This window comes from Channa argus, chromosome 19 (assembly GCF_033026475.1).
Source record: "Channa argus isolate prfri chromosome 19, Channa argus male v1.0, whole genome shotgun sequence".
In the NCBI taxonomy this organism is placed as follows: Eukaryota; Metazoa; Chordata; class Actinopteri; order Anabantiformes; family Channidae; genus Channa; species Channa argus.
Window position 1 is genome coordinate 2534176 of NC_090215.1, and position 72089 is coordinate 2606264.

Sequence of the window (72089 nt, forward strand, 5' to 3'; positions counted from 1 at the left end):
TTCAGACTGTGGGAGGAAACAGGAGTACCTGGAGGAAACCCATGCAAGCACAGGGGAACATGCCAGGCTGCAGCCGGCCGGCAATTCACGCCCCAAAACATTTTTAACCCTAGAAAAAAGCATTTTAAAAAGAACATTTGCGAATGTCAAAGACTCACAGGCTTGATAATTACTGCAAACAAGGTTTGTTATATTTACTTTAATTTTCCTTAAAACTATCTAAGATTTAAGCTAAGATCTGGGAGATCTGATAAAAAATAAATTGCTATATTCTATATTGCTTAACTTATCCAACTATTTTTAATGCAAAAATTATCCATATTTTCACTTAATTATCCACGTTGTTCCAATTATTTTGGAATGGACTGCATGTAAAATACAAAGCACAGTCACAGCATCCTTGCTCAATATTATAATAATAATATAATATATAATAATAATATAATAAATAATAAATTATTTGTGTTTCACAATTTCAGAATGTCTCAGCAGCACTATTATCCACGATGCTTAATCAACCATAACACTGGAAAACATCCCCAGGATTTTTTTTAAACGCAAATTTTGCTAACTATTTACGCACTTATACAACAAATTGCAGTATTACTTTCTTGTCTTTATTTCTATGATCATTGTGTAGGAATTGCAAATATGGACATACTCCACTCATCAGGTAAAGTCGTTTACACTACCAGGTTTTGTTAATGTTGTGTGTGTCATACATAAGAGAATCATGCCAAGAAGACCAATGTAACGTTTTGAGAGATGATGATGACTAAAGAGTCTGTATTACGAAAAGTTAACATAAAGTAAGCATTTTTGTATGTTACAACTACAAATATTGTAAAAATAATATCTAATGATACTGCAGGATTGTAGATGAATCAACAAAACGTCTTGTTTTCTTAAAATAAAATTTTACTATTGCCATTAAAACTCAACTTTAAACTATGAAATGTGACAGGAAAGAATTAACATATCTGTCAATGTGTAAATGTTGAGGTAATTTAATATCTTGAGTCTCCTAAAACTTATTTCTCAACTTCAGTTAACTTAATTCAGTTAGTTTTACCTTTTGAACTCAAATGATCTTGGACTAACTTCGGTTTATTTACATTTACACACCGACAAAAGTTACTTGTCCGGGTTAAATGGACTTAAAATTATTTACAATGAACATTTTATTATTAGCGATTTAATAAATTGTTTTAATGAGCAGAGGTTAGGATCGACGTCTCTTAGAGTAACATTGGCAGCAGTGCGGGAGATATTTCCCTTATGATTCCGTAGGATTTCACAACTCTAACCAATCATAAAAGGTTAAAATACTTTGTGTGCATCAGTGTCTGATGCCCTACAGTAGGCGGATTGATTTTAATTCCTATGCTACAACTAGCTTGATTTAGAAAACTTGCATACTGTAGTTTTGAGTACGCAATAGCTCAGAAGCTAATTTGGCGGCCTTGAGTTGCTAATATGGTCATGGTTTTTATCAGCGCACTTGACATGCATTGAAATATGAGAGAATTGGATATTCAGTTTCTGGATTTGTAGCCAGGTCTTTGGTCAGGAGTGTTATAATCTCACAATCAGAGGACTGATTAATAAAGGTTTAGGCATCATGTTGTTGTTGTGTACAGATGCCCCGTTTGAACCTTGAACCCCTAAGGGAGTTTGGTGAAGCGTTGAACATAGCTCAAGACAGCTCATGTGGGACTCACCTCCAGTTAGTGCTGCCTGTTCTGTCATCCAACACAGCTCCCCCTGCCCCCGGGGGGGAGCTTCCACCGTAGACCCTTGGTGTTCAGGTATGCTGTGGAACAGCAGAGTGAGAGAAAGCCCAGCGCAAACATATTTCTGCTGTGGTTTTTGACTAGCAGACGCCCAAATTAAGAAATGAATTGTAAGGTTATATTTTAGTAGTAGTATCATTTATTTTGTCTCTCTGTCTCGCTTTTATGTAAAGTTGATTGACCTAAAATACTCATCGGTAGAGTAAAACAGAATCAGGAGAGTAAAGTGAATTTTTGGAATATGTTTCAATACTGCATTCACTGTTCTTTTAGCAAGTAGCTGTGACAAGTGAAAAAAAAAAACAAGTTACAAGAATATTGTGCACATAGATGCATATTGTATCTTCATCTACTGTAAAAAGTACTTGAGTTAAAGTACTGAAGTCTGGTGTAAACAGACATTTTAACTTGTCACTGCAGAAAGTGCAGATGTAACACATTGCTTTAATTATGGCTGTGTTGCGGATGGGTTTGCCATTACACTATATGAGCCTGTTCTGAGACATCTGTGATGTTTTTTTTATTTGTTTTTTTTTTACCTAAGAAGTGAACATTTATCCCAGCCTCAGTTAGCCTAATCTTAAGGTCTTTCTTCTGCTCTGTTGCTGCCTCAGTCCAGTCACAAACCAACAGAATTATTATCTTTTTTTTTCGCAACTTCTAGCAACACTCAACTGTTTTTATTACATTGTACTTGTCAGAAAGCCCTAACAATTTTTTACACTGCAGGTGTAGCTTCTGTAGACAGTAGCAGCTTTCATGTATCTTTTATTTGTATAGTATACTGTATTGCTGTGCTTGCTAATAAGAAATAGCCTCGTTAGTGTTTGTCGTTATTACAGCTTATTTTCACCGTGAGTATTATCGGAAGCCAGAGGAACGGTGGCAGTTTTCCGCACAAGCTCAGCAAGCGAGAAAAGGAGAGAGCAGTGAGAAAATAACAACTAGTCAGTAGATAGAATAATAATTGCCAATCTGATCAAACATTGTTAATAAGCCATTACTAAACATCATGTTTGCTCTTCCTGAGTGACAAGTTGACAGGTGGCTGCTTTGAACTGACCAGTTCTGAAGCTGAAAAAAATCCTTGCTATTATAAGATGACAGATAAAATGATAACAATTGTATTATTCTGTACATCATTGTAGTTTTATATCTATTTGTCACATTACAATTTTGTAGCAGCTGAATGGTTTTTTCAAACAATCGTTGAATTGAATAGTTTATGGCTTTTTGAAGTAAAATCATTTGTACTTTAAAAGTTTAGAATTTCTCAAGGACTTCATGAATACACCCTTAGCCTATTAATATACATTTTACTATTTCAAAACTATCTTAAAACCTTTTTTTATATTTTTCCAAAAAGATGCCCCTGCTGATAATATATTTTATGTTGGTGGATGATGTAGAGAAGGAGGGAGAAAGAGAGAGAGAGAGAGAGAGAGCACAGAGGTGTTGACGGGGCAGCGAGAGCTGGGGACATGAAGGTGAGGTAGAATACGAGCTGCCCGACCACTGTAGAAATACTTGATTTTGAAGACAGCTTGCCACACAGAAAAAATGTATTGTTTTATATAAGATGGTGCTTTGGATATCTAGTAGGAGAGTTGATTTAAAGGGCTGGAAAATGTGGTGTAACTCTTTAAACTAATTGGTGGGGCTGAATGGTGTTGACAGCTTTTGTGCGAATGTCAGAATCGACTGGAGATTAAACATTATACCTGATTTTTGTCTTATATGTATGTACCGTTACACACACATTAAACAACAGTAGCAGGTTCTTAAACAAAATCCAAAGCTGTTCCATGCATACAGCCACTGCTCTCTTAGTAAAAACCAACTTCAGATGATCTATGATGTCCCTGGGTAATGTTGGCGGGGAGAAAAAGGAACATGTCTGCTGTAGTCCAGCTGTGTGCCTGTATTCACCATGTGGTCCACTCAAGCTCAGGGAGGTGCATTAGAGACATAATTAGCAGTTTGAGGGAGCAGTGTGGCTGAGCTGATGGACTGGGGATGATGTGGAGAGACAAACATCAAACGGTTTGGCAAAGTAGAACACAGGGTACGAAACCCTTTAGTAAAATTGCAATTAAGGAAACTTTGAGCTGAAATAGAACAGCTGTTTCCCAGCATACGTTTTAGTTAGACACTTGCAGTTGAAAGATGTTGCCGTTCAAAGGGAGGGTGTGTTTGGTCCTTATTTCAAATAGGACATCCACATTCAGTTATTCATGCTGGGTACTGCATAAAAAGTTTAGGAAAAGCCATGATCATTCAGCCACTTTGCCAGCATGGCTCTGCAGATGACAGTGTGGGCTATTCAGAATAAAATGCAGTATCTCAACAATGATTAGATGGATTTTCATGAAATTGAGTACAGATCTCCATGAGGCCACATGATGAATCTCAATTGCTTCGGTGATCCCCTGACTTTTGATCTAGTGCCACCAGCAGGTCACGACTTGGCTTACCGAGAAAATATCACATCAAGATGGATTGGCATGAAAACCAATACTTGGACACAGTTGAATGCTGATGACATTTGTAATTCCGAGGCCTTTACTTTTGTATTATTGAGCGTTAGCATTTGTGGTTTTGAGCGAATGATCAGAATGAATGCTGTGAATTTTTACCATGCTTGGACCAAGTACAACACTAATGAAATTTAGTGTCAAGGTACATGTGAATAATTTGTTCAGTAGAAGTCTGTGTGGTCACATTAAACATTTTGTTTTCAGTTTGTATAATTTCAAATAGATTAGGCTCCAAATCCTCCTTGGCACTTTTACTTTTGGATCTGGACTCTTGCTAATTTCACTCATCCTTTAACTTTGACCCTGATCCATTACTCTGCATTACCCGAGATGGTATCTTTATGTGATTGCTAGTTTTCAGCATTCAGGTCTGCAAGCAAAATTCCTCAAATTCTGCCTTAACTCTGGATTCCTGACCTCTCCTCACCTTTCTCGGGCGCCTTCCACAGTGGGTGACACTGTTCCTGCACACTTTCCTTCCTCGTCCAGCATGGCCAGGAAGAAAGTAGATAGGTAAACAACAAAACTGGTTTCAGCCTGTCATTCCGAGCACAGGTTGCACTCAGGTCCTCATTACCATTAATCATGGAGAAGCAGTTAAGGGCAGAGGTTTACATGGATCCTAAAGTGGAGGAATCTGGTGTTGTTTCTTATGTAGAATTACAGAAGATTGCTACATCCTCACATGGTCTTTCCAGCCTTTACCTACAGATGACTAGTTGCTAAAGACTAGTTACCTTTAGCACCAAAATGAAGCTTGAGGAGATGCTGGCTACATGTTTGGGTCGATGCCGAACGTACACATCATGGAAACTCAACAGGCTGCCATTTCATCCACATCACCATCTATCAAATGCTTGCTGGGAAGTGCTGATTAAACAGAGACTAACTGCAATTCATATTATTTCAGTCTTAGTCTGGACTCTGATCAGCCGTACAGACTTCTGACAATTAGATGTTCGCTCAGTACCCGCGCCATCAACCTCTGTCATAGTCATAACTTTCCGCTTTATTTGTTAACACAATATCTGTGTTTAGGTTGCCTTTACGTTTGGTAGCAAAACAGAAACAATCTTTTTGTTTTGCATGAAACAATTATGCTAAACATGAGCAGTAAATGTTTCTGTTTTGGTAACACAACCAGACATTAGGACCTATTGCATAAATTCTCATCACAATGAAATGATGATAACAATATGCTACATCTGTAGACCACAGGTTTATAGCACACATTTGGTTTCAAACAGCATATCTTTGAAAAGAATGGCTTTTTAAAAGGATGCCTGTTCTGTCTGTTGGTCCAGCACAAAGGTCCAGACTGTTCAGAGTGAAATGAGGTCAACAGTCTTGCCAACTATGAATATTTAAGGTCCCTGCAAGATAGAACATATGGTTGTTTAGGTTGTTGTTCCCTTAACATATCAAAGTTCCATTTAGTTCAGTGTTAAGACTGACGTAGGCCAATGAAGACCCCAAATTGTGCTCAAATCAGCCTTTTTCAACAACCAAATAAATTAGCAGCTCTTCCTGACATCAGGATGTTAGTAAAAGAAAAGGTGAGTTAATGAATGGGAAATATGGGAAAATGATGAACAAACCACACACACATCTCCAACAATACACCATCGTATTGTATTATATATCCTGAGGAGGGTCTCTGAATTTGTTGAAGTCACTGTGAAAGTCACAACTTTGTGCAAACATGTACAGTAAATAGGCTGTTCAAACAATTAGTTTAGCGTGTACAGGCCTGTAATCATGAATGACCAGACTGAAGGACAGCTTTCTAAGAAGCAGGAAAATACAGACGCGAAGGCCAAGTAACTGTATACTGGCATTCCACACCAATCTGAGAGATGGACTTTGCCAAACACACACACATGCATTGTGTTAAACAGGCAGACAGGGAGAGGAAGAGTTACAGCTGTCTGCTCTGAATTCTATTCACTTGATTTAATCATACATTAGGCAAAGTGTAAAAATGACAACTGTGATTTTTACATGTAACATCCAGTAAAACCAAATCAGGTATCCAGTCTTGCCTGTGACATGTTTATGAAGGCATAACGGAGGCATGATATGCTTGGGACCTACGTTTTTCCAACCAGTTTCCAGCGAGGCCACTGGAAATACACACTATCCCACCACAGGGGCCCCGTAGCTATATTAACAGTCCCAATCATGAAAGAACCCATTTAAAGCCTCAGAGTCTGGGCTTGACCTGAATTTACTGTCTAGAGTGTATCAGCCTTCCCTCTGTGAATATTCAGAACACTGGGAGTTGATCAGGACTGAAAGACCCTGTTACAAGTGTGGAGCCTCTGACTGAGATTCTCCAAAACTCAGAGAGTCTGTACTTTGTTCCTTTAAGTCAACTCTTATTTTGTTTCTAAACAAGTCACACCAAGGTGGTTTCTTCACAGTTACGAACTTCATTGATTTTAATAAAAGTTTACGTGAGTTGCAAGCCCAGGAAGACGTTTTTATTATTAAATCCTTCAAAATCACAAACAGGAACTGGTGTGTGTAGTTGCCAGATTTTATCATCTGAAGCTGGAATCTAGCTGAAAGTATTTCTGAGGGCAAACAAAGGGAGACGATGAAACAGTGCAGAGCCATGAGTAGAATTTTGAGTGTTGACCTTATTTGCTGTATGTGGCAGCGCTTTTGAACAAACAGGTGAAGGAATAGCTAGATAGACAGATAGATACTTTATTAATGCCCGGAGGTAAATTTTTGTGTTGCAGTAGCTGTTACACATACTACTACTACTACTACTAATAATAATAATAATAATCAGCCAGACTGAGGTGTGGGTTACAGCTACTTTATTATTCACATTGAAAAAAATCAACCAAAAAGTGAGACTCCTAAAAAAAGACTCAGGTTTTGTTATGGATAAAACTAGGAAGGGTTATAATATAATCTTTGAGTCTGGATCCTCATTACCCCATTTGGACAAACATGTCTAAAAATGGAGGTGCTTAAAGCTACGCTATGTACTTAATGTACTTAAAAAATATTTTACAGTTGGGATATGGTCATACAGTTTTAAATTTGCCCTTGTTATTTTGTTTTTCTTCATTAAACCATCTCTCTGTGTACCACAACTTAGGAGACAAACTATTGTTTCGGATTAGATCTGCATATTTAGGTGCAGACGTGTAATGTGTAGCTGCACTAACAAATTCCTAAACACGGACTATGAACCTCATCAAATACAAACAAAGTTAGATCATATTTTAATAAATGACGTGTGTGCAACAATTCACTTTGACAGATGAGGAGAACAACAGTAAAGCATGAGGCACATTGCTACAGTCACATATACTGTAGTGGCCCAAATCCTTTTATCCTGAAGTGACTCAGATTCTTTGCTTTGTTTTTTCAGAGGTGTAGACAAACCAAATCAGATTTTCTTTAAATTAGATCTTGGCCATGACTATAATCTCATGGAGGACCAGGGTCAGCATGGTTACTCTTGAGTTTGCAGTTACAGCCCTATACACAGCAACATGTGATACACTGTATGCAGGGATGGTAGAAGTACACAAACTCAACACTGCAGTGCAGGTATTGGGCTAAAGAAAGTCCCACTAAAAGTACCAATTCAAATCTTTTACTCAAGGAAAAGTACAGAAATATCTGCATATTTACATTAAAATACTTAAAACATTACTGCACTAATAAAATGGTGTATTTAAAGCAGTAGTGATTATAATAATCATGGGACACATGTACAGTGTCTCCCGAAAACGTTAAAGGTCACTGTTACTAAAGGTGGAGCTGACTGTAACGACTTTATGTGCTGACAGGGGGTTAGGCCATGATTGTCCATCAGGAGTTATTAGTTCATAATGTTTTAATATAGATTTTGCCAACTGGTGGTATTAATGTTGTGGCTGAAAAGTAAACGTTTCTCTGGATGAAAACATCAGCTGAATGACTCACATACAAACCTCAGTCTTCATCAGAGTAACTGCTTTGTATTTTCTGATGTCTGGCTACACAATTTGCCCTAACAGTCCTTAATCAGTCTTTATTGCCACTTGATTTGATTCATCTCCTTTATTTGTACATCTTTTGTTAGGGTCAACTATGGCAAACATGGGATTTGTCATCAGTCCAATTGATAGAACCTGTAGCTGCCCCATCACACTCAGCATATATTTCCCTGTCTCTCCCCAGCCACCTCATTCCCAGTCTGTATCTCTCTCCAGTTACGTCGAAGGGAGGAAGGAGGATCGAGTGTCTACTGTTCCTCCCATCACCTGTGAAATTTCAGAGCCAGGCCACAGTGAAAGAGAGTATTGTGTCCCTCTGATGAGGAATGTCTTTGCGTCGCTCCTCAAAGAAAAGGCTTCATTTGGCCAGGAATTTTGAGGCATCTTGTGAAGTGTAGGGGAGAGTTTCTTGGGGGTGGGGATGGGAAGCTGATGGCCTTCATAAGGCAGAACAGGGGGACGGGCCTTCTCAAACTGCTATCCTGTGTCTGTAATACTCACAGATCAACATTGTGGTTACAGGTTGAATGGTTTATAGTTTTTGGTCCATGTTAAGCTTTTATTAATAAACAATCAGACTTCTCATTTGTAAAAAAAAAAAACAAAACTTTTAATTGGGACAATGTCTAATATTAAAATACACTTTAATTAGTTTTACTTAACCTTGTATTATATTGTGGTTCAAGGGAGAAACTAAAAATAGGATTTAGTCTACTTACTGTTGGGGGAAATATCAGACCCATTACTGCTGTTATTTCACATGGTGAGGCTGACACCTGCTGGCGTTCACTGGAATCCTGTAAGTAAAGCAGAAAGAGGCTATTAACGTCACTATCATGACTAAACTGATCTGTTTGGCCTCCATAGAGAATATTAATACATAGCTACCCCAACATTATTGCTTTCAGTCACACTAAAGAGGATTAAGGTACAGTGGACATTATGTAATGGTCCTTTCAGGTCATTCCTGGTTACTATGTGTTGAAAGTACTCAATGGTACTATGCTGCCATTATGGAGGTTCACATGGGTCACATGAATAACCATAAAAAATATTATGTGTCATTGCTGCATTGGTGCTAATTCAATAACAAGTTATTGAAAGCATGTAAAGTGAAGCGGCATTTATATATGTATGTGGAGATTCTCATTTGGTGACAACTGGACTTGCTTATCCAACAGCCCTCTTCTTCAGTTCCTACTGACATAGTCGGGAGTCACAAGCATTTAACTTCTATGGAGTTGTTAGGTTGTTGACATCTTATGGGTAGATGAGGTTAGGGGTCGTGTCAATGAACAGTTGTTAAACTGCCAGGAGACAGCTTGTCAGAACTGGTATCATATTTTGCTGCACAGCTCATACTGTAGGTTTGCATATGCAGGAGACGAAATTAGGTGGCACCAGTCACGTTAAGCTTTTAACAGGGGCTATAAATTTTAACACAATTAGCTGAGTAGTAGTGGGAAGTTATTATATTACTGACTTCATCGGAGTGATTATCATGTCACATTACATTTAACCATTAGTGTTTTAAGTTGCAGTAGGTGTAAAGAAGGTTTGTCATTCAGGTAAACGTGTTACTGAAGATGGATGACAATGGAGGTTTGCTTTCAGATTATTACTGTTGTAATGCTTATCGAGGTTTTACTGAGCCTTCCTCAAACAGTACAAACACACACACATTTTGTGTGTGTATTAATAACTTTATGTATCAACTGAAGAAACAATAAATAAAAATAAAATAAATCCTAAATTGGGACAGCAGCGTATCAGTTATACTCTACGGACCCAATATACAGAAAAGTTAGGACTTACAACCAAAAGATTTTCAGTATTTCCACTTTACACACTTTGGAAACTGAAAATGTTATTGTTGCAGTTTTGCAAGTGGAATATTTGACCTTTCTTATAGGTTACAAGGCTTTGGCTGCTTGCTATTTCAGACTGGGATGCGAAGTGGGTCAGCCAAGTACTCAGAGACTCATCTGCTCTGTCATCAAGTAATTGATATAAAATCAACCTCAGACAGCATCAGGATACAAAAAACAATGTCGGACCGTAGACTTGATTCACCTACTGCTCTTACTGTGGTTTGACATTTGTGTATTCCTCTGCATATTTGTGTGTTAATCCAGAATTAATGCAATTTGTCCACAGTATAAACAAAAATCATGGAAAGATTTCAACCTAAGGATTAATTCTAAGCATATCAAGAAAGCAAGAGGCTTTAAACCTTTTAGTATTTAGACCATCTAATAATAAAATTCAGCACCCTTGAAGTTAAAGTCCCCTTCATATCCTGGTCTAATACGCAGTGTACCTACAGATGTGTTAATTACATTTTGAAAATATTCACCAAATTATTGATATGTTGTTTGGATTGTTTTGAAATATAGATGACACAATCACATAGCATCTCCATAATACAGTATATAATGCACTCATCACACTGGTTACATCAAAAGGACACACACAGTGTGTATTTCTGCTGGACAACCCATAGGAACCACGCACAGCAAATGACAGGAAAAAACACACATGTCAAAACAAAAATGGAAACACTGCCGCCTCACAGGCAAAGGGTTGCGGGTTCGTGCCCCGGCCGGTGTTAGAGAAACCCAGAGAACCCACCGCACCAAAAACAGCGGCCTGGGTCCTCACCCCCATGTGGGAAGATAATGCCTGACCTACATGCGGACAAGGCTCTTTTATAAGACATTCATTATAATTTCTACCTGCTTAGACCTTTTTTTATTCCTCTTTGGTGTTTGCACATCCAGTCTTCTGTTTACAGCTTAACGTGTCGGGCCCCTATAAATCCATAAGGCAGCTGTAAATGCGCGGACAGCCGCCCTACAGGGCCAGTCGTCTTTGAGACAGGACTTCACAGAATGCACGAAGCTGGGGCCCTTCGCCTTTGACTTTGGCATCAACAGGTTACGCGTGAAGCACTTCACAATGTGGCGCACATCGCAGAACTCCTGGGACATCATGGCGTTCAATATTACGTGGATGTTGCCCTCTTGTTCCAACAGATCCATTAACACAACCTCGATTAAATCGTCTGCGATTTCATAGGAGACTTCAAACTCGGTGAACCTGATCCGAGCCAGTACTGGGCTCAGCAAACGCTCTATTATGGCTTCGTAATTCAACATGATCAGGTCTAGTTTAGCTTTTCTTACTGTCTGACAAACCAGGAGTGACAGAAGGTATCTGACATACTTTCTTCTCCTTTCGTCCTCCTGGTGGAAACAACTCGCCATCTTCGTTTTTTTTTTTTTTTCTTTGCTGTCATAAATAAGTTAACTATGAAATAAATCTAAATATTCTTAAAGTCTGTGTCCCACAATCTGTATCCAATCATTTCTGTTTCCCGTAAATCGTTTCCTTAGCGGCATGATTCAAATATTTGAAATCGCGTACACAGCGCCCGGCCTGTCCCATGCGGCTTTGATGTTCATGACTCTGACGTCATCCAGAAACTTCATCACAAGAACATTTTAAAATAATTACATGTGATTGAAAAAAATCACTTAAATAATATTATTATTGTATTATTATTACTCTGCAGGAGTCTCTCCTTTATTAAATGGTTAATGTTCTGCACTTATATAGCGCTTTTCTACCTGCTGCCACTCAAAGCGCTTTACACTGCTTCTTATTCACACACACAATCCTAAATTACCATGTGAGTCCTGTAAAGACATTTTAAAATCGATGTTCTCACTTTTCCATTAGGGTGATTAATTGACCTCTGATTATATTTATTACAATAAAGTTAAAAATAAAACTGTAGCAGTTTTGATCCTTTCTCAAGCTACATATAACATATAAACCCACTCTACCATCCTGCACCACAGTCACCTCACATTACTCATTTGAATCTTCTTGGACAGGCCTGTACAAACTCTGTTGCCTTCACAGATGTTCTGGTCTCAGAGACTTGTTCTGACCCAGCAGTTTCTTGACTGTATAGTAGGGTCAGTGGTTCGATCCCAGTTATATGTCAAAGTGTCTCTGGGCAAGACACTGAAACCCGCAACAGCCCTTTCCCCAGCAGAGCAGTGCCGGTCCCAAGTCCGGTAGAAATTGGGGAGGGTTGCGTCAGGTGTAAAAACTGTGCCAACATCAACATGCGGACAATGATCCGCTGTGGTGACACTGAACTCACGGGATATGTGAAAAAGACAAAATGAATAATAATAATAAATATTTGAATAAATATTTGTCATACTGCAAGGTTAACTAGCAAGTCACAAGCAGTCTCTGACATAGACAGCTTGGACATTTCTTGATTGTTGTTAAAGTGACCGGCCTCTACCTTTGTACAATGAAGGCACATGAATAGTATTTCATATTAAGGGGCTTTCTCCGGCCTGGAAGTTAGAGATGAATTATAAATGATGGGAGTGCTAACTCTTTGTTCATCAATGCATTGTTGACTTGGTTGCTATTATATAAGAAGAGAGGAGTAATAGGGCGCAAATTCCTGATGCAATGTGACCCATGTGATGATATTCAAAGCTAGAATGTTGCAAGTTTGCGTCCCAAACCAACTGTGGCTTTTCTGTGTGGAGTTTGCATGTTCTCCCCATGCTTGTGTGGGTTTCCTCTGGATACTCCGGTTTCACTGTGCGAGGAGACGAGTTAATTGGCGACTCTAAATGTGTTCGCCCTGAGACACACTGGTGACCTGTCACGGTTGTATCCCACCTCTCGTCCTATGAGCGCTGCGATAGACTGCAGCCCCCATGTGAATCTAAAATAATGGATGAATGGATAGATATTTCTGATGCTAAAATGTTGCCTCTGGACGTTGACGCAATGATTGTTAGAAACTCCAACCATAACACTACTACTATAAGGAGCAATGTGAAGGGATGTTACAAGTTTCACATCTTAGTCCAGTTTGTGATGTACATTGAAATGTTGTACATTAAAACTGATGTACATTGAAATGTTTAAAATTTCCCTTCGTGATCATTTTGGATTGGATTCTCCTTATTATAGTGTTTCTGAAACTGTCTGTGAGTCTGTTAAGGACACAGTCATGGAAATTATTTAGTGCTATGATGAAATACCTAAAGGAGACCGAGATAGTAAATAAAGTATAGCTTATTTTTCCTGCCTTTTTTTGAGCAACGCTTCAGTCCAGTAGGTGGCGGTAATGCACGACAATAAAAGCCACATAAAAAGGACCCCCCCCAAAAAAAGAGGAAGAAGAGGAGTAGGAAGAAGAGGACGGAGGAGGAGGAGGAGAAGAAGAAGAAGAAGAAGAAGAAGAAGAAGAAGAAGAAGAAGAAGAAGAAGAAGAACAAGAAGGAGAAGGAGAAGAATGGTAAATGTTCTCCACTTATATAGCGCTTTTCAACCTATTGGCTCTCAAAGCACTTCACACAGCTTCTTATTCACCCATTCACACTCACATTCACACACACACCAACACACCGATGGGGGAGCTGCTATGCAGCACAACACTCACCGGGAGCAACTAAGTTGGGGTTCAGTGTCTTGCTCCAGGACACTTTGATATGTGACCGGAGGAGCCAGGGATTGAACCACCAACTGGGAGATTGGTGGACAAACGCTCTACCTTCCTGCACCAGGAGGTGGAGGAGGAGGAGGAGGAGGACAAGGAGGAGAAGGAAAAAAAAAGATGAAGGAGGAGGAATTGGCACATTTTACCAGCTTAATTGTGTCTTGTTCTCGTCCAGTCGAGGCGACGAGCAGGTCACGGATATACGGATCCTCTACAGGCTCCTTCAGTCCAGACGGTGGCGCTAACGTACTTGTTTTGTTGTAAATCTTCCGTTATCACCGTGTGAAGTAGAAACACGCGGAAGTGGATTGGTTGTTACCGCTGGCGGATACAGGGATGTTCTCAAATTTTTAGACGGAGCTTTTGTTATTTGGTGAGAGTGTTATTTCTATCCCATTGTTATCGGCATATGGCGCTTATGTCCTGATTCAGTTAGGAATTGACAGTAAATAAAGAAAATAGGTGAAGAATACACTGGTCTCTTTCACTGTGACGTTAGCATTTGTGGAGGACTAACGTTAACGTTAGCACTGAGCTAAGGTTGGAGCTAGACTGATACAGTCCAGTAATGTTGACTGATTAACGATGTTTATTGCTATTTATTAATTCACCAAGGTTGTTTTATAATTCGTCAAGATTTGCTAAAAAGTTTGTCTCCTCCGTTGCTGTTTAATAAGAAAAAATTAAGTAAGTGGCAGTAATTATGATGTCACTCAATACAAACAAACACAACAAATCCCCTAATTTTAGATAATTTAATAATGAAAATATTGTCTGGTTTCAATCCCACTGATGGAGATTTTTGTTGTGGTCACATTGCTTCTTGTGAAGCTCAATAACGTTTATGTGTAAAGCATGTTTGTAGTCCCAAGAGTTACCAGCTGTCTTTTTGCTCACATACAGTAAAATGGAAACAAATGAGGAGCCTGTCCCAACAAACGGCAGTAAAACACTGCTTATCCGCCATTTACCGGCTGAGATTAGCCAGGACGAGAAGGAAGACCTCCTGAGATATTTTGGAGCTGAATCTGTCAGGGTCTTCTCCAACACAGGTCGTCTGGTGAGTTGAGCATCTGTAACATTTTTCAGAATCGCACCATCCCAAAATTCAGCTGATTTGCTGTGAGGTATATAACAAGATATTTTTCATTATACTCAATTTACACAGAAACATGCAGCATTTGCAACTTTTAAAAGTGAAAAGTCAGCAGCAAAGGTGAGTTTTATAGTAATTGCAATTATATAATTTTAATCAAAGCCATGCATACAGAGATTTATAGACGAAAGTTAGCAGTGATATAGACGATGAGATATTCTCTTAATGTGTCCTGGGGGTGTTCTTGCTCTGTCCTGTGTGTTTCAGGCTCTCAGCAGACTTCATCAGTTAGAGATTCTTGATCAAATACTTGTTGTGGAGTTTGCCAAAGGCCAGGATCATATAACCGTATTGAAGGACCCTCCCGTGATAGACAGGTACGCTGCTTAAATGACATAAATAGAGAAATACGGTGGATCTGCACAAACTGTAACTATCGGACAGTTTTGCACTTACACAGCTCAATAGCTTTAATACCATTAATAATGTTGTGGTGGACAGTGGTTAGCATGGGTATAATGTAGGGCTGCACCAAATGATTATTTCTTTTTGTCGATTAATCTATCGATTTTTTTTTTTTTTTTCTCAATTAATCTACAGATTATTTTCCCACCCGTTATTATTAGCTGGGTTGCGGGACCAAGACATAATCAACTGAAGTATTTCACAATTGCACCAGTCTATCCCGAACAAAGTCAGTCTAACTCGACAAACTATACCGTGTTAGAAAGCAGAAAACCTCACAATTCCATTGATATAAACCAACTTGAGATTAAAGGACCACAGCAACAACAGTTTCTCAAAATGTAGAGTTCATACTCAGTGAGATGGTAAATCTTACCTTTTTTGATGTTTGCAGGGGCACAGAGTTATTGAATCCTCAAGTGCTTTACATCATTATCCCCATATGAATCTGAAAACTAAAATGGTACCAATGGTACCAAATCTCTAAAAACAAATACAAGAGAAAAAGACTTAAAACAGTCATCCTTCACTGTTCAGTCATTGCTAAAATGCTTACTCCCCCGTGTTTTGGCTGCATATGTAAAAAGTAAACACTGCGACGACCAAAATCTTAAAACCAACAAACATTCTGGATCAAAAAACGTCCACGTCTAAGGATCTAAGACAAGGATCGGGCCTTCAGTGAGCCTGTAAACCAATCAAAGGCCCCTGACAGTAACGCACAATTTAACTGGGTGTTTGAACGCTTATTAGCTGTTACAGCCAACAAATGGTGTGCGTTCCCTGTGATGATGCAACAATGTTGTAGCCAATGAAATAACCATGTGAGGGATGTGTAGTTTGCAGTCACTCTGTAAATGGCAGTTTACATCCTCTTAATGCACGTTACGTTAGTCGACGTATTTATGTAATAAGTTAGGTCGATGCGTTGCCCAGCCCCTAGTAAAATGTCATGCTGACTGTGATGGACGGGCGTCAGAACCGTCCTGATCTCTGGCCTAAAGCTTCTGTAAGCACCTAAAGCAGAACAGGTTTTCTCTCTTTTTTTTCTACAGTGTTAAACATGATAAGGAAGAGCAGAAGAAAAAGGAGACCAAACAGCCAAATATTCCCCTCATAGAGACCGGCATTGCACCAAACCTTGGGTCAGTATTAAATACGTTGTGTGGTGGACTGTGAGCAAATGTTGGTGTATGTTTTTTAACCCTTTGCTAATTACCCAGATTCTGTGTTTCTGTGTTTGTTTTCACATTGAGCTTCTGAGCTGTAATGACAGTTTTTAATAGTTTGGCTGTATGTCACCACAGGGGATTTGAAATGAAATGACAGTGTAGATTGGTAGCACTACCTTAAGGTTTTGGTCAGAAATGTTGGATGAAACATGTAGGAACTGCAACCTTTTTGTATAATCCTCATTGAAATTGCCAGTTTTAAGACCTTGTTAAAAATCTTTTGCAGTTAATAACTTGGACAGACCTTGGATAGACCCCACGAGATCCTAGGTTTCCTTCCTCTTGTTGCTCTGCCTGGTTTATACTACAGCTGTCTTTACTTCCTGCCTCTTTATGGTGTGTTTTGCCTTCATCAAGTGACATCCTCATCAGTTAGTTTTAGGTCAGGTGACTGACTTGGCTGTTGCAGAACATTCTACTTTACACCATAAAACTTGTCATAGCACTACCTCCACCATGGTTCACAAATGAGCTTGTGCCGTCATATCATCAGCACCTTCATCCCATCCCAGACAGTTTTCCTTCCAATTTTTTTAGTGCAAGTCTATCTTGGGCTCATCAGTCCATAGGAAGCTGATTCAGAACTCTAGGGGATGTTTACACGCTTATGGGCAAACTCAAATTTTCGAATCTTCACAAGCTCACCAGTGTGTACTTTCTGTTTAAGACATGGTCATGAGATAAACTATCAAATAGATGATTTGACCATATTTATTGTTTTTTTTTAAATCTTCATCATGAATTAATGTTTTAGCTTAATGAAACTCTTTTTGAACTCAATTTTTACAGTAACCACTGACTGATTTAAAATGCAAATCTGCTTACTTGTAAATAAACAGAGAAGGGAAAAACACACAGCTGACCATTGGCTAGCTGTGCAGCACTCTGTCCAAATATTTCTGAGCCGCTAATACTGGAGGTCCATGAATAATATGCCATAAGTCCTACACAGATCAATAATATTTCCAGCCCCATCCATTAATTTAAAGCTGACTGTCTGTAATTTAAGCACATGTTGAATATTTAATTTCAACAGAGCAGGAAAAACTGAAAATGGTCACTTTCCAAATGTACATGGACGTGTATAGTCATTCAACAGGCCCTTGTGTATAAGTCATTACTCACTCAAACTATACCATAAGCAGTTAAATATACATGTCATACATGCTCTCTCAAATGGATCAAAGTGTTGCCCGTTTGGGTGTGTAGATACCAGCCCACAGTACCCTGGACCAGATTCTGAGAGCTACAGTCTGGATAGTCAGCGGCCTTGTGTCCAATTAGATGGTTGGGCTGCTGCTGAGCATCTGACAGGTCCATGGCCTGCCAGTTGGTGGGACCAGGTGGTCTTTAATACTCCCTCCAAAACAGACAGTCTGTGCCGCTGCGGGTACAGAAGGCCACTCTGCCTTCATATTAAAAAGTGGAATTGTGTTAGCAGAATTTTAGTAAAAGGCCAACACTGGCTCGATATACTGATGGAAATCTAATCAATTAAGATGGAGTTTACTTGAGTTTTGTAGCATAAATCAATTCTGCACTGGGAAGCTCTTAATGTGAATACATTCTAATGTTATGGTTATCAGATGACTGTTTGCAAGTAAATGTTCATATTGCATAAGGATTTAATTTTTTTCCGCCAAATCAGATCTGGATCACTTTCATACCTGATCCAGTCAGATCAGAAGGTGTGTGTGTGTGTCTGTTGTCATCATTCAGAGTCGGCCTCTCACAGTCCAAGAAAAGTAAACACATATAACTTAAAGGAAGATGAGGAAGTTTGTGATTTGTTGGATATTGATGGAGACAATATTGGTAAAACCATACTGCAAGAAACATATCATAACCTGTCAGTTTTTGCGGAAACTGCACGGTTTGACAATTATTGTTTTGGTACAGTCAGTTTGCGATTGCAACAGCTGTTTCACCGGAGCTTGATAAAATGTCACTTACAAACACTAATATGAACCACCAACATTGCATTGCAGTACATTTTTCATTGCTATAAGATGGCATCTTATTTTTTTGAATCCAACTTGCTTTCATTCTCAGAAACATTTTAGTTTTTAGTTTTCTCTCTTCCCAGGGGTCGGACACCATGCTGCAGACTAATGTTAGCAACCCTGCTGTTTGCAGAAAAGCGTGGTAAACACACCAAGCAAGAGGTTCAGTGATCCCCATCTCTAAGATTTAATGTATGGCAGTGTTTGGGGCTTCCAGTAGAAAAATAGCAGTATGTGCTCCTTTTTTAAAAAAAAAATGTTGTTGTTCATTATGATATACTTATCAATGAATCAAAAGGTAATGACAAAATAAAACAAATTATGTGAAAACGAGCTTTGTGGCGGATGATGTGCGCTGGTCCCAGTGTACCTGAATGGCTGGATTTTAGGTTTTGTTAGCTGAATGCTTGTGGCCTCAAAAATAAGCTTATGACAGATTGGGTGAGATGTTAAGTGAAGGGGGTATTATTGTGTTAAAAGCAGTGAGCTGCTGAGTTTTCCTTTCAAGTAATTCTGCCTTTTCCTTCCACACTCTTTCCCGCAGGTTGAACTTTCAATCAAATCCTACTTTGAAATATTTCTACCCACCACCTACAAATGGCATTCTGACAAATATAATGCACGCTCTCATGAGTGTGCCAAAGTTCTACGTTCAAGTAAGTCACTGCTGCTGCTTTTTAGTCATTTTGTTTTTTAATGCACAACATTGGTCATGTGTTTGTATGTGTTTGTATTTTCGCATGATATCATTGTATTCATTGTTTCCTCTTTTTTTGTATTTTTGCAAAGCACTTATTTGTACAAAAATTGCAAATGTGGCAGCATTTATAGCCTCTAGATTCATATTGTAAAATAAAAACAGTTCTGCATTAAGTGTCCCAGAGGTTTTTGAACTGTATCCAACTCCTTAAAGATCAAACAGCAAACATTTGCCTTTTTAAATCTCAATTTTGGGAGCAAGTATTAATAATAAACCATAAGTGGGAGGCATGAGTTATGGGTTTAACATTTCCCTAGGAGACGCACTGCCTGGATTTTCACTATTGCTTCCAGCATCGGCATCTTGGTGGTGCTAGAGTGCTGCAGAGCAGCCGCCTACATACTCAGCCTCGCCACTGGTATCTCACTTCAGCCTCAGTCTCACCTTGATCCTTGTATTTTCAAATGAAAATGGAAAAGCCTTGCAGTCTGTTTTACATATGGAGAATGAGGCCTGTTTGTGAGCATAATCATATTTCTATTAGCAGTTTTCACTACTCAGCTTTTTGTATTGTTTTTGTAATTGTTACATTCAACTGTCCTTGTTCTAATGTACAGATCTTCAATTATACAGGTTCTTCACCTGATGAACAAGATGAATTTACCATGTCCCTTTGGGGCAGTCACTGCCCGACCCCCCCTGGTAAGTCTTGAGTACATCACTGTTGGTGAAGGACAAAAGACCTGCGTATTTGTATTCGGTTTAAACACGAGTTAATGGATGTTAAACAAAAAAAAAAATCTGTATTCAAGTGTGTCAGCTTTGGAGGTTGCTCAGCTCCCAGTTTATGAGGAGCCTCAACAAACAGCAACTAATTCAGCTTCAGTAACTCCTGTATTCCCAGTCCACAGAACAATGTGTGTGAGCACTAGGTATAAGTCCAAATAAAATTAGCAAAGATTCACCCACCTATATATTTAGACTTGTGAGAATTATAATACTTTGACATGGTTTTTCTACTAAAGTTATCAATTAATTAGTCCAAATGTGTTCACAGTGTATCTGCTTTTTCATTACTCAACAAAGTACAAACTTTGAATATGCAGAAATTTTATGCAGCAGTTAAACTCAGAAGTTTAACTGCTGCAATGAGACATCTCCAGCACAAAGCAAATTCGCATGACTTAGGACATCCCTGACTTTTATTTTAGTGTTTTACCATGCATGACATATAGTTTCTGTAAACTGCAATTTGCATTTAACCATGCTTTTTAAACTGGGTGATTGTTGCATTTTCAAGAAAGCTCTGGAAACAGAGGGAAATGATTTAGAAGTTTGTTCCCTTGCATAATGCAAAATGTGAAGACAGAAATATTGGTCTGTTTATAGGGAGTTGGATGGTGATCAGATAAATCAGTCCATATTTGACCTACATTAAACACTAATTGTGTTTTTAACTGCTATTTCTTCCCCCCTATTATCTGACATTCCCTAAACCAGACAATTAGAAGACTAATTATCAGATTAAGCAGAATAAACATCATGGTGTTTTTTGGAAAAATTTAAAAAGGGCACTAGAATTCAGTGGTCAATAAATAGGCCCATCCCTAGTTGAGACTGCCATTGATACATCATTTTTTTTAATTTATCATCCCTACTGTCATCATACGCATGTGACCATGCTTAAACACACAATTTATCACTACTATTATTAGTAGCCATGTTTATGCATCGTACCACAGAAGCATATGAAATCTTTTTTTGTTTTTCTTGACTCCTGTGGCTTTCTGCAGTTTGAGACTCTGCGCCCTGCTCCACCGATCCCCATGCCCCCTCCTTTCCCTCCTCACTACCCCCCTTTACCAGAGGAGGAGATGGAACTTTCCAGTGAAGAAGAGTCAGAGTATGAGAGTGGAGATGATGAAGACAAGGAGAGGTGAAGCACAGATAACGGCTCACATTAGAGAGAACTGGACTCTCCATTAGCCACCAGTCAAGCCAGTGTATTAAAGTGTCCTTTATCACTGTTAAAACTTTCTATAACACAAGTGGCCTAAAGCAAAATGTCTTTGAATACCAGTGGGTGGACAGATTTCTTTTGTCCAAGGTAGACATTATTCCCTCTTTCCCTATGCTTGCTTTATTTCAGGATAGTTCGTCTGATGGGCCTGGTCAACCAAGCATGCAAGCGCCCCATGAGACCAAAAACAGCTTCAAAGAGAAAGAAGCCGAAGATCAAGGATCTACTCTGTGCTCCCAAACCAGACTCTCAGAGGTACAGCAAAAGCACTCATGCATGTCACAGTGCTCTCGCATAGCTCATCCGGAGACAGTATTCACAGGCAGCTAAGAAACCTCCAGACAGTAAGTCCTCCTAATAAAGACAGCCTTGTGTGGCCTGGAGACTTATTGTTTCAGTACCAAACATGCACAGACTCCCTTAATGAAAGTCCTCAAACTCTGTGTCTCAACTATAAATACACGCACCCCAATGTCTCCTGGCTGCATGGTTGCCAACAGGGAGCTACCTCTGATTGGCCAGAACACAATCTCCCAACCTCTTAAGCCGCTCAGGATCCCGGTTTATTGGGGGTACTTTTTAAGAGCCTGCTGTTTAGGGGGGGATAGTGATTGTCTGTGCTGTCCATAGTGCTCCAGTGCTCCAGCCTTCTGACGTGTTCGAGCAACCCCACCCCTCTGGGCCGAAGAAAATTCAATTCCACATTTTGGTTCCAGAGGCCATAGTGGACAGAAGTGAATCAGGTCAAGAGGGGATGTCAGAGGAATGTAGAGGTGAGAGTCCTTGTTCCCTGTTTTAACCTAAAGGTAAATAATCAGTTCAGTGCTTAAAAAATGCATCGGTTATCAAAATTCCTGTTAATTCCTGTTAATTAGGGAATGATGTTTAAAGCACTAATCATGAGTAAATTAAGTTTGAGTTTCCTGTAAACGTACTTTGCAAGAAGTAAACCAGAGGAAATCGCAACTTAGGTTTAGGCCTAAAAATGGGATTTGATTAAATTTGATCAAAACTGACTCTAATCCCAAATTTGTGCATTGAATCCGAATCGCTTTTTTTTTTTTTTTTTTTTTTTTTTTTTTTTTTAACATTAGTTTTGAGGAATGACAAAATTCAAAGAAAGAAATAGCAATTTTGCTCATTTTGCCCATTTCTGCAAGGGAGCACAGCGGTTGTTCTTTGGGAGGCTGTGTTGCAGCTGTAGCAGTTCAAGCTAAAGTGAAAACAGCATGACGAAAATAATAATCCTAACTTTATAATTTAGTGAACTTCAATAGACCTCTGATGTTTTGGATGCCTGATACATTGAACATTACCTTAAGGGACACTCTGTGTTGCACCGGTAGAGGAAAAAACCCAAATTAAAGCATCTTTATCAACAAGATTTCTTCATCTAAAAGGGTAAATTCTTTAACACAGTTTGGTTGTACACTTTGAACTAGAGGTCAAATCATTTTATCATTTCAATCTCAGTCAGTTTTTAGAAGAACTGCAGAGGTGTTCTAACCTATTAGGAGTTTTCTAAAAATGGTGTTCGGGGAGGCCAAGTGTTCATCACATCTGAAAGTTTCTCCTTATGTCAGACTTATTGAGATTCTTTGTATTCATCAGAATCTCACTGAGCAGGTCTTTCTCCCTCTAGTGTTGTGGGGAACAAAAGCTCTTAAAGCATTATTTCAAAATGAATGTAAAAACAGCTGATATTTCTGTGTACTGTCATAATGGGACCATCTCTTGTCAGAACAGGACCTACCATTTGCCTTTGGGCGCAGGGTTTTTATTATTAATGCATCATGTAGCTCTTGCTTCTGTGTCCAGCAGCAGGTTTAGTGAAGGTGAAATTATACCTCTGCTTTCTGCACGTATACATACATACTCTGGTTAGGGTCGGTTTTCAGATCAGATTTTTGTAAGACGCCACTTACTAAACATAAATGTGAATAATCAACATGAAAAGATCAGATCAGGCAAAAAGGTAGTTAGACACTGGGGTTGACATACGTTCTTACTATGGCTGAAGTCAGAGCTGAGTGTTACACAGCTGTATATCACAGCAGAAACTGGCACCAAAAAGAGTTTACCATTATCTCTGTAAGGAAATGTCATTGAGGGCACCTCCTGTGTGACCCGTCAGCTGTGCAGTTCCCTGTTCCCCTTATCTGCCTTCTTTCTAGCTACAACTTCACTCCCTGCCAAGTCTCTGAGAAGTAAAATAGATCTCAAAGTCAAACACAAAAGATTTCCTAAAGGCAGGGAAAAGATAAACTATGACAGGTGGCTTTTTGGATTAGTCTTGTTTTGGGGAGGTGGGGGCATTGGAGCTGATAAACAAGCTATTTGAATGGAAAGGGGAGGTGAGAAACAGATAAGGAAGTGGATAATTTTGAAAGCAGTTGATCTAGTTCTCTGCATTGTATCGGAAAAGCTCCTTCTTGCTCCAGTGCACACACACATACCCCTTCTGTGGGTGACAAGCTTTTTTTTTTTTTTCCTACTGCTTGGATTTGTACAGGCTCACTGCTCTAAGCAATTCCAGTTCCAACGTGTGTGAGTGCTCCCCAAAAGTCTGCCAGCTATCCTTCCTACTGCCTTTCGAACTCGTGAAGGAGTGGACTGAATGTGCTTGCGACTCAATCGAGACCATCTTCTTTTAATTATCAGTTATTTTTTGCTTGAGAGCAGCATTTATTGTATTAAAGAAATCGTTATATTTTCTGTTTATAACAATACCATCAATATATTCTTTCACTCTTTCCCATTGAGCTTATTTGAAAACCTTTATCTGTTTTTGTGCTGGAAGGAGAGTTTCATGGTTTCTGTGATTCAGCCACTAAATTCCGCTCAATGGCACAAAATAAAAGGCATTTTAGCAGCTGCAAATCCGTTTTTATGTACTAATTGGTCCTTTAACATCCTTTGTGACTCCAGACGCGGAAGAGATGGAGGTTGCTCCCTCTGCCAGCGATGAGAGGGAGGTTTCTGAAGGTTTTGGGAAGCTTTACCCCAGCATCCAGGCATCTCAACAGCAAGAGGAGCACAGCGACAATGAGGAGGATCTCACCTCAGATGTCATCTCTAGAAAGGAGCTAGAGAAAGGGCGACTGTCAAGAGATGGTAAATACAATTTCGATGTACAGCACAGTGGCTACATTCTTAGCGCAGACCTTTAAGGCAGAACATCATTTTTGGATCTTGGAAGTCGGCATTTAGAAGACTTTGTCCTCTGTTGTTCACTTCAGTGATTCAAATTGCTTTACATAAGCAAGGAAAATAATTTGAATGAATTTGAAAACAATAAGTAATAAAAACAAGACAAAATCAAATAAAAAAATTATTGATATAATTAAATAAAAAGCACAAGATAAAAATAAAATACAAATAGACAGCAGTAGTATATCAGGGATGTTTGTGCAGGTTACCATGAATGCAACAGAATAAACACATAATCTAAGGCTCCATGTCACTGAGTGATTTATATATGTTTTGGCAAGTGGAAGATTTAAGAACCAGACAAATATGAAACTCATTTCCTACCATGTGGGACTGGACCAAGAGAGACCATGTGCAAGTTGAGTGTGATGTGACGCTGTCTGAAGCCAGATTTATTCTGTCCAAAAGGCCATTTAGATAGATTTCGATTGAAAATGTTCAGCTGAATCAGCTGAAACACTGTTCTCTGTATTTTCCACATTGACTCGTAATTATGTATGAATTAGGGATCCAGGCAGCCTTTCTTTAGTAGGGAATTAACAGCTGTAGTCCTCAGATTTTGGAGAAATACCAAATTCCTTTTAATTCAGGAAGGTTTGGCAGCGTAAGCTTAAAGTAACTGAAATTTTTTGTGATAATTATTAATGTCAACTGATATGGAAAATATTTGTGAAACAATTTTGTGCATATTGCTCTATGGTATAAACCCAGTTTGAATTATGCTTTACTCATTAAATTTTGATCCGTAAAACCTACACCACACACTGAGAACCTCATCACACACATGGACTGTGTTTACATGCACTTAAGTAACCAGGTCATTGAGAGAGAGTTTTCTCAGGTAATCAGGGAACCTGGTTACTGGAAATCCTTGTATACATGCTGCAAACAGATAATCGGATTTCTCCAACACCTAAGACCTATTTTGGAAGCCTGGCTCACAGATCTTTACTGTACAATGACAGAAAAAACAGGTTCCCTTTTTTTTTCTAACTTTTGCTATACACACAGTTTTAGAAAGCTAATCTGAATTCTCCAGGAGAAATCTACCATCAATTTTCCCTAATGCCCTCCCTCAATTACAGAAACCAGCTTTCCTATGTACATGACAGTGAAGAAATCAACTTTCCACAGAACGCTGAGTGTTGAGAATGCTGAGCACTGATTTCCAGTAATTTCATACACCTTTTTATATACACTCCTTGATCCTTTTTATTACATTTGATGATAAAAGAACAGTTGTAATAGCAAAATGTGCATTGTTATTTTATTAGTTGTATAGTTAAGTTTGCATCCCCCTGCATGGAATTTCAATCTAACTTTGTTTAGCACATCTGTAGTTACTTTACGTTGCTCTCTGGGATTGCATGTCCAACATCTGTGCACAGTTTGCCTGTTTAGAAACCATCCTTAACTTACAGTGTGTAAATCCATATTTGAGGTTAGTATTTCCAACTTATTTTTAATAAGTTAGCCCATAAACAACATATCTTAGACCTACCAGCGTATGACGAAAATATCTAACCATGCGAGTGTTTGACAGAAGAAAGTTTTAATCCTATGTTCATCCTTCCACTAAAACATATATCATGTTATACGGTTCTATGTTATATCTGCATTGAACTGGATGGTAGGTGCTGAGATCAATAATCAATGTTTTAATATGTTGGAGCATCTTTCAGCCCGATTTTTCTTTCTATTGTGTCTCGAATAAAACATCGACAGAAAGTGATATTCAGTTGATATGACTTTGAATTGAACTAATGCTGTTTTTCAAATGCTTTTTTTTTTTTTGTCTCATTCTCTCTTTTGAAATAGAGATAAGAAGGATGTCTGTGTTTAAAAATTATGAACCTGGTGAACCAACCTGCAGACTGTATGTGAAGAATATTGCAAAGCAAGTGGAGGAGAAAGTAGGTGCATTTATTATAGCACTTGACCCAGTTATGTGTGTTTGTTTGGTTTACTGGATATATGATGCTTATTCTGCAAACTTTTATTTATTGATTAAGTTCATTATATGTCAACCGAATCCTGTGTTGTTAAATATTAAAGTTGACATTTTTTATGAGATGAAAGTCTCATGATTTGTGCATAAAACAATAGCAAAGCTATACATTAAAATTAATGGATTGAGTGTTTTTTCCTGATCTTTATCTTCCAGGACCTAAAGTACATCTATGGGAGATATATCAACCTTCTGTCAGAAGCTGAGAGAAACATGTACGTAAACAGAAATCCATACCATCTCCACAATATTTCTTATTGACACAGTTTTCTTCACCTTCACTCATTACGTTTGGACCCATTTTAACTCTTGCAGTTTGTCATTTCCTCATGAGAGTTTTCAGTAATTCACGCTGACTTGTGTTATTAATAAGCAAAGATCACAAGGGACATTTTATGTTTCTGCATCAGCAGTACTTCAAATGAATATTCCACCTGAGTCATCAAACTGAGCTTGTGTCTAGTAGAAGGCCAGAGTCTGAACACAGATGTAGGTGATGAACAGAAATGTTAAACTGCCTTCAAATCAGTTTGTCCAGTTTGTAACCTGACTCTAAGCTACTACGGTATTTTATTGTCGTTTTTACCATTAAGCCAGCTATATATAAGTAAATAAGTTTAACATTCTTATTATAATCCTAATCTCACTGTTGCCAGATGTCCTATTTTAACCCAAACTTTTGCAGGTTTTAACACAGAAAGTTTTCCTTGTTTGGTACAATAGGGAAAAACAAATGCAGAGGGTAAACCTCATTTAATTTAGAAAAATGAGAAATTATGTATATATCTCTCTGCTTTCCGTATATTTTCTCCAGGTTTGATGTTGTGTTAATGAAGGAGGGGCGAATGAAAGGGCAGGCCTTCGTAGGACTTCCCAGTGAGCAGAGTGCGGAGAAAGCTCTGCGGGAAACCAACGGCTACGTTCTCTACGACAAACCCCTCGTTGTTGTATCCTTTATCCCTCTCAAGATTCATTTCATTAAGTAGGCAGCTGTAGCTCAGTTGGTAAGGCATGGACAACAGGATCAATGCTTCCATCCCCAGTCCTGGCTACATGTCGAACTGTCCATGGGCAAGATGCTGAATCCCAGGTCGAGCCCGTTGGGTCAGGTGAGCACCGTGTGTGTGTGTGTGTGTGTGTGTGTGTGGATCAAAGCGCTATATAAGTGGCCATTTACCATTAAGTACAGGTCACATGTTTAGAGTTGGCTTAGAAGTATTAATATAGCAAACATTGATGAAATTGTAGAAATCTGTTTTTAATGAAAACAGGTTTAGGAACTTGCATTATAGTGTGTGAAAAAAATCAAGGTAATTAAAAACGGAAGATAAAATCCAGAAACTGCCAGTGCACAGAATTACAGGAGATTGAACAGACATAACAGGTCACACTTTAATAAATGTGCACTCCCCTTCACAGATGTGTTGTTGGCTTTGGCCCTCGGTGCCTGCAGGGGGTTGACAACTAATTTCTGGCAGCCCTGAACCACCACCTGTTCTTCCTCATCTCAACATTGATAACTGCACATCAACTTTTGAACTCATCTAATGGAAAAAGGCTGCTGATTTTGATATAGCATCCCATAACCTATTGGTTGATGCCGGAATTGTTGATCTTTGAGATCAAAAAATGATCACAGGTGTCTTGAGTGTGAATTACTTTCAAGTGCTACCCTGCATGTCACTGTATAGTAGGTGAGGTGACAGAGCTGTAACGTTGACTGCAGTTCAAACCCCAACAACTCCTGTGTTTCATGTATATCAAAAGGGACCATTTAAGAGCTGGTTTGGAATCTTGAAATTTGACAGTTTTGCAGTGTTGTTAGCTTTGTATGCTGGATGCACGCATTCCTGCAAATATATTAACTTGATACTGTAAGTGGGTCCACGGAATGTCAGATCATCAGTGAGCGTCTGTTTTCCTAGTTTTTTTGTGGTGTCACACCACTGGCACTACTCAGACCCCTGTTGGCAGCTTTTGTGGCAATTCAGTATTTTGAATCAGCGGGCAGACCTCATCAGTGAGAGACTAATTAGCTGTTCAGCTTAATTAAATTAAATTATATTTCATTAATTTAGCGCCAATTCACAACAAAAATCAACTCAAAGCACTTTAAATAGTATGGTCCTGACCTTATACAAAACAACAAATCCCCCTTGAGCAAGCATTAGGCGCCAGCGGAGACAAAAAATTGTAACGGAAGAAACAGAACCAGGGTCAGGGTGGGCCGCCATCTGTCTCTGCTGGTTAGCGTGAGTGGAAAACAGAAAAGTGAATTGGTGCATGAGAAGATAAATGGAACTACTAATGGTAAGCAAAAGATAAAGTCAAAGGGGCATAGACGGGAGACGCATTCCCTCATCTTCATCTCATAAGACGATTTCAGTATGAGAATATTTTCACAAGATGGCCATGTGGACATCTGCAAAAAAGATTGAAGAGTATTCAGGAGTGGCCAGCTCGTATGACATTTGTTTGTTTTCAGTTATTTAGTTTTCATTTAGTTTATCGCCACCTGCAGCTGTAGAGAGCTACAATTACATTGCTTTTGTCCAAGGTCACCTACAAATAAGGATTACACATCAAGGCCAACTTGGGCTTTAGTGTCTTACTCAAGCACAATAGGCAAGACACACAACATGTGGCCAGGAGGTACTGGGTATAAAACCACTGAGCTAAAATCCTGACCGTGAGTTCACTGTACTCCAATGGCCTCCACAGTCACCAGATCTCAATCCAAAAGAGCACCTTTGAGATATGGTTGACCAGGAGATTGGATGGTCAGCTGACAAATCAGCAGCAACTGTGTGAGGCAGTCGTGTTATTATGGACCAAAATCTCTAAGGATTGTTTCCAGCATCTTGTTGAATCTATGCTCTGAAGAATTAAAGCAGATCTAGAGGCAAATGGGGGTCCAACCTGGTATTAGCAGGGTGTACCTAATAAAGTGGCTTTTTAGTGTATTTTCTCTGGCTTAGCTGTATAGTCCAGAAATATCGAATTCATCTGGGCTCAAAAGGTTGCAAATAGAACTCCGCATGTGGTAGAGATGAATTGTGTTTGGGGGGGTTGATTCTTCTTGGAGCTTCAGAAAGTTGCATAAGGCTTGTTCTGGTACGGATGTGTTTTTAAGCAGTCAAAGACAGAGGACATCTGGTCCCAGCTTAGAGTCTCTGTAATTTGTAATTATTTTTCAGTGCCGCTCGCCAATCCTTAAATAGTCTGCTGCAAAAAAAGCATGAAACCACCTAAAGTATACAGTTATTTCCACACAGCAGCCTCACATGACAGGGTCCTCTCCTGCTTTTCAGCTCGTCACATGAGTGAGCAATTGATCCCACTGTGTGACTGCAAGTTCACGCCTAAATTCTTGTTTGGTTCGCTTTAGCCATAGTCTGGCAGCATTTTTGAGCATTAAAGTTGGAGTGTGTCTGAACGAAGAGGCCCCCTGTGGCTTAAAGCTGCCGCTGCATACAACATGGCTTTATTAAAGTATGATGTAAACGATCAGTCTTTGAAGCTGAAATAGGCTTTGCAATGAGGTTGCAATATTACATTTCTAGAAAGAAAACCATAAAATGAATTTATAGTAATAGAACTTTAGTAATGGGGCCAGATGAAAGAGCAGAGCCTTTACACAAAAGCAGCTTGTGTGTGCCGTCTGAGAGAAAATGCTCAAGTCCATTGACGTTTACCCTTTAATGAAAATGTTCACTGTCCACAGACCTTAACTGTAAATTCACAGCAATTTGCCAGATCTGCAAGACCAAAACCAGACAGCACAGATAGCAAGAGAGGTCCAAAACAGCAGTGAGCCCAACAGGTGAGAAAATCTACACTCTCGTTTAATTATGTTGCAGACTATCTGCTTTTAGAATAGGCCTAATTACCATTGTAATAATTTTTTTGTTTTTTGTTTTACTTTTGTTTACACTTCATTTAGTCAAGTTACCAAGGCTTGATATTGTGGCCCAGCAGAACCATTTGTATCCTTAACTTAAGATATCCTTTGGGGAAAAAACGAAAATAAAATGAGAGCAGTTTATGTGTAGTTATTATGGCACATATTAAAGTAAAAAAAAAAAAAATGGACCTACATTGCAGTTCACATATAAAAGCCCTCAGTACTTTGTTGTTTCTGTATTTTCCGTTTGGAGAAATGCTTTGTTCGGCATAAAGTTTGAGTCTTAAACGTGGTTTTGTAATGTTCTGTTCCCTGTTTGACTGACTTTCAGGTGATGGTCGTCAGATGTCGTCGTCTTCTTTTATGTCTAAATAAAATATTTTATTAAAATAACTCATGTTTTGTTTTCTTTTTGTCCAACACTCTTGACACATGTCACCATTTATGGGAACACTTCAGCCAAACTATCATAACTGATCATCTTTAGTCCTAAACTTAAAGTCCTGACAGGCGAGTAAATACACACTGCGGATGGTATATACGATCTAGATTGGCTCTGCAGCAGATGGTAGGCTGTCAACACAGCGGAAAAACCACAACCCTGAAGAGACAGCAAACAAACCAAACAATCTGCAGTCTGTGGGAAATTGCTGGGACTGGGTGAGTTTACCTTTACAATCCCTGGCTGGCCCCATCTGTGTGATTATAGAGAGTAAACCTTGGAGGCGAACTTCCCTCCAGTACAACCATCATATCTCAAGATTTGGAAATCAAATAGGTTTTTGCTGTCTTAAGGTGTACTGCAATACTGGAAGTCAACCGGCTTCATGTCACTCACAACTAAATTAAAAGTTTGTGATGTCTCTGAGCATTAATAAAGTCAAAACGTCAAATTTCTGCGATGAGCAGGTTTTGTTTTGGGCTCAGTTTTACACATTAAGCAGCCCAGTGTTTTTTTATTACAGTATCTATGAGCGTCTGTCTGGTCTCTAAAATAGGAGAGATGCAGCTAGAAAGTACTGGAAATATTACACATCTGGCTAAAAACACAGAATTATTAGTGTAAATGATGATGTATTGTTATAAAGGCAGCATTGGTATGTTGTGTTCACGGAGTAGTAACCATCTACAGAAGGTGAAAAACTAGACTTTGCACTTCAAAAGACGCCTTCACTGATAATTAACTTGCTTCTTTTGAGTCTGGTTTGAGTAGCACCTGTAAATGAACGCCATAAAACGTCCCTCTGACTGAACTATGTTAAAATGGCTCTCTAGCTGAAAAATGCCTCCAGATGACATCACTTTGAGGAACCTTCAGTTCAGATATGTCATCTCGTTGCTCCCGCTGTGGGGTTTGTAATCATGGTTAACCTGCTTCTCCAGAGCTCCTCCAGATGACATGGTCTAAACTGAGGACGAAAAACACTGGATGATCTCATCTGGAGGGGTTTTTCAGCGAGCAGCAGAAAAATATTTTCATGTAGGGAAGTTTAAAAGCATTCATGTACATTTACTAAACTAAACAGAGAGCACTTTAAAAGTTACATTTGTGAAGTTGCCCTTTATTAACATGGTGTGTAACCTGCTTATAAGTCTACTTGTAATATAAAGTACATCTAAATAGAATTCATTACGGTAGTAACCTTCCCGCTGTCATATCTGTGATTACAACTGAAAAACTAGAGGATCACGGTGACGAAAACTACAACCTTAATAAAATGACAAACTAGATGACATAAGAAGAACTGAAAGCTCCTTCACATGGTGTCATTGGGAAAATACGTGGAAAGTAAAGAGAATACCACCGTGTACTTCCTGAACTGCAACCACTGACAGCAACTCTGTCAGAACTAGATTTTCCAATTTGGTGGTTTATTGCTTATTGTCATTTTGGTAGGTGCAACCCAATTTATTCCACTTTGATTTCAGTTTATTTCACTTAAGCCTTTTTGAGCCTCATATCTGTCTCTTTTTTTGTACGTTTGACCAAAATCCATTCAAAAATGTGTTCTTTAACTGTCGTTGCAAAAGCAAACTTACCTTACTCATAATGAAATTTGCAAGGACTTGTGGACACTGTATGTGAATGACATCAATGGGCAGAAATATTAAAACGGATACGATAACATTTAAACAGAATTATTGTCACCGTTCTTGCAATGCCATTGAATTTGGTCTGTTCAAATTTACAGGGTCCCATTTTAAGACTTTTGCATGTTGCATTTAAAAAAAACAGATTTACTTAATTAAGCCAATAAGTGTTAATATGGAGTCGTTTCGAATGGTCCTAAAATTGTATCTTTTTTGTTTATCCATCATTGCAAAGTCCATTACCACAGAATGTAGATATGTACGGACCAGCTGATTCAACAGGTTTAATGTGCAGATGCAACAAAGGCAGGTTAAAGGAATGTGACCAAATCCCCGTAATTAAATCAATGAATGGCAATTTAAGGACTAAAAGTGTCACTGTGTATTTTATTATGAAAGAAAACCTAGATTCAAGCATTTTGCATGTAACAAAATCTCCCTCCGCTGTACATTTATCTATGTAACCGCCTGATTTCAGTTTGCTAAACTGGATGTGAAAACTGCTGCAATCCTCCTGATTTTATTTCTGTTTAACTTTGCTGTTCAGTTGAGCCTCTCTCTGGTTATCAATCACATGTGCTCGTCTGGTTCGACCTGCAGCTCATACGTCAACGCCAGCGTGAGGGAGGAGTTCCCATCTGTGCCCCAGTCTGCCCGCCATCTCAACGATGACAAATGTGCCACCCGCAGTGGAAATATTGAGAGTTACCAGGACATTTATCAGGTAACATTTGAGCAATTTGAAAGATAACCTTTTGTAAGTGGACGCAGATAAAGATGTATCTTCAGTCTTTCCTCTGCACAGGCTCCATCTCTGTTTAATACTGGAGCTTCCCAGAAGTAATAACCCAATAATATGTTTCTTATTTTGGGTTCAACCAGGTGTGCAGTCTTTTTGCTGGATGGAGCTGCAGAGCTCTGGCTACATGCACGGAAGCACGTGGCCCCCTTTTTTTTTGTGGTCACTTTTCTCTATGCATCAGCCCTCATTTGTGTTTTTGCACTGCATTTCTTGTACAAACCGAGTGCAATGTTTACTCATAACACTGTTAAAAATAGCAGTAAAACTCAAGGCAGCATAAGCGTGCTTGAGGCAATAAGGCTTCTCTAGACAATTCCACTGCAGAAGCCTGTTTCTTGAATTTGCCTGTGGGCTTCTGTGCAGTACTGTCATGGTTTTGTTTTGGCCTGGTGCACTGCAACTTTTAGTTTTTATTGTAACTGAATTTTAATGTTTTCAAAAACTGCCTCAGTCAGTCAGTCAGCGTGTTCCCCACGCCAATACACACCCTTACTATGAGCCTTTGTTCTGCGTTGCTTTGGGTAGTGGCATGTTGTGGCAGAAGTTTCCAGAACCTTATCATTTAAAGTAAATGGTTCAGCAGACACAGTACGAAGAAAAAGTATCAAGGAGTCTGCTTTACACACATATACATGAAATTTAAATTGTATTTAAAGTGACTTAACACATTTTCAACTTGATGCTAATAGTTCTAGTTTGGGGAGTATATATGAATAATAAATTGCCCTTTGAGCTGCCAGGTTATGAATATAATTTGATGTCAATATGATAAATTCAGTCCAACTCGACGTCCTCTACTTTAATTTTAGGAATCATAGTGTTAGTTCTAAGCAGTTCAAGTCAGGTGGTTGGAAACTTTTAAAGCTCTACATTACACCACCATCAAACACTTTAAAGATTAAAGAACATATTATTATTATTCTCATTTTATGTCATGTCTCTAGCTTTTTATGCATCAGACTGTCTAGAGTTTCTCTGAAACACACGTCATATTCAGTGACGACTCTCTGCTCTTGGGGGAGCCCGAGGCCCCTCAGCAGCTGGAAGAGGCCCCTTGTAGATAGATTTTGGGGCAATGGCGATGTCCTGTATAGACAAGTTTCTAAGAGGTGTCATCAGCAACCTATGTGCACACATGGGAGGTAGAAAGCATTTCAAAACGAAAAGGAACTAATGAGAAAATCAACTTGACAAGTTGTTTTTGTCGGTAAAACTGCACGAATCACAAAAGTAAAGACCAGAAAATTTTAACGGTTCCTAAGGAGGAAACCTGCCCGTTAGCTTCTGGTGCAGAATTAGCCATTAGCTCCCTGTTTATTGAATACACTAAACTCTCATTTTTGGAATAGGAGACAGATAATTTAAAGCTTTCAGTGGAAAAAGTAAATGACCTGGTCTAAGTCTCCTGACAATACACAGAAGTTTGACCATATTCCAAAGTGGATTACGTTTAAGCTGAGGTGTCCCACTGCTACAAACCCAAATTACAGTAACTGTGCCTGCATGGATGCTATGAATAATCTGTAAATGAGCCTGTGAATGTGCATAAATAGAATATGATTCCCAGGGACAGGTGATACATTTCTATGGTAAGAATTCAAATAGATTAAAATTAAAATCTAGAACACGGACAAATGTTTCGAATCCATAATTTTAAATTATTTATTATATATTCGAAGCAAGACACTGAACCCCTAAAAGCACGTGTAGTTGCATATAAACGTCATTTTTAGTAGACAGGGTTGGCTCAGTGTGTTAGGTGGAGCGGTAGGGTCAACATAAATGCCATCATGCTGCTAGGGAGTAAAATTTTATTAAATGTCATGAAACTTATCTCGTGTCCCTTTTAATAGTGTTTGTTTGTTTATTGCTTGCAATAATGTTTGAATTCCGGAGCCGTTGTTCAGTTATGTTTAATTCGTTTTCTGCAAAATGGATGAAGCAAAAAAAAAAAAATGTCTAATTTACGAACATTTCTGCTTATGCTCATTGTAATAGCTGACATATTGTGTGAACCCTGTGCTTTTAAAAGGGTTAATGAGGTGTAATTTTCTACCGCAGACATTTTCACATTGTTTATCAAAAAATGCTTCCTGAACACATTTGTTTGTAATTGGGCTCAGACAAAGCAGACAGACGAGTGATTCCAGTCACTTGATGTTTGGGCCACTAAAGCATTAAAGCATGTAATGGATGGCATTTTTTTTAAACCCCCGTTTTAACATGCAGCTTAGTGGACTTTTTTAATCAGGTTTAAATCGGTTCAAATTTAAAAAAGCAATTACGACCGACGTCACAGGTTTTCTGCATTCAAAAGATTTGATCTTTGATCATTTTATCAGCACTAAAACATCCTGCTCACACTGACCTTTTATATTAGATGATGAGTATTTCTGTGTGAGCCATACTGAACTGCACCTCCGTACTGAATTTGTTCCCATTTTTCCATAAATATGCTAAAAAAAAAAGTAAGAAGTGGATGATCAATATTTAAATGAGGCCTCCGTCTGAGGTAATATGCCAGATATGGTCAGAACCAAAGGCTCCTTACTTCGGAGAAGGTAACATCCTAGTTGCTTCACTGGAAACATCTTCGAAAGGCTTTTGTTAAAAAACGAATTCTCGCCTTCTGTCTGATCGGCAGCATACTGTTACCGAAAAACCTTGCTGTTCAAAGACATTGGACCTGACAGTGAACCAGCGTTACCAGGAGTTGCCTGCCCTCAGTGGCTTAATGCAGAGCTCGCTTGCAGCGAACGATGGACTGGAGGTGTCGGGAAACACGGGGGCTATGGTGGGCCGCAGCTTGATTTGCCTACATATCTGAGCAAATGGAGGGAGCTCTGGCTTTGGCAGTGTTGTGTAACAGAGATGTACAGTAGCATGTCACACATCACAAAGAAACACTGCTTGTCCTTTAACTATTGTGATTAGATGGTTCCCTAGCAAAGCTGTTCCTGGCTTGGACTTTCTTGGCTGCCATCTAAAAATGTCCATGGTATCTTGTTTTTAACCCACTCGGCTGAAAGACAAAGAACGAGGTAACAGGACAGCAGAGATGCACATGCTGAGCAGTTGCAGAATGTGTTTCTTGGAGCCGATGCCAAGTTACAGACAAAACTACCACCTCCAGCATCTAAGTTCACATTCCAGATTTCAGGTTTCCCATAGCTTTAAGCGTTTCATCTCGTCTCCTCGTTCGTATCTCATCTTTTTTTTTTTTTTTTTTTTGCGCCTTTCATTTTTTCAGCACAGAATGTAATATTCCTCAATTTGCCATCTGTCTCTTCTCCCCCCCCCCCCACACAGCCCTGAATCCTGCTCTCTTCGTGTACCCCCACTGGTGTTTGCAGTAAATAAATGAACTGTTTGTGTTTGTCTCTGCAATTGTGACTTAGATGTTGGCAGCCCATTTGACTCATTCATCATCCCCTACTGATAGTGTCCATACAGATGAGCAGAACTGGACTAAGCTGCAGGTAGAATTCACACAGTCACAAGCATTAACTATGAGCTACTGTACGAAAGGTGCCGTGCAGTTTCCTTGTTAGCCTGCTGAGACATTTATTGGTATTTTCTTAAACTGTAATTATTTATGCAATTTATCACATTGATGTGCCGGAGAGACTAAATTAGGTGTAGGCAGACAGAACAAGGAGTCTGTCACAACTAATTAACTTAACTGTGAGCTTCTGCGCACTGTGAAGGAGCAAATAATGGGAAGACCCACAGTGCTTAGTCAACTCCAGAGCGTCTATGTGGCCGTCAGTCCTACAAGTCTTTTTGAGAGCAAACGTGTCAATTCTGAGTTATGCTTATTCATTATAAAGAGAGTGATGGCTTAAGCATGTATATTTCATGCTCTTAAACCTTGCAAGTTTCATGAAGTTGTCCGAATGAGTAGCATTTAAAACTGAAGTAAAGTAATCTGCTTAAATAATTCATCTGTAATGACTTTGATAAGAAATATGGCCAAGGTCATCAGACTTATTTAAACCAGGAAGTTTATTTATTCATCATAATTGCATATTTAGCTAGTTTACATTAGGATCCTTATAGATGGACTTAATTTGAGAGTGACAGGAAAACGGATCGAGTTCTCCCACTTGGCTTAAGCTTTTAGTCTTCTGATTTTTTTTATTTTTTTTTTTTGGGTGTGTGTCATTTAAAAAAAAACAAATTTCAGATGAGAAGACACCTCCTGTCGCAAAAGGTACACAGTGATTATGATGAGAGGACAAGATTTTTGTCAGTTATTGCACGATCCTGTGGAGCCTGTATCAGTTTGTAAAAGTTTACTCTGCATTGCTGTAAAATCCCATCCGAGCTGCTTCCCTCTCTTTTTTCTGACATTGCACCTCCTTCTTCGTTGCTCTACTCTGTGTTGTCCGAGCTGCCCACTAAATCTCAGCCTCATCTTGTCCGTTGTAACCTTGTTTATTCCCAACAGTGGCATTAGCAAAGCTGTAAAAGTATTTATGGGGGTGCAAATGCGGGACAGCCAATCTGAGGTAAATCTATAAATTCTGGCTGTTGATTTCTCAGGGCCAGGAGGTGCAGGCCGGTGATCAGTAGAGGTAGAAAGTATTCCCCGGGTGACTCTATGTGACTAACGCACAGAGGCAGAGCAGCATGCCAAACAGTGCTGTGGCGACGCTGTTGTGCTTTTAATATGGCCAAGCTGGCCTTTGCCTTTGTAGTCTGGCTATCCATCTACCATGAGCTGCTATCATTAGCTAACACACAACAGGGACCTGACTCAGCAGTTGGTGTGTGTGTGTGTGTGTGTCTGTCACATTTTGCACCTTGTCCTCGGTTTGTTTCGGGGCTAGTAGTTACAGTACAAACTCGGGCTAAATGGTAAATGGTCTACTGTAGTGCTTTTCTACCTTACTGGTACCCAAAGCGCTGCTTTATGACTTTTCTTTTTTGTATGTGTGTGTTTGTGTCACAGCAGATTGATGGTGCAGGGGTAAAGATAGGGGGAAAAAAAGGGGGGGGGGGGGGGGGTAGACACACACAGCTGATCCACAACAGGAACTGTCTGAATTTTAAAAATTGACAGGGGAAAGTGACTTAATTAGACTTTGTTTTAAAAATGATGCGACACGACCTCGGTAATGATCTGTCCTTTCATTCATTCGTTCACTTAGCTGCAGCCTTCTATTGTTTACACGTGCAGTTGTAAAAAATCTGATTAGAAACCTGGTTATGTTTGTTATTTCTGACATGTAGCCCTGCACACTAAGACCAAAGGGTTTTGTCGGTGTCACATAGAATATGAGGTCTTTTCGGTAAAATGGAGCTTGATTGTTAAAGGTAATGGATGTAAGGAAAATGATTTTTAATTCAGTTCTGTATTTTACAAGAAGAGGCTCTTGAGAAAAACATCTGGGTCCTGGGATGCTACTGTATGCCTGAATCAAATATGTGCACCCAGTCTCTAAATGTCTTTGTAAGTGGGTTGTGGGCAAGAAGCATAGGACATTTTGCTGGAGGTAGTTGCCTTTTGGAGCTTTGGAGAGTGTCTCACTCAAAGAATATCAGCTTGTGAAGGTTTCCACTGCTTTTTAGGTCATGTTATGTTTATGTGAGTTGGAGGTGGTTTATGTCATAATTCTGAAATGTGTTGCCACAGTACAGTAGGTGAGTGCTGCTATAGTAGGTCAGTAGAGCAGTGCTGTCATAGCTTTGTGAGTACTGTACTGATGATCTTTAATAAGCAGATTTTGCTCGGATAGATGCACCCACCCACTAATGGAAACATTTCCTACTGGATATTATGTATGTGTCTGTTTATGATTGGTTGTTTTTCATTTTTCTTTCCACACCAAATTCTATTTAAATGTCTTTTTATTCTGTGCTTTTAACAGACCCTGATGAAGACTCTAGCAATGAAGCTGTTCTACAGTCTGTAAGTTTCCCCTTGTCCGTGCACTCAACACCAGGTGAGCCAGAGGTCCAATTTTGTTCAGATCCTGCATGGATCCCCTGGAAGACTTCCTTTATTTAATCCTGTTTGATTGTCCAAATATTATGAATGGCCATCCATATTTTCAGACTCTACATATTCATCTCTCTTATTGCACAAGCTTGAAGTTGGAGACTTCAGTCAAACTTGTCTCTTCTTTTAACCTTGTGTTCTTCTTGGTATCATGCAGGGAAGGAGCTTCCATCTCTAATAAGATTTGCAGAGAGAGCAGGGGGAAACGTCTTCGGAAGCTCTCCCCTCGATATTGGCAGGGAAATCAATGTGGTGAGTAAACCTACCTGCACAGTTTGCAATCAGTGGCTGGGCCCAAAGTAATCATTGAATTGAAATAATCCTGAAAGGTTCTCCTGCTGTAGCATAGTTAATAACAAAAGAGTCATCCACAGCGACACCTTGAATTACATATTAATTCCTGTATCAAGAATAATTACCCGGAAGGTTCAGAAACAGTGACCTTGCAGAGGGAGTCTCACTGGTTGACTGTCTGGACTCTTTTCAACATTCAACAGGCGTCTCAGCTCTGAGACTACAAGACAATGGACTTTCTCTGTGCTTGATTCTTTACTCTGCACTGTCAGGAAATAGTCCCTGAGCAGCCAGGAGCTTCATCATCAATAATTTCTCACTTGTTGACATTAATCCCATCTAGATACCCAGTCATTCACAGGGCAGTTCTTTGTAATGGGACTCTATTGTCTCAGTTTGTATAGACACTCAGGCAGCACTCACTAATTAGCTGTGATATTAGCTGGTACAGCTCTGGAAATTCTTCTCTAATGTTTCTCAATGGGAGTCTGGTCATTTGTTAATACTACTCAGGGCAAATTGAAAGGCCTTATGCTATGTGCACACACTCCCATTGAGCTTCCGCATAAACCCTTCGCTGTTTAATAACAGTCTGGGGAGGACGAGTTGCACATGACTTCAGCGATAAGCCGTCTGCTGTTGTTCTTGTCTCGGTTTGGGGAGATAAAGCGTACTCCCCGGCAAAGCCTGTATGCCAGTCCACTGTCTGACAGCTAGGTCGGGTCTTTGTCAGTGCCTCAGTCATATGACTTTATGAGAGGTCAAGTGAAGTCATGTTTGGCTTGAATTGCAGACCCCTTGGGTCTGTCCGTCCAACGGTAATTGGGATTTATTTTGCAATGCTGAGAATCAAACAGCCATCAGGCTGTTCCGCTTCATTTCATCCAGACCTGAAGCTCCTGTTTGTGTTTGATATCAATTATCAAAGATACTTAGTAGTTCGCCGATAGAACTGTTCATTTTTTTAGAGACTAATTGGATCACCAGCATTAAATGATCAGACGTCATCATTTTGTGTTGTCTTATGAGGGGAGACTAATCCAGATGTTACTCTGCCCTCATTTATCTGAAGATCTAAAATTTACACTCGATTTCCCTGTAGACATTAATCTCATACAATCATAAATTCAAGACAATCCCCATAAGAGTAAAGAAGAGAGTGTTAATATACTTTAACAAACACCTTATCTGTTATGGTATTTAAAGGGGCTCTGTTCTTCGTTTTCTTCTTCTTCTTTATCACTATCACGATTATTATGTTCATCATCATCATATTCCTATTTTTCATCATCTTCCTCATACCATCATCATCTTACTTGTCATCATCTTCTTCTTCATCATCTTCATCATAATCATCTTTTTCTTTGTCACCATCACCTTTTTCTTTATCATCATCTTCTTCATCGTCATCATCATAATTATCTTTTTCTTTATCAACATCAAAATTTTCTTTATATAATCTTCTTCTTCATCATCATCATCGTCATCACCGTCATCTTCTTCAGAATTTAGGAGGATGTTAGCTTTTGTATCTGAATGAAACTGTTGGTACCCGTAATGTCAATGTGCTGTGTGGCTTTGGGCTCTTAGAATCCTTCATATCATCACCTCAATAAAATGACAGCTAACACTAGCTTGCTGCCTGTATTTCTTTATAACCAACACCGTGGGGGCTCTGCAGCTGCTAGACTAACGGGAAGGCAAAGTAACATCTTGTGGAAAACCGTGCTAACTATCAGGTTCTAATATTAGCATTCTGAATGGAATATTAACCGAACAGTACATTTAGTCCTCTCATGCTGAATGTTGTAAAGGCGTAATGAGTTCGATGAAGCACAGATTGGATTCATTTCAGGTCTTCACTGATGAGCAAGTGCTAAAAGTTATTCTCAGCTTCACCACGTCAACAAGTAGAAAAAAGTAAAACAAATGGGGACATTACTAAAGATAAACTGTCCACCTATTTCCACAGCTGATGATAATGAAACACACACCAATCAGCCATAACATTAATATCACTTCAGGTTTTATTGTTGTGGTTGACGAGGGTCAGCATGGACATGGTGACGGTCTCATTGCAACACCACCATAATGAAACGCCCCTGCAGAGGGTCAGAGGCTTTGTTCACAAATGTCAAAAACCACGTATCTAACTTCCTGTTCCCTCCTTCCCTCCTACTGGAAAGCCTGTTGTATACATTTTGTATTTTTTTAATTTAATTTATATGAATTTAAGTTTAGTTTACAGTAAGCCCTGCTCAAGCTTCACAGATGCACCAAGGTGTCCTATATCTACACAAGGCACTGACCAACACGTCTACACAAAGCACAGAAAACAGTTAGCAGCTTGTAACTGCTTATCTTTTCCCCTGGATGTGTGTGTGTTTGTGTGAAGACCTCAACCCCCCACTGTCTACCTCTTTAGGTATTGTCGTAGGTTTCCCATTAGTTAAATGCAGGTGTTGGGTTTATCCATCAAGCATTCGGCCTATTGCTCAAAGCTACATGTTGGTCCTCTCCTTGGCCCTTGGTCTATGAAGCAACAGTAATGATCATGGACAGAGCCAGGGTATCAGACGTACCAGCTCATCAGATGAGTGGGCATTTCTCACCTGCTGTTATGCATGTCTGATTGTGTGTGTGTGTGTGTGTGTGTGTGTGTGTGTGTACACAGACACTGCTGTGTGAAGGTGTGGATGCATGGTAATGTTTGCTCCATGGTGCTCTCTGCTGTAGGACCCAGTTTGATGTACAATAGTGACCTGTCAGAAATGCAGGCCTCCGAAAACAGGGATAATCCACGGAGTCTATCAGACTAAATGAATTCTAACACGAGCCAAGCCAACCCACGAGACCCCTGAAAAGTATTATCTATTCCACTGGTCTGTTATCAAGACTGACATGACAAAACGTGCTCAGCTCAAGGACGAAGATTTCTGTTGTCAAATCATAACGATGTAGAAGCTTCACTGACCAGATGTAAGACGGATAGGCGGTTTCACCTTTTGTTGTTAGTGTCTTACTAATTTGAGGACGCTGCTGCAGACAAAGCTTCATGGCTCCATACTGGTCAGTAGCCAGGGCTGCATTTACAGGGACTGTTTGAGCAGGAAAATTAAAACTTCGCAAATCACCAAGTGGAGTTGCGACAGGGAAGAGCTTCACACCCTGAATAACGGAGACACAGATGCCTCTTAATTAGCCTTAATGAGTTTCAGGTGTTGATATGGCTCAGGAGGTAAACAGTTTCCTCTAAAACCTCGGAGTATTCAGTGAGGAGTCAAAGTGACCAATTAAAGTTTGACACAGTAGTTCAGGTTATTTTCAGCCTGTTGTAGAGACATACCTGCTTTTTCTGCTTATTCTGACCACAGACTTTTTAAAACTTTTAAAAGCTTGTTTCATCATTTTACAGCAAACTGTATCAGAATCTCAGCTTAAACATTCAGAACTGTCTACAAGCTGCAGTAACACCAGTTGCTGCACCTATTTCCTGTATATGTAGCATGTATATGTCTGTGCAGAAGTGGACAGTTGGTTAATGTAATAATATTACATAATTTCTAAGTGATAGAGTCTCTTAAATAATAAAGGCTCTTCACCGAAATATAAATTATTAATTACTGCCGCTCTGAGTTACCAAAAACACAGATCTACCTGTAGAAACCAGATCTCCTGTGGATATTATCTTTAAGATGTAGCTGTCAGCTGAGTCCTGTCAGATATAAGTGACATTCTCAACCCTCAGTCTGCCAAAAGTGTTTTTTGATGGAACTGTGCAAAGAAAAAGTTCTATTCATTCTAATAATCAGACTTTAGTTTACTACCGATCAGCCACAACATTAATACCACTTGGTGCTTTTGTAACTAACACCTGTCTATGTCCCTGGATGATCGAAAAATCTTTGTGTGTGTGTGTGTGAACCTAAACTGTCAGCATTCAATTAAGCAAAGACTCTGATCTCCCTGTGGCACAGCTTGTCAAGCTGAATAATGAAGCCATCATCCCTGAAGGTGAAAAGGATCCGCTTCGTGGATGGAGACCTATTGTCTGGAGGACTGACAAGTCTCAGTGCAACAGGCTAAAGTGAGTTAAAGCTTTCTCTCTCTCTCACACACACACACATTGTCACATTCCCTCTCTCCTCATTGCTTGTCTTCTTTTCCATCCCATGAAAGGGTGTTTTTCACACTTTCAAACCACCCGGCGGTGACAAGCCTCTGACAACCCTTGCTTACTGTGACACCTTTGTGGGTCCAGAGGAGGTTTCCAGCACTCTGCCTTCTTTGACGGGCATTCTTGAGAGAAACACACACATTATACTGCCCAATTTGATTGATTGGCACAGTCAAACTTTTAGGAGTGAGAGATGTCACAGAAGACAGACCCTCATTTATTTGTTTTCTGAGGAGTCCCAGTAAAAATGTATGAAGCTGGATGCGATTCAAAACTCCAACTGGCATAACTTCTCCCCAAAACTCTTTTCATTGTCAAGTCTAACAGCTTGATTTTTTTTATTTCTTGCTGTCAGTAACAAATGCATATTAACGCAGTGATGTTTATAATACGCATGGAACCTAATGGAAAATATAGAAAATGATCAACATTGTCTCCTAATAGATAGTTACATTACATTATTGTATCTGTATGTCGGAATGTCTTTAATACTAACACTGATCACTGATCACATATTTATTTTCCTTAAATTATTCATGATTATTCATAATGATTCATGACATAAGAGCTCTGGCAGCATCTATGAGCTCCCATAGCGTTTAGGGAAAGACCATAACTTTGATTATAGTATTGCTTCAGATTAAAAGACACCAGCATTATTTTAGAAAAAGAAATTCAATGATAAGAAACACTTTCACAGTCTCTTGGACAGTTTTTATCAGGATAATATGAGTATATGGAGATAATAATGAACAACCTTTATGGCCTGCCTCTAGTAATAGGGAAATATAAAGTACTCTTTAAATACCAATATAACGCTCACATTTTTGTAGTGTATATTAATTTCTAGCAGCTATGCAATTTAAAAAAATGTACTTTGAACTGTCTCCTGCTGGTTAAACTGGACTCTAAGATGCTGGAAGATACCATCTTTGATTAGATGGGGGATGGAGAAGAGAAAACAAAGATTCCACAACTTCTGATTGACTCAAAAGACCTGATCCAGGTAATCAGCAGTGGGAAAGGCACTAGTTGGGTGTGAGTAGTTGGAAAACAATCCAGACAGGGGTCCCTGAAGACCAGGGTGGGGAACCACTGCTCTAATGTTCCCCCACAGTAGCGTAACACAGTAAAGTCTGAGCCTGCCACTGTATTAGTTTCTAGGTAGTGGTCTGAGATTGTGAATACTCAACTGTTCGGTCTTTGAATACTATACCATACAATGTATGGTACCATACAAGGTTTTGCCATATATTTGGTCTCATATAGAAGATATTAAAAATAGCTATGTTTTATGTGTGTTGCTATAGTACAGAAAGCAAGTATGTCATAAGAAATGTTGGCTAAGGAAGTGCTAAAAGTGTAATGTAAATGAAGAAAATGTAAAAGAATACTAGCATTGTGTTCAGAAATACTCAAACTAATAAAAACATTCATTAACGAGCGGATTTTAGCAGCATCATGTCTCATTTTAAAATGTTCGGATGTTTCTAGGTGCATGAAGGTTCATGCTGAAGGAGATTCCATCAATGTGAAAAATAAGGACACAAACGATAAAGATGAAAGTATGATGGATGATAGTACTGTGCTGTTTTTATTACAGCTCCTGTTTCTCTAGGAACTTTCTCTGTATTGTCTCCATTTTAGCATTTGCTAAAATATTTACTGGACCCTTCATCTTTGAGGCTTTAAACTAATGTCCTGTCCACAGTCAAGCCTGTAGCTGTAAACCTCAGTGGCGGTGTTGGTGTCAGAGGGCAGCACCTAGCCTTCACATGGAAGCCATGTCGGTTTCAGATGACTGCATATGTGGCACTCGCCATGTGTGGCTGGGAGGCTGGTTACCTGCTTCTCGGCATCTTGCGTACTGAAGCCATCCCCTCTCTCTCTCTCTCTCTAAAGCCTTCCCAGGGACAGTTTCCCAAGGTCAGTCAACCTGTCACTCAGCCACACACACATTCATCCACACACCTACCCCACTTCACTGACAACCCTTACTGTGAAATCAGGAATTGCTATGGCCGTTCACATGAGGTAAGACAAGGGTGAAATGCCAGCATGACGTCCCAATTTGTTGCCATAGCAACAGCAAGAATGTGAAAAGAAAAGAAAAAAAAACGGTAAATCATTTCGGTAAATCATCTGTTTTTCCAAATTGTAGCATGAAGGGACGGTGTGGCGGAGGATCTGAGAAGGAAAAGAGCAGCTGCTGACAGCTGATGGCTTTGGGGGAAAACAAGTGGAAGGCAACATGTTTCTGGGCCACAAAATGTGAGGCAAGTACTTTGACATTTTCATCAAACCAACAATCGATGACTTTTTTCCCTCCAAGCAGAGGACACTGCAGACATTTTGGTTGAGTCCTCCTCGTCTTCTCACACACGACCGAGCTCCCCCACCCTGCCTCAACACATTGCACCTGTTCAATTATTTAGCTGCTACTCTGGTTCGGTCCTGAGCTGCAGTGAAAGCTGTACCTGTCGATTAGAGCAGGGCTTGTCACCGGAGCTGGCCACATATCTCCGCCTTGTCATCGCCTGAGAGAGAGAGGGAGGAGATGCCTTTGGCCACATGACACAGGAAGAAATGTCATTACTTTGTTGCAGGCTTGTCATTTCCAGCCTTTGGTTATAAAGGCAGAGAGGATGTGTATGCATGAGATGGTGTCACCCAACACGAATGTATAAAGCCTACGTGGGTGTGTGTAAATCCACTCTTGTACAACTCAAAAGTTGCCTCTTTTGCAAAGAACAGAAGATGAAACAAACTAAAGCTCCTCAAACCCAGGAGAATCATTGTATCTTACCTGCAATATTATATTTGCATAAAACATATTATCTGTGTTAAAAAAAAAAAACAGGCTATTCTTAGATAGTGGTTAAAAAATCGATTAGTGTTGTAGAAACTATTTAACAAATTATGTCCAAAGTCTCCACTTCTCCTAATTTGAGAATATAATTTTCCAAAGATGCCTTCGTGTCCAAACGTTGAGAATGTATTCGAGCTCATGTTTGTATAAAAATATTTAATTTCAACAGTAATTTGGCTGCAATAAGTTGTATGTAAATGAAATTTAACTAGTTGATAACACCAATGTTTTTGCCCACTGGGGGGCACTGTTGAAGCAACTACAAGCCTCTAATGCCCAGTCTTTCTTCAGTGTCCAAGGAACAACTTAACCACGGCACTGTCTTGGTCACTTTTTTTTTTTTTTTTCGGGGGGGGGGGGGGGGGGGTTGTATCTTCTTAAACTACTGTTTGTACCAGGAACTGCTTGAGTAGTAAGGTCTCCATCTTCCCAGCCCCTCTGTGTTTGGCTGGGCCCAAGGGCTTAAGAAAAGGATTGGAGAAGAGTTAGAAAGTACCCTGTAAGCATAAGGTTGTGTGTCTGTGTGTGAGTGCCAGGCTGCTTGTATATCATTTAACCTAAGAATATTCCACATTCATCCCTGTCTCTGGAGATCCCTTGTCCCACGAAAACCACAACCGAGTTTGTTTCTGGCTGGACTATATTTACTGTGTGAGTGTCTGTCCTCAATTTCAGGCATAGATATGCAAATCACTCTGGAGTTATTAATCGGAGTGTCACAGGGATTATGCAAATGAATAAGAAAGAGCTGCGAGAGACAGAGAGGAAAAAGAAGAGTCTGGACGTCAGCGAACTCGTGTTGGCATTAACCACGGGGAGATAGTTCTGTTTGAAAGGGTGGCATCGTGTCTGTGATCTGCAGTCTCTTGTTGTGACCTGATGCAGACGGTGCTGGTGAAAAGGTCGTCGTAATGTCAGGAGATGTTCAGTTGTGGAAGGAGTCCAGGACTGTCAAAGGAGTGATGAGTCTGTTGTTCCACTGGGGAAAGCAGGCTACATGTAAACGCTGATTTCCCTTTTGAATACCACTCCAACACGCAGCAGAACAGCAGATGTCCGTGTGACAGTTTGCACCAGCGCTTATAACCTGTGTGAAGATTAATTCACAAATAGAGAATCAATTCTAGATGAGAACAGCTTATTTTCATCAGCACTTTGCCTGAGAGCTCAAAGCTCAATAAAATCCTCATCATGATCACTGATAAGAGGTAAAAAGTTCCCACAAGAATTGGACAGTTGTTGACATGTAGTAATCAGTCCAAACATAGCATGACATGCTGATCAGTTTTAATAAACAGCTTTGGAAAGATCGATCCAGATGGATCCAATAACAAATACACCAGTGCTAATGTTTTTTCATGTTACATTAAAGTAGATCTTAATCATATCATAAGTGTTGCTTACAGAGCTTTACAGAGTTATAACATGCTAAAAGCTTTGGTTGATTACCAAAAAAACCCACATCTGTATGGCAGTGAAGTGGTTTCTTGCCCGAAAGACAGAAGCCAGTTAAAAGACATTAAATGACCAAAAAGAGAAGCAAAACAATATGAAAGGAACAAAAAAATTACACTAAAGAAAGAGAAAAAACTAAAAAGGCCCATAATAATTACAGAACAGACACAAAGAATAAAATATTCACAAAGATGATACATTACCTCAAGAATAGAAGAAAAGAAATGCAAAACATGAAAACAAACATAAATCCAAAATAAAGGCAGAAGGTTCAGAAGACAAAGATGACACACAACACACACTAATTGAAAAGACACAATTTTCGTGGTGATCTCACGTGTGTCTGATTTGTGATGGCAGCCGTTTAACCTCCCGGTGCCATTTATCTGGCCATTGTTAAAAAGTAATCCACTCAAAGAAGAAGAAGAAGGAAACGATGGCCTCATGGAGCATATACACACTCTGTGTGCGTGTGTGTGTGTGTGTGTGTGTGTTCCTTAGGTGCTACAGGATCTCTTGTGTCAAAGACCATCACTACTCTTCAAGTCATATTTGCACTTGTCCCTAATCTACCTGTGGGACATTACAGATTGGAAATAGATCACACAAGGAAAGCTGGGCTACCTGCAGTGATTCTTTCTCGCCGTGGTGGACGATTATTGGCAGGGTTTGGGGCCCTGCCGCGAAGGGTGAACGAATGCATTTCTGCAGATGACTGTGAGGCAGGGAAAGATTGAATTCTCACTCCCTTCCATCTGTGTGTGTGTGTGTGTGTGTGTGTGTGTGTGTGTGTGTGGTGGGGGAAACGGGTGAGTCGCCTAGAAATAGGCAGTGATAGATGAGCTACATGGAAGAAGACAGCTACCCCTGCTCTCCAGCCTGGCTGAATCAGGAAACTGTCTGCCAACTAAATGCTTCTCCCTCCCTCCCTCCTTCCTTCCCTCTTTCGTCTCTCACACTCTCATTATAATTTCCTCCTTTTCCTCTTGGCCTCATCTCTTCCTCTGCTTACGAATCAATCGTTTTGTTACTGCTTAGCAGACAACAGATCTTTAGTCATTATGAGATTGTGCTTTATATCACTGCTTAATGAGCACTACACCCACTGCAAGCATTCCAGGCAGCAGCTAATGGTAAAAAAAGCTCTACTTCCCTTCAGTTGCTTCTCTCTGCATGAGTATACATCCCAAGTTAATTAAAATGTTTGCATACTGTAAATGATGCAACTTGATGTTACTGATTCCAGTGAAAATCATTTGACCAGGTACAAATGCTAATAAAAATACCACTTATTCAGAGCTGCTTTCAGTCTCTCTCTCTCTCTCTGCAGAGTTTGCTTTAGGACTGAATAGGTGTCACATCCCTTTAAGGAGCTGCTGACCCTAAAAGAATTTCATTAGTGCAGTTTTCAGTGTAGTTTTAGTGTGTGCTGTCTGAGTGTTGTTTGCAAAGGTTGTTCTTCTTGCACACGTTACTCAAACCACAAAAAACCTCTGTGTCTCTGGTGGATGGCCAAGAGGTCAATTTAGCCAGACCACAAGTCAGCTAATGACATGGAGCAGCCATCTTTGACCTCTGACCTTTAAAAAAAAAAAACCTCCACTTCTCTAAGGTAAATGTTTTTTTGTCCCTCTGCCAATGTCTCTGCTCAGGCCTCTTATACCTTCTGGGTGCTTCTTTATTCATTGCTTGGATAAATGTACGAGACCCTTTAAAATAACAGGAGCTGCCCCAGGGGCCACACTTGAGCGATGTGACATTCCAGCTAACCCAAAATGACTTTTAAAGAATGGATAAATGAAAGACAGTAGGAAGATGGAGGGGAAAGATGAAGGATGTGGGGGACAGACCAAATCAAATCAGTGTAAGCAGATAGGTTAAGAGGAAAAGGTTAGAGACATAAATATGAATCAAACCTTTTGTTTTTAGTACTGTTTTTAAATCGACAGCCTATTGCTTTGTCTGGAAGAAGCTTTTTATTGCCTGTATGTGCAAACTCATTAGTCCTCCCAAATAAGATGATCTTGTCAAAGTAATTGAGACTTACACACTCGACTGCTTGCCATTCATCTAAATGTAGTGTGTGAATTTGCATGCATCTAAGGCAAGGTCTTCGGTCAAACATGCAGGCTAGCACTCATCATGGAGTCCATATTTAATCAGTGGAAGTTAATGCTTTACAAACAGTCTCTGGAAAATGTTAAGCAGACTTCCTAATTAGCCTATCGTGCAGTCATAATCATTCCAGAAATAAATTAAGCTGAAGGTATTTCAGCGAGCTAATGACCTGCACGCTAAGTCTTTGCAGCCACTCTCTTCTGCTAAGCTGTCGTGTTCAAAGTGGAGCAATGAAAAGCACTTGCTTTGTTCCTAACCTCTTGTTCTGTGGGTAAATATAATATCCCTAACATGCATATGGACCAAAGACCTAAGCTCAAGCAACATGTCTGTTCATGTGCTGTGTGTTGTGAGAATATTTAAAGTGTGCTAGCAGCTCTTTGGTGGAATTGATTTAAATTTGGCAGATTGTTTGGATCTTTGAATTTGGTTAACCACAATTTAAATGTTCATCCTAATGTCTTATTAGGCATTTAGATTACATATATTATAGGCTAATTTTAGTAAGTTAACAACTTAAACATCATGGTAACCAAAATATCACTGGCAAAAACATTTTGACTTGGTCATTTCTGTTTATGCTTCCAGTTGTTTACCATTTTAGTTTAATTACTTTATTGGAATAAATAAAAAAATTAAGAACTTCACTGTATTATCAACGACCGCCCCCGGTGCTGTTGACCTACAGGGTACCGGTGGAAATTGGACTACTGCTGGTCGAACATGAAGGAGAGGAGGAAGGTGTGTTCGTAGGCAGAGAGAGAAGAGGAAAGCTAAGAATGTAGGACTGACAGTAGGGACTTTGAATGTTAGGACTATGACAGGGAAGACTAGAGAGTTGATTGACATGATGCAGAGAAGGAAGGTGGATATACTATGTGTCCAGGAGACCAGGTGGAAAGGTAGCAAGGCTAGAAGTTTAGGAGCAGGGTTCAAGTTGTTCTACCATGGGTCAGATAGGAAGAGAAATGGAGTAGGAGTTATACTGAAACAGGAGTTTTTGAAGAACGTTCTAGAGGTGAAAAGTGTATCAGACAGGTTGATGAGTCTGAAGCTGGAAATGGAAGTTGTGATGTTCAATGTTGTTAGTGGTTATGCCCCACAGGTAGGATGTGAGTTAGAAGAGAAGGAGAAATTCTGGAGTGAGTTAGATGAAGTGATGCAGAGCATCCACAGAGGTGAGAGAGTGGTGATTGGGGCAGATTTCAATGGGCATGTAGGTGAAGGGAACAGATGTGATGAGACTGTGATGGGCAGGTTTGGTCTTCAGGACAGGAACACAGAAGGACAGATGGTGGTAGACTTTGCAAAGAGGATGGAAATGGCTGTAGTGAACACTTTCTTCCAGAAGACGCAGGAACATAGGGTGACGTACAAGAGTGGAGGTAGAAGCACTCAGGTGGACGACATCTTGTGTAGACGTTGTAATCTGAAAGAGATCAGTGACTGTAAAGTATTGGTAGGGGAGAGTGTAGCCAGACAACACAGGATGGTGGTGTGTAAAATGACTCTGGTGGTGAGGAAGATGAAGAGGACAAAGGCAGAGCAGAGGACGAAGTGGTGAAATTTGAAAAAAGGTAGAATGTCGCATAGTTTTCAGGGAGGAGCTGAGACAGACTCTGGGTGGTCAGGAGATGCTTCCAGATGACTGGACCACTATAGTTAATGTGATCAGGGAGACAGGTAGGAGGGTACTCGGTGTGTCATCTGGAAAGAGGAAAGTGGACAAGGAGACTTGGTGGTGGAACGAGGAAGTTCAGGATTGTATGCAGAGAAAGAGGTTAGCTAAGAAGAAGTGGGACACTGAGAGGACTGAAGAGAGTAGACAGGAGTACAGGGAGATACAGCATAAGGTGAAGGTAGAGGTGGCAAAGGCCAAACAAAGAGCATATGAGGACTTGTATGATAGGTTGGACACTAAAGAGAGGTTGGTGAGGCAGAGATAGAGATGGGAAGGATGTGCAGCAGGTTAGTGTGATTAAAGATAAGGATGGAAATGTATTGACTGGTACCAGGAGTGTGATGGGAAGATGGAAGGAGAACTTTGAAGAGTTGATGAATGAGGAAAATGAAGGGGAACGAAGAGTAGAAGAGGTTACTGGTGTGGAGCAGGAAGTAGCAAAGATTAGTAAGAGTGAAGTGAGGAGGACATTGAAGAGGATGAAGAGAGGAAAGGCAGTTGGTCCTGATGACAAACCTGTGGAGGTATGGAAGTGTCTAGGAGAGGTGGCAGTAGAGTTTCTGACTAGTTTGTTTAACAAGATCTTGGAGAGTGAGAGGATGCTGAGGACTGGAGGAGAAGTGTACTGGGGCCCATTTTTAAGAACAAGGGAGATAATGGGAGCTGTGGCAACTACAGAGGAATAAAACTAATGAGTCAAACAATGAAGTTGTGGGAAAGAGTAGTGGAAGCTCGGCTAAGGGCAGAGGTGAACATTTGTGAGCAGCAATATGGTTTCATGCCTAGAAAGAGAACAACAGACGCAGTATTTGCTTTGAGGACACTGATGGAGAAGTACAGAGAAGGTCAGAGGGAGTTGCATTGTGTCTTCGTAGATTTAGAGAAAGCGTATGACAGGATGCAGAGAGAGGAGCTGTGGTATTGTATGAGGACGTCTGGAGCGGCAGAGAAGTATGTTAGAGTGGTGCAGGACATGTATGAGAGCTGTAAGACCGTGGTGAGGTGCTGTAGGTGTGACAGAGGAGTTCAAGGTGGAGGTGGGTCTGCATCAAGGATCGGCTTTGAGCCCCTTCTTGTTGCTCTGGTGATGGACAGACTGACAGATGAGGTTAGACAAGAATCTCCCTGGACTATGATGTTTGCAGATGACATTGTTATTTGTAGTGAGAGCAGGGAGCAGGTGGAGGAAAATCTAGAGAGGTGGAGGTCTGCTCTGGAAAACAGAGGAATGAAGCTTAGCCGCAGCAAGACAGAATACATGTGTGTCAATGAGAGGGACCCAGGTGGAATGGTGAGGTTACAGGGAGCAGAGGTGAAGAAGGGGAGTGCAGGCAGGTTGGAACAGGTGGAGAAAAGTGTCAGGTGTGTTGTGTGATAAAAGAGTATCAGCGAGAATGAAAGGAAAGGTGTTCAAGACGGTGGTGAGACCAGCAATGTTGTTCGGCTTAGAGACAGTTGCACTGAAGAAAAGACAGGAGGCAGAGCTGGAGGTAGCAGAGCTTAAGATGTTGAGGTTCTCTTTGGGAGTGACGAGGATGGACAGGATCAGGAATGAGTACATCAGAGGGACAGCTCATGTTAGATGTTTTGGAGATAAAGTCAGAGAGGCCAGATTGAGGTGGTTTGGACATGTTCAGAGGAGAAACTGTGAATATATCGGTAGAAGGATGCTGAGGTTGGAGCTGCCAGGCAGGAGGTCTAGAGGAAGACCAAAGAGGAGATTTATGGATGTAGTGAGGGAGGACATGAAGTTAGTTGGTGTGAGTGAAGAGGATGCAGAGGACAGAGTTAGATGGAGGCACATGATTCGCTGTGGTGACCCCTGAAAGGGAAAAGGCCAAAGGAAAAGAAGAAGAAGAAGATTACACGCTAACTCACTGGTTCACAGAGAGTAGAAGAAGTATTCAGACCTCTTTCTGAAGTAAAAATCCTAAGAGCCAATACTACATTTTCAGTTCAGTAGCATTATTAGCAAAATGTGCTAAAACAATCACAAGCGCTCTTTATATGCTGCTTCCTCCTTCAGCGGATAATTTCAAGTTCAGCAAGTTATGTTATTCAATAAAACACCGACATTAATGCTGGAATACTTTGTAGGCTAATTTTGTGTATTTTATTACTTGATCATATATTTAAAGGGTCTGCACTTTGCTATCTTACTCCGAAGCGCTACACTACCTTTCCTATTCATACACTCATGGAGGAGCTGCCATGCTGGGAACTGTTTTGGACCATCAGCTGCAGTGTTAGCTTGCTATGCTAAAGTTCTATGCAAACTTTTTCTTTCTTACATTAACATTAGAGAAATTACGCTACAAAGGGAGAACAAACTGAACGAAGAGCCACAGAAATCCCTTAACGAGGACAAAAGATACGAGCTAATGTATGTGGTTCTCCCATAGCAGAATTTTATTATTTGCATCTGATTCAATCCTAGTAAACACAGTGGACGGTCCATCCCACTGCGGACTAGCACATGTGGCTGCTTCCTTCAGAAGAAAATTCATCAATCTATCATATTAATGTCTGAATCATCAGGGACCAGGTCTGTCCCAGTTCTCAGTGCAGTGGCAGAAAGCCACTGACTTTCTGCCTTACTGTTGCTTAAATCATTAAAACACGTGTGGATGGTGTAATAGAATTAGATATAACACTGATTTTTATTTTTTTTACTTTATCAGGTTAGATGACTTAGTTGGCGCACTTTTACCCATGTTACTGTGGTGGTCTATACTCCATGAAACAAGCAACTTAAGTAGGATTTCAGCAACAATGCTGGCTACTTTCAAACAGTGCTATTTACAGGCAGCTGGACTTGACTAAGGTTCTTGAAAAGATTTTACCTGTCATGCAAAAGGCTTCGTATTTAACTCTGAACTGGCGCATTGTAGGAAATACTGGGAGTTTGGATGACTGAGAATCTCGACAGACTAATCAGCCAATAGGTTGATTAGAACCTTTACTAACGTAGGGTTTGATTAAATTAGCAACACAGAAGCTAGTTACTGTATTGTGGCTGCTTGTTGGCAGTGATGTACTTGGAAGACACTAAAGGAGGCTACTACTAAAGACTACCAACTACCATAATGGCAAACTGACATAATGCACGCAAATACATAATTACTTAATTTGTGTATTTTAGTGCTGAGTTACTTTAGTTCTCTAGCAATCTATATTTTGTGTCTAAAATGTCATGAAATCTTGATATGTAAAAAAAACTTGAAAATCGCTCTGCTATCAGGCTCATCACATCTAAGAAGATGAAGCATATAGTTCTGGCTATTGACAAATCAGTTAACAGACTACTTGTTAGGAAAAATTGGACCAATCAATGAATCTTTCTCTGGTTCAGGCTGAAGAACATTAAATAAAAGCATGGTCACTCTATCACTCTCTTCTTTATCAAAATCTCCCAGAAGCGTTTTGTCTGCACAACCTATTCAGTCATTATACATACACTTGTGTCCAAAGACAACTTGGGATGTGAAATGTAAGTAGTCAAGATGTCCAGCACTGCCAAATCAAAAACATTAAAGCTTTGCCATTTCTTACCTCTTGAACCGCGGAAAAATATCTGATTAGTCAGAAGTTGGATTGCCCTGTGTAGTTCAGCCCTGTTACCTGGCACGAGGCTTTTTCACAGCTCTCACAAGTAAAAAAAGATGCATCTTTGACAGTGGCTTTCTGTAACAACATGTGATATATGTAAATCATTTGAATTTAGTTCAGTATCAATATATCAAGTGACATGCTAATATCAGTCACAGATTTGCGAGCAGACGTCCCAGTCTCATCACTGAGAAAGGGATGAATGGTCCCCTTGTGGTAGTGAAGACACAAATGGAACAGTTCTGCTTCTTGTTCTTGTGTTTTTGGTAACTGTGACGGAAGAAGTTTTTATTGTGATTGGTCATATGCCTGAAGATTGCTGTGTTTAAAAAAAGGCTAATTCTAGCACTAGACTTATGGGGACAGTCACTGTTCTCAGTTCCAGCTTACGATCGCTAAAAGTCACCCGTCTGGAGGTTATCAGATTAAATACTGAGATCCTCTCCATGACCACATACAGCCCTTATGTCATCTATGAGCCTAGGAATATTATTTTCTCCTGTGAATTTGTGTCATCTTTTCAGCTTTGCCAGTGAAGGGAACCTGCTATTAGAGTGTGTCTACACGTTCCTGAACTGGATCTTTTTCACCATCATCAGATTTGTTACTGGAAACACCTGAGAGAGGGGAACAACAATCGGAAGGTTTTCACATTTTTTACACACCCTTCACTTTAAACTGTGACAGCATAAAAATATTATTTAATTTAATTTCACACCAAGGGTTTTTATCAGTGCCTACCACCCACCGACACTGCCATTATGGTGCTGATGATAATCAATCTCAGATCAATTAGGCAGCAATTGCTGAGTCAATGGGGGAGGCTGGTTAAATATTGATAAGTGTCTAAAAGGCCCATCAGGCTCTATCGACAGCTCTGGGAGACAGACAGCACTGGTTGTGCTGATGGAGAGATGGCTTAGGGGCTCAGGTTATATTCTCTTCTCAAGCTGGCCACTCTGCTAATCAATGCAATCCTGTTGCCTCTCTGCCTCTGAGCTCTGTTCATAACCTTTATTTTTTTTGTTGAAGGTACCCGCTCAACAATTCTGAAACTATCAATGCACTAACATTGGTAGACAAGAAATCAAGGTCTAGTGCTGCAAACAGGGATTAAAACATGGCAGTTGGGCAATATTGTCATTTATGAATTGACTTCATGGTTTAGTGATTTTTCTTCAAATGTAATTTCTGTAGATGGATGGCCAATCAGAGATGGTAATAATTGAAGTGCAGCTTCAATTTGCACAGTAGCAGAAAAACTGTAATGTTATATATTTTGAAACCCTTAACTATTTATACTGAATGTGAGTAATACAGTAACAATTCCACGGCCAACTTTAAGGTGCATTCTTTACAGTTAAATGCCCTTGTGCAAAATCTTTTACCTGAGCAGCCTTCTCCTATGTGGATTGTTGGTTTCTAACATCAGACTGGACTCAAATAAGCTTATATCCACCTGTTTACTGTGTATTTGTTCTGTTGACTGTGTATATCAGAAGTGCTAACTGTCAGATTCTCAAAGAAAAGAGTACAAACAGGTTTTTTTCTCTCCGTAACTACTTGTCTTCATGAAATGTGTGGACCTGCCTAACACATAAATGCAAATTATTGGCTTAAAGATAGAAGGCATTGCTCTGCTGGATGAGCTGTATTTATCATTAAAATGCATCAGTAAAGAAATTGTTCTTTCATACAGATACGGCTTTGTAGCTGTTTATATCAAGGGCCTAGGTCTTTTGTGTTTTATTGTTTGAGCATAATAAACAGTTTATTAAACAAGTGAACACATACATAAAGAGGCTGACTTAAGTTGACTCCGTTTTGCTGATATAACCTGCTGGAAACTGGAAAGATGTATTGCTCGTAGGTGTGAATGGTTGTGTTGTGGCCTTGAGATAGACGGGTGACCTTTCCAGGGTGTAGCCTGCCTCTGGGAAAATGACAGCTGGGATAGGCTCCAGCACCCCATGACCCTGAACAGGGCCCATGGATTCAGCCCGGTTTAAACCCTGGTCTGGTCGTGCTCCAATGACCAGTGGTTGTTTGATGTGCAGTGTGCTTGGGTCCCACAGCCCCAATCATAATCATGTGTGGAGGGACCCTCCTCCTAATCAATCAGTTGGATTTCTGGTTGTATGAGCAAGTAAAAGAGTCAGATTTTTTGCACGGCTGTTCTCAAATTACGTTTTAAATGGAATTGAGTTTGTTTAGAAATGTATGAGTAAAGTTAATAGCTAGATGATAAGGGCTAAAACAATTTTCATGTTGTGGGTGGGGCCTACAGGCTTTACAGGTCCATATGCAGTAATAATTCATAAAAGGTGGAAATAAGAAACCATATATTGCACCCACTAAATTAAGTTCAGGGAACATTATTATAACTGACAATTTAGTTCTTCTCTAAAAAACAGCCAGTTCCCCTTTGGATGCATTTTTACTTGCAATGATAAAGTTAAACATTACAGAATTACGATTCTCACTGGTCAGAATACAATTTTGACTAGGAGAAATGTTATTAAGGATAATCTTGAATGTAAGAACAAATGGGAGTGTGTTTTAATGTTAAAACAACTTAGCCTGGGCTTCGCTGCAGGCACCGCTCCGTAAAGCTAAAGATGGTAAGAGGCCTTACTCTGGAATGCTGATATAAAATAATGTGTACTGAGTCCCTTTGTACTTGAGACTTCTTCTGTTGTGCCATCAGCTGGTCTCACATGATTTATCGTTCATATACTTATTTGCAACATTTAATTTTTAGTTAAATTATATTTATTTAAAGCTCAAGAGAATCCACTGGTGAGAACGCCTTTTTAAAAAATTCAATAAATGAACGAAGTTTCCAAAGTCAATGAGTAATGCAGTCAACTAATCCTGATCACAATATTATAGGAAAGAATTATTATTGTAATGTTTGCCCTGATCAAGCACCTCTATGATATGTATACAGTATATTTACAGTGTATTTATGCTAAGCATCTTTAGCACACACATCTTGTTGAATTATGATCAGTCTTATCTAATTTTCAAGTTATGGCTGCAGATTTTACACATATATTGCCACTGTATCTGTTCACAAACTACAGATATATTTAGTTTTTTAGCAAAATGGCTGGATTAGGTGACAGTCTGTGCAGAACTGGATCAAATATGAAGGAGGCCGATTCACACTAGACTGGGTTCAAATTGAAGAGCTGATTTAATTACATATCATTAAATACTTTAAGCCATTATGAGGTCATCAACACCTTTCATAATTAAATAGTCTTTTTAGGACCTTAAATTAAAAAAACAATATAAAATGCAAGGCATTTTATGACAAAGACAACTAGTTGGCTACGGAGAAGAGATAAATATGTTTTTAATTATCACACAATAATTGTACAGCCTGCCTGTGTAGCTGCAGAAATCTGTATCAAAGGGGCAGCATGCTGTTTTTTTAGTACTAGATGAAAGATGTGTCCCCAGATCCATCTATTACTAACGTACATAAGACAAAAGAGTGATTGTTTAAGTTGTAGTACAACAATGAAGTGCAATCTGACATAAGAATAGGACTAAGTAAGACCTGTACTTAAACTCACGAGTACTATCCTCCCTCCCAAAATAAAAAACTCTACGAGAAGCATTTAAGGGGGGAATTCCTCTGCATTTGCGAAGAATTAATTTCAGGCCCTGGTGCACTGTTGTTGATTCTGATTTTGAATCAAGATGGTAAGAAGGAAATATCCAAGACACTTTTAAGACAATATCTAATACATCTAAGACAAAAGGGTTCATTGTTGACGTGCAGATGGCAGAAGCTTTAGCTTTAGTCACAAAGACTGCTCAACTGTCTTCTGCTTCAAAAGGAACAGTGACTAACGTGATGTCTGTGTTTAGATCTGTGATCTAGATCTTCCCCTGAACACACCTCACCCTTACCCATTATCAATAACACTGTTTTCGAAAGGTTCATGATGTTCCCCTTTTCAGTACCAGCACCCAGTATTATCATAAACTCATCTCCAAATAAAAAAGCACAGTACCAATGTTGGCATTTGAAACCCCTTCACTGAGTCAGAAACTGAAGCAGAGAGATGAACAAGGACTTAGCTCCAATTATCATGCTTGAGAAACGTGCACCACTCTGGGTGCTTATAGCAGCTACGTCCTGACACTCCCAATCAGTTGGATGGGTTACCCAACCACTCCCTAATTGTAATTGGCAGCTTACTGACCCTGTCCAGTAGTGAAAGTGGGTTTTTTCGTGGTCCTGATCTAACATTACAGTCTTAAAATGTTTGTGTGGGTGTGCGTCAGTTGGTCAAAAACAAAGGCAGCATCAGAAAAAAAAAAAAATCCCCATCGATAATAATCTGTCTGGGTGCTTCTCTTCAGCTTTCCCCAAACTGTCACATTTATCAAGATTAGGTGAGTGGTGGAGTCCAAATCTCCCCTAAAATGAATCAATCTTACTGAATGCCTGTAACAACTGATGCTGACTGTCCAATTGACTCTGGCCTAACCAGCTCTGACAAATATTCAAAGCTCATAGCAAACCAGTGATTAGGAGATGAATCATTTATCTATCGAAAGCCAGTACTGACAGTCACGTTAGCATTCATCTCCATTAACATGCATCAGTGGTTGATAGCATTAGCCCTTTGATCAGCCTTATGGGCTGTTGGCCCATAGTTTTCACTAATCGTAGCCTTTGACAGGGCACTGAAACTAAGAGACTTAGATAACTTTTGTTAATTGCATGTGTCTCCTTGACTAATGTTTTCTACCGAGATGTTTGGCTGTTATTATTAGATAAAAGTCATTAAGACTTTAGTATTAGATATATATGTTCAGTGTAGCCACTTGCTTAACATCTACAGATGTTTGTGTCCGGTATTTTCACGTTAGCCTACTGAACGCCGTGTGTTTGGCTCATTAAATCCAACCTGCAGTTCATCTTTTTAGCCACCAGTCGTTGGAAAGTGTCGTCCACAGTCCACTGTCCAAGGTACTGAATCCTACTGTCTGTAAATGCATTAACAACTTCTTGGTAAATACTAATTTTAAATCTGATTGGTCATATAGCAGCTGACCTAACCCTGTGTTTATGTTGAATTTGTCAGATGATGTGAAGGACATAAGATGTCCTATAGATTTTGTCTCTGTCTCTTTAGCTTAAGTCGTGATGAGATTACTCTTTCATACACATTCAGTCAACCTGTTTCCTAAAAGGTTCCTAAGCAACTAAACAGCAAAATCATTTTGAAAGGAACATTTGATTTTGGATTTTAGCCCATTGCAACATGTCTTTAACATGATACATTTACCTACAGACATGTGAATGTTTTTTCATCACTCTACCGGAGTGACGAGCTTGTAAAGTGCTGCTCTGTAATGTCAGACTTGTGAGTTTGATTCCAACCTTGTTCCATGAAAGAGCCATAACCAGTGATCATTCAGCATTAGTGTTTTCATTATTTATTAAAATAAGTTCTCTTCTCTTCGTCTAGTTGTAAGCACAGGTCTACAGATCAACAGTGTTGGACAAACTACACAGTGGAAATTCTGCGCACTGTAACAGATTGTGTGTAAATATTGTTAAATGTTATGTGAATTTCTTGGATTTGATTTTATTCATCATGGGCTGCGATCATGTTTTACTGTCCATGGTTTGGTGTCAGATCAGCTGGAGAAGCTCCTCCTTTCTCATCCCAACATGTACTGCAGTGACATGCAATGATAAATGGTTTATTAAAAAAAAAATATTTAGACAGTTGTTCTCCTTATGTTCATATTCATAGCGTTTCTAAATGTTGTAATTAATAAAAAAAAAAAAGCTGGTGTCAGCTCTTGGCTAAACTACAACAAGCTCCTGATGAGCTCATCATTTTTGGACTATTTTACAGTCACTGAACAGTGAATGTGCTGAATGATTTCATCCCAGTGTGTAGATTTGTTAGACCACCTGTTAAAAAACCAACTGGCTTTTTTTTTTTGAGCGTAGAGGCAGAAAAATCACCACATTATCACCACAGAGTGATGTCTGCTCATTTTTACACCAAAGTCCAACCGCATTTGAATAAAACTGCAACTAACACAAAGTGGCCTGTACGAGTCTAAGTTTTAAAAATTCACAATTGATACAGTTTATGAATCTGCGGCTTCTTTTCTTGCTTCTTTTGTCACTGCGGTGTTTCCCCTGTCAGTCTGTCAGCTGGGGTTTGTATTTATAATAATAATGATTATGATTATGATTATTATTATTATAATCTCCTCACTATCTACTGTGGGTGCATGTAGTTCAGGGTTTTTTAGAACAGGTTAATTTAAACGAATCTAATCATGAAAACTAATCTCAAGCTGTTTTACAGAATGATCACTGGTTAATAAACTGCCAGCGCGATCTTCTGCCTGTTTTAATGATCATGTCTTGGTAACTAGAAGAAGAAGAAGATTGTGCCTGTGCGTCTGTCGCTCCTAGTTCTCTTTGGGTTTGTGGATTTTTTATCACTTGTATTTCATAATGTCAACTCTCTGTTGGTGTACAGTCGCCAAATTTTAGCGGATATTATCCCAGTGCACTTTGGCTGCACTCCTGTGCCTCCTCCCCATAGGAAACACCATCGTCTGTTTCAGCACCGCCGCCCATCCTCACCTCGCCCGTGTCAGTGCGGAGTTAATCTGCGGTCTCTCCGTCGGGCTCCTTGGTCTACAGCTCCCATCAGCTTTGGCCTGACGAATGCCAGATCACTGGCAAAAGAAAATTTTGTCCTTAAAGATTTCTTTGTACACAACGGATTGGAGTTTTTCTGCACACATCAGGCCGAGGGGGAGGAATAGCCACTATTTTCACTGTCCATCACCTTTTTGCAGCTTCCAGCTGACTTTTTAAATCTTATTGACGATCAGCTGACTTGCTGCTCCTAAATGTACCGAAAAGTTAACGTGAGCTCAGAGGGGACCCAACTTTTGCGGTGGCTGCTCCAAAACTGGGGAACAAGTCACCCCTTGCACATTAGACAGGTCTCATCCTGTTTTTACAACCCACTTGTTTTCACTGACCTTTGACAGAGTCTGAGTTGTTGACATTCGTTATCTATTGCTATCTGTTTTATTGTATACTTTGGTGCTGTATTATTTCTGTTCATCTTACGTTTTTAATTTGTACAGCACTTTGATTAACCTATTTGTGTTAAAGGGCTTAACAAATTAAGTTACAAGTCAAAGGTGGGGAAGTCAATGTTCACAGCCTTTTCCAGGCAAGATGGACATGAACACAGATTTATTGACATTACAAATCCTGTCTTTTGTCAGTGTCGGACATATTTAATAATGACAAACTCATTAATGAAGTTCCCACTGTTGTGTGTGGACCATGAGCTCTGCACTGGTGTGTTAGTGTTTCTGCTTTGTTTCATGGCGAATTCCCCCAAACAAACTTCTCCACGAAGAAACTGGGCAGGGATAGGGTGGGCAACCACCGCTGCATTATTATGCACGTGAGCTCACGCGAATCGTTTGGAGGATTAAAAGCGATGCAGTGGGCATGTTAATGATGTTTGTATCACTCAACTGCTGCTGTAGTCGAGTGATTGAACCTTTTTCTTATTAGTTGCACGGTTTCGATATGTTGTAAACAAAACTGTTTCCCAAATGTAACATTTTATAACACATCGTGACTCCTGATCACGGATGGAAGTCGAGGGGATTTTCACACCTGAGGATGCTTCTCACTCAGCCGATGTCCTGCTGTGAGTTACACGTCTGACACAGGCTTATGACTCCAACCAGTCTCCTAAAATCTGTCTTCATGAACAAAAACATTTTATTCTCTTTCTTCCTGTTTTTGTAACCACACAGTCATATTATTCATCTGTTGTATAAGTAAACTATTTACTGTAGCCTGCTGTTTACCTCCTGTTTTCTCATCACATTTGTCTGGTTTAGGATGAATATAATCCTACCCCCTGCTGGCCTCCTGCAGACCTTTGGTGCTCTTCTCCAAATAGTTAGTTGAGAGCTCCTGACCGGAAGACCGTTCCCCTGCCTCCAGAGCCACTTGTCCCTGTTCCCAATGAGATGGTTGGAGACATTTACTGCAGGGATTAGGAGCATTCACACTCACAATCACACACACACTGGTGGCGGAGCTGCTATGCAGCTGGCCAACCCTTACTGGGAGCGACTAAGTGAGGGTTCAGTGTCTTGCTCAAGGACACTTCAACATGTGACTGGAGGAGCCGGGGATTGAACCAACAACTTTGAGATTGGTGGACAACTGGTCTACCTTCCTGCACCACAGTTGCCCACAACTGGCAGCTGCTATCATATACATTGTGCTGCTCTCCTCCTCTCTCTCCTCAATTGCAGTACAGCACTGTGCTCTCTCTGCTGAGTTGGCGACTGGCAAGCGATGGCAGCTGTACTGATGCTCTCCGCAGTGGCGGCTGTGGCTTAGTCATGAATCACGGCTTGGATGACCATGCTGCAGAGCAACACGTGTCTCCATATGTCCCAGCTTCGCAAGCAAATCAGGAAGGGCCTGCTGGATGACCCCATCAGCCCTGATGGGCTCTTTGGGCCACTCCTCTAGGAAGCTGTCACTCACCTCCAGCGGGCATCTGAGGAGGCAGACAGAGTGAACAGACTCACCTCGTAGAGCTGCGCATTACCCAGACCTGTGTGCCCCCAGTGCTCCTGGTACAATCACGGAGACCATCGTACCGGGTCGAGACGCCCTTCAGCCTCCACTGCCACTGCGTCTTCGCCTGCATCTCCACCCCAGCCCCCTCAACCTCCTTCAGGGGGGGCAGTGCAGCATGCTCCTCACCATCCTGCTGCTAAGAGGCAATGACTGTCTTGCACTTGGTCGAACCATCCCACCATGACCCCCACAAACAGAGGCAGCAATGACGGGCCTCAGGAAGCGTGTGTTTGTCTACAGAAACTGCCATACATAACGGCTATTTTCAGGGCCACCCACCTAACAGTAAAGAACAGCCAGTGTGTTTGGTGCCTTTATGGACTCTGGTGGTTCAGGGGGCATTGACCATATCCAGCTTCGCCCTTATCCCAATAGCGACAGCTCTTAGAGGGTAAAGCTCTTAGAGGGGAGTCAGGGAAAGATAATCTTTAGGACTGCGCATGGGATAAACCCAATAGCAACAGCTCTTAGAGGGCTACACCTATACTTATTGAATCTGGGGTTACAATACGTAACCAACATTCTCTCATCTGTCATTCGATTCAAATGTGATGCTCTCATATATCTGCCTCCTGTGATTAATATGATCTTTATAATTTTTTTGTCTAGGCACAGTAACAGTGTCCCAGTAAAGTAATTGTTTGTAATTAGAGCATTTAATCTTGAAAGGCTTGTTATGTGAATTGCTTGATGTGAGGTAATTCCACAACTTTGTGCTTCTGAAGATGGAGATTGCCTTTGGGATTCTAGTGCAGAGTTGGCAAATCCAGTGAAAACTAATCACATAAAGGAAATATTTTTTTAAGCTTTTTTGAACACATTAAGATAAATAAGCAGCTGATAGCATGTCACCACAAGACTTGTGTCGCATAAGAGAAACTTCTTGTTTTTGGACTCACAGGTTAGTCTTTGGAATTTTTTATCATGTTTGTTTTGGGTTACTTTGTGGGATCCCTGCTTTTTTAATAACAGTGTGAGATGTTTCAATATGGGATGAGCCTTGATGTGATCAACTACAGAAGCTCCGGTGAAACCACTTCTGTGAATGATGGACAGGTTGAGCCGTGCTTTGCACTTCACCCTCCCCTTATTTTCATGGCAAGTCGCCCCTCCCTCATTCTTGGCAGATTTCTTTCTGTGCCTACGCAAGGAGGGAAAGTTAGTGAAACTCTGGTATCACAAAACCAGGGATTACGCTAAGTATACCAAAGTACACCAAACATTCGCTTGGTGTTTCACTAACTTCATGGTGGGCTATAACTTTGGGTTACAGCCCACCCCAGTGTTGCATGAGATCACCCAAACTGTGCACGCAGCTCTGGTATGAAGTCAAACTGAACTTACCAATTTGCTTCCAGCACCAACTAAGCGAGAGATAGTCCCGCAATGTCCAGCCTGTAAAAATGAACAAATAAGTAGCCCAACGCACTATTGCACAGATTTCCTTTAACAGGACACACAATGTGGATCAAGCCCTCAGCCCCAATGGAGGTTGAATTCCCCTGCAACCATAAACTATAGATATGGCTTCTGTGTTCTAGTGAGACAGTCTTAGATGGGGTACTAGCTGGCCCCTGAGAGGACTGGCCCATGATATAAACAGTTGCTTTGTTTTTCTAAAAGCTGCTGTCCGATCCACATGGGAATGCAAAACCAGCATATGGCATAAAGTGTTAAGCTGTCGTTCTACCTCTGAAAGGAACAGGGGAGTGTGTAAAGCTACTGATCTTGACATTAAGCTTTTTAGAGCACTTTTTCTTAACCGAGCAAGTACATGAGATATTTATTTACCAAAAAAAAAAAAAAAACATGTTGATTAAATGTGTATCTGACACATTAATACAAAATTTTTAGTCTGACTTTACACTTTGTGTTTAACAAGCCTTATACCTTTATTTTTGCTGTAGACTGAAAACACTTGGGTTTTACATCAAAAGATAAATATGAGGCATGAGATCCACATTTTTAGCTTTTATTTCCAGGTATTTACATGTGGAGCTGGTACACAACTTAAAAGATAGCACCTTTTGTTTGAACCCACCCATTTTTCATGTGAGCAAAAGATTAAAACAGATAGATTTAAAATAGATTAAAGTGATCAAAACGTAATATTTAGGTTCAGATCCTTTGCTTGCAATAACTGCATCAAGCCCGGGAACCATTGAAATAACCAAACATTTGGATTCTTCTTTTGGGATGCTTTTCCGGGCTTTGACCACAGCCTCTTCCGAGTGCTGTTTTTAGCGGGGTTACTCGCTTCAGTCTCCTTCTAGCAGGTAAAATGCATGGGTTTAAATCTATAGATTGACTTGGCCATTCTAAAACTGTCAAACTGCCTGAGTGTATCCCAGAGAGACAGACGGATCCGAGCAATAGGGATGGTTAGGACCGGTTTATTGAGAATTGCAGCACTCGTAGGAACAGGATGAAAGGGGCTGTAGGAGAGGGGCACCGTCCATGGAGGGGGAGACTGGTGAGTGGCTGGAAGAGCTTGGAGTCCCGAAGCAGGAGGGAGCGATGGATCGGTGAGTAGCCGGCGGATGGTGGGTTAAAAAGAAAAAAGGCTAGAGTCCTCTGATACCATGGGGTTACTGAGATGATCTGGCGACTTGTGGCGTGCAGGAAACTGGTATAGAACAGTTGTTATCATGGTGAGTGATTGCGTGCAGGTGTGGCCGCCGCTGCAGTTCCAAGTGCACTAAAAGCACAAAGATACACAAAAACAGACAGGGAGTGGGGGGGTAAATGGTAAATGGTCTGCACTTATATAGCGCTTTTCTACCTATTGGCACTCAAAGCACTTTACACTGCTTCTTATTTACCCAATCACACTCACAATCACACACACATTCATACACCGATGGGGGAGCTGCTATGCAGCTGGCCAACACTCACAGGGAACAACTAAGTTGGGGTTCAGTGTCTTGCTCAAGGACACTTCGACATGTGACTGGAGGAGCCGGGGATTGAACCAACAACTGTGAGATTGGTGGACAACCGCTCCACCTTCCTGCGCCACAGTCGCCCCTAAAAGGAAAGGAGGGGAGGGGAAGATGGAGGAGCGGGTGCTGGGACAGATGAACTCCTTTGTTGTTTCGGCTCATTGTCTTTGTCCATGGATCTCCCAATCGTGTTGGTTGCATCTTTCTTTAAATTGACAGACAAAATCTTTCTGTAGACTTTGGAGTTCATTTTGCTGCTGCCGTCATGTGTTACGTCATCAATGAAGATTTATCAACCCATCCTAGAAGAAGCCATGCAAGTCTGAGCCATGACATCAACTCCACTCTTTCAATGATGAGCTTGGATGTTGGATATCATGAACACACGGTCTTTTTCTCCAAACTTTAGCCTTTCCATCACTTTGGTTTTTGAAGCTCATCTCTGTACTTTTTGCCAAATTCCAGCCTAGCCTTCCTATTCTTCTCGCTAATGAGTGCTTTGCATCTTCTGCTGTACTTGAATTGATTCATATTTTGGAAATAATCTGACAATAGTACAGAAGGAGTCGGCCACTGTCTTGTGCACAGCACATACTGTATTTTATTGATGTTGTGGTGCCTCACTTTGCAGCAAATGCTCTGTGTGAGTCCTGTGGATAGAAAAAGTCCTCACCCTTCAGTGGACTGTTAAATATTGCCTCTGTACGTTTGTTTGTGAAGCCTTCTGGAAACAGTAGATTGTGATGCCTTCACTTCTGCCCTTTGGAAGTTGTTGCTGATGTCACTAACAGTTTAGGGTTTTGTTTTAGGGCCTTACAGGTCTCACAATGTTTCTATCGTCAACTTTTCCTAGGTCTATCCATTTAATGTTACTTAGGACACTAGTGATGTGATTCTTTTTCAGGACATAATGCTTTTATTGCAATGGCCAATAGCAGTACAATAACAGAGAACTGGAATGGTCCCTTGGACGGACCTAGTTAACTAGTTAAATATTTGTGATCACAATATTGAACAAAATAATAAGATCACCGTGAACTAAGCAGGGCTCAAAATTAGCTTTTTTTTGTCAATATTTCCAACTTTTAAATGGATGCAAACAGCCCAGACTCTGATGCTTCAAACAGCTTACTGACAACGAGATTTGTTTGAGTTTTTCACAAAATCGATCTCTGGTTTACTGTGAGCATCTTCTGTGTTTCACTTGATTAACAAAGGGAGTTACGTAAATGCTCCACATTAATGTTGCCTTTTAAAGACTTAGTGATTCATCTATTCTCCCCATGACTGATCAATGATACGTATATGACCTGCAGTTGTTTAATGAAATAGCCTTTATAAGTTGTGCTTTGTAAGATGCGTCTGTAAAAACAGAGCATTCACACTGCACCGTCAAAAAGCAAGTGTGTGATCCACGTGTTCGCTGCTGCTCACCGTATGGTCGGGGGTGATATTCACTGCATGAAAGTAGAGAGTGGTCCAACACAAAGTGAGCTGTAAAGTGTCTTCCACTTACACTCCAGTGAAGGAGGGGAGACTTCTTGCATGTCAGCTGTTCTTTACTGTATTTTACAGTTGTGCAGGGCTTTAACAAGGCTACAGAGAAAGCTGAACACAGGACAGAGGGCAGATATATTCCAATACTGTGTAATCATGGGAGCTGACAGTGAGCTTTTTTTTGCCTACTGTCATGCTGTGAGAAGTGGCAGGGCCACATAGAGAAGTGATATGTTTTCCAGTTTGGTATCATCGAAGTATCATCTAGTTACTTCCTTCATCGTACTGTCTGATATTCATACAGACAACTATATTGTTGAATATGTTAAAAAAAATAACATACTAAACACTATATCATGTAATCTAATGTTTCTTAATGTGTAGGACAAAGGCTTCATGTTGCCGTAGGCTTCTGTTGGAATCACTGGAAGAGAAAAAATGAGGAAACCAGCATGAATTACATGAGATGAATAACAACAAGCAACTTTTAAGTATAAAACAGTCAAACTCTACAACATTGTGGCGGAGAGTAGAACATATAAGCAGTGAAGAAAACCTTGGGCTTATCATGAATATTGAGATTGTAGTAGTTTTGAGCCTGGTTTCATTCATTTATGTGACATGGGATTGACAGCTGGACAGCAATAGTGCACCAATCAATCAACCCCATGAAGGAGCAGTAATTCCCGACGCCATATGCTGCCAACGTGTACGACACCGCACTGCGTTGTGGACACACTACTGCCCTGCATTTATTATCATTTCATTTGAATGACTAACAAGAACAACCAAGTGGGTGCTTGTAAAAAAACGCCTGAATATTCAGTGACAATTTTAATGCATCATTTTATGGAAATTAGGCACTGAGCCAAGAGGCAGCAGATTTCTAAACACCTGTTTGCTTTTCATGTTTTGCCACAAACCCACAGCCATTTCAGTCTGCAAACTGAAGGCTCTTCTTGTACTTGAGGGAAGTGCAGGGAAACAGAAAAAGAAAAAAAGGAAAAGGAACAGTGTGCAACTCAGCTAATGGATATATAGACGGCATATTACAAGGATGATAAAGTAATTAACCCATCGTTATAGAAAATTTCTAGAAGAAGGAAAGAGATTCTTTTTTTTTCTCCAACAGAGAAGTGAATGTCTGTCCCATGAAATATTCAAAAAGCTGTTTTTCCCTGGGATAGTAATTCATCATCTATATATAGCCTCATTTTTATCACTCTCCCTGGATCATGGATGATTCCTGATTTCACAGATGCATTTTTTCCCCCAGACTTCAGATGGAGAATAAAATATGCAACTGCATACTTAGTCATTGTGGGGGTATGAGTGGGATGACGGGGGCTATCACATAAGTAACCATAAATAACCAGTGATCTGTAGCTAAACATAGTTCTGGGAGAATTACAGAGAGCCAAATTGTGATTTCAAAGTCTCGGTAAGATCTGGATGGACATAAAATGGAACAGTGCCTGCAGTGATTATGTGTGCACAAGACTCGAGCAGTAAAGATGGAAATATTAGGCAATCTTGTTAATACCTAAGGGCCAGACAAAAATGAATTACATACTAACAGGAGCTGAGTGCTAAGGTAATCAACACTTTCACATGGAGGTGAGTGTCTGAGAGCTGAAATTCTTAACATTTTGCAGACAATTCCAGATGGAAGCTGCACAAATGACTTTCTCAAACCATCTAGCACCACTTTAACATGCAGTTGCACATTATTTTAAAAACAAAGGTCTGTGAAATGCAAAGGGAGATCATTTAAACTATTGCTTTTATCCAGTTTTCAACGCTGTACCATCCCAGAGATTGGAATGGGCTGAACAATGTGCCTTCGAAGAGGCTGGAAAGCTTTGATGAACTTCCTTTTCCTCACAGATAAGCAGAGCTGTGGACTTCTCTTGCTCTAAGGAAGACAAAGTTCTTCCTTGAACCGGTTAATCAGTTCTTGGAGGAGAGTTTGAGTCAATTAAAGGACATGGTGTCCAGACATGAAATCACTACATATGACATGTATTTCCACTATGTGACAGGGGACCTACTCCCTTTGAAATTAAGTCATTCGTATTATCTTGCATTAAAACCCACAACTGCAATTTATTTTTACCCTTGTGAGCCATTTGGTTTGTGCAGGTCTTGCAATTTATATCTTTATATTCATTTATCTTACAAAGATATATTAGCAAGAGGTTAATCATTCAGTACCTGGTAATTTATATGTTAAATGGACACTTATATAGCAGATTTATCCAAAGCTTTACAATGTTGATTCCCATTCACCCGTTCTCACACACACACTCGCACACACCGATGCCAGTGGCTGCCATGCGAGGTGCTCACCTGACCCACAGGGAGCAACAGTTCAGTTTCTTGCCTAAGGACACTTCAACACATAGCCAGGAGGGACCTGGTGGTCCACAGACTGCCTAACCAATTGATCTACAGCTGCCCCTAGGTGTCACTAATGATTTTGGTCAACACATCTGTCTTCCCATTAATAATCATTATTAGAAAATTACAAACTTGGATTGTTTGGAAAAATATTTGTTGTCAATGTAAAAGTACAGCAAACTACATATTAATTGCAAGGAGGTTTTTGTGCATCTTTATGGATGTTGTGCATTCAATGAACGCGAAAACATGAAGTACTCTGAAAAATGGTTCACTCAGATAAGTAACTTCCTCTGCTAGTCCTTGCTTACACGGGGCACATTCTGCACATTCAAATTCTCTCAAATACAAAAAACATGGCCTTGAGAAGGGAGAGACTGAGTTGAAATGATAGAAGCTGCAGGGTGCTAGGCTTTCAATGGGGCCCCAGGAGAATTGTTGAGTGGGCAATTTCGAATTTGGATTTTAACAGGTACTGTGTCCTTGTCCCACCACGTCTCATTTAGTACACTAAGTAGAGATATAGTATATATACCAGCAGCTGTATGAAAGGAGCTGGGGGCCTCAGTTATCAACTGTGTGTACGAACAGTAATGTGATCTGAGAATACAATTAAGTGTAAAAACGTTATGGACAAACTCCTGTCTGACACACAAACCCCGTCTCTCTCCGTAATGTATTGGTGGATATATTGTAAACAATTTTTCAGTTTTTTTTTTTTAATTTGGAAAACAATCTTCACTTGAAAGTATTTGATGCTGTTAATGCCTCTATTTCATCCTGTTACTGATGTAGCGAACCAATGAGCTGATGTGACAGATCTGTCAATAAAAGTCTGTATTAACAATGTGCTATTCTGGTATAAGCCGTTTTAACATGCAAGAGTATATTTTCTGTTTTGCTTGAATTGCTAAAACACGGGGGGGAAGAACTCAATTCTACAAACT

The 72089-nt window shown here is 40.0% G+C and overlaps 1 protein-coding gene and 1 long non-coding RNA gene across 4 annotated transcripts; one reads left to right on the top strand and one right to left on the bottom strand.

Annotated features, from left to right (window-relative positions):
- Positions 1-7151: 7151 nt before the first annotated feature.
- LOC137104850 (uncharacterized) lies at positions 7152-14116 on the bottom strand. Its single transcript, XR_010911747.1, has 3 exons — positions 14023-14116; positions 9054-9131; positions 7152-8822 (listed from the first exon to the last, which is right to left on the bottom strand). It is a non-coding gene; the product is annotated as an uncharacterized lncRNA (long non-coding RNA).
- On the top strand, positions 13575-30907 carry rnpc3 (RNA-binding region (RNP1, RRM) containing 3). 3 transcript variants are annotated; one of them, XM_067486609.1, is made up of 16 exons: positions 13575-13675; positions 14780-14936; positions 15045-15092; positions 15240-15349; positions 16493-16582; positions 19217-19328; positions 20006-20074; positions 21166-21308; positions 21522-21647; positions 22023-22165; positions 24321-24506; positions 26421-26515; positions 26767-26825; positions 27425-27557; positions 30356-30433; positions 30554-30907. In XM_067486609.1, exons 2-15 carry the CDS (start codon positions 14784-14786, stop codon positions 30422-30424), a joined length of 1536 nt encoding a protein of 511 aa, XP_067342710.1. In that variant the 5' UTR covers positions 13575-13675; positions 14780-14783; the 3' UTR covers positions 30425-30433; positions 30554-30907. The 3 variants fall into 3 exon arrangements, with proteins under 3 accessions (XP_067342710.1, XP_067342709.1, XP_067342711.1); XM_067486608.1 differs by lacking the exon at positions 13575-13675 and adding an exon at positions 14115-14249; XM_067486610.1 differs by lacking the exon at positions 13575-13675 and adding an exon at positions 14115-14249 and having other exon boundaries at positions 30846-30907.
- Positions 30908-72089: the final 41182 nt, after the last annotated feature.

What these genes read in the sequence shown, in the direction of transcription:
- rnpc3 (XM_067486609.1), top strand. Translation starts at nt 14,784, where the DNA reads ATGGAAACAAATGAGGAGCCTGTCCCAACAAACGGCAGTAAAACACTG. An exon ending in GACCCTCCCGTGATAGACAG is followed by an intron (nt 15,350 to 16,492) that starts GTACGCTGCTTA and finishes TTTTTTCTACAG; the next exon opens with TGTTAAACATGATAAGGAAG. An exon ending in AGGGCGACTGTCAAGAGATG is followed by an intron (nt 24,507 to 26,420) that starts GTAAATACAATT and finishes CTTTTGAAATAG; the next exon opens with AGATAAGAAGGATGTCTGTG.